This window comes from Grampus griseus, assembly GCF_964374135.1.
Source record: "Grampus griseus genome assembly, chromosome: 1".
Classification (NCBI taxonomy): Eukaryota; Metazoa; Chordata; class Mammalia; order Artiodactyla; family Delphinidae; genus Grampus; species Grampus griseus.
Window position 1 is genome coordinate 170,569,607 of NC_139017.1, and position 57,958 is coordinate 170,627,564.

The following is a 57,958-nucleotide window of genomic DNA, read 5'->3' on the forward strand; positions in this document are numbered from 1 at the left end:
CAAGCATCTCAAGAACCGGGCAAAAAGAGGTTTTCTTTTACAGAGAGGAGTAAACAGAGCTAGAAGGATCAGGAGTGGGAAAGTGGGATGAAAGGGTGGGTGCTGGGAAGGTAGATCAGAGAACGTTCTACCCTGTTCTGGTGGTTGCAGTGGGGCTGTCGGCTGCCTCCAGGGGGCTACAGTTCAGGGGCCTGGATGAAGGAAAGAAGCTTAAGTTTGGTTAACAAGCATTTTGTTCTGATTGATCAGTGAGAACGAGCGGTTCATTTATTGGGCAAAGAATAGGAGTTTGGAGGGTCTGTGTCTGGCCTTGTCACGGGGAAGCGGGGGGAGCGTCCGTGAGTCTTAGCTAAGTCATACGGGCAAGGTGCGGCCCTGCACAGTAAACCATTTCCTGAAACACAAGGGTGGTGGCATTTCTTAACCTTCACCGTTTGGCAGGCTCACAGGGCTCAGGTAAATTCACCACGGACATCACTTAAGCTCTCTGTGCCTCAGTTTCCTCCTCAGGGATGTGAGGGTGAGCAGCACCCCCCGCAGTGAGAACACTCGGTGAGTTCATACCTGTAAAGAGCTTAACGTGGTGCCTGGCATGAAGCGGGTGCGCAGTCATCAATCCGGCTGCTACACGGGGACAAGGTCTCTGATCTCACCCTCATTAACTGGTTCCTGAGCGTTTCCAAGCCCTGTGCCAGGCACTGGGGACAGAGAGGAATCAGAGGTCCCTGAACGTCAGGAGCTCACTGCCAGGGAGGGGGCAGGCTCCCCACCCCTCCTTGATGCTCAGGATGAGACATGCCCTCCAAGAGGGGTGCTGGTCCCAGGGAGGGGCATAGGAGGCTTCTGGGAGCTATTACTTACAGGGTTCATGGGACTGAAGCAGCAGCTCGTGTGTGAGACCTCGGTGTGGGAGTGAAGAGAGATCGTGTGTGTGTGTGTGTGTGTGTGTGTGTGTGCACGCACGTGTGCGTCTGGGCTGGCCTGGGTGAGCATCAGCTCATCTGTGCACGTGGAGTCTGGTTAATGGGGGCAGAGGCCGAGGCTTCGACCCCTCACAGGCCCCTCTTAATCCAGGCCTGACCACCCCAGCCAGGAGCCATGCGTCCCAGCCCCATGGGGGCCCCAGGGCTCCACCTTACATCCCATGGCTTGTGAGGGCAGGAGGGTCACCCACCTGGCCCCAGGAGAGAGGACACTCCTGCAGGCCACATGTGTGACTCCTGTTTTCTCTCTTGGGCACACAGAGGCCACACCCACAGTGGGACTAGAGGGTGACTGAGCTCCTCCTCGGGGTGCGGGGTGCACTCAGCCCTGCTCTCGGTACCATCTCCCAGCCTCGCGATGGTGGAGCAGATGGAATGTCATGGCCCCTCAGTCACACCCTGAGGTGTGGAACTCCTGTTGGGAAAAGTCAAACCTGCCCCCCTGCAGCACTCGCCCCCACTTGGTCCTGGCTCTCCCCACCTGGCCAGCCTGAACTGATACTGTTACCAAACCAAACCCATTCACAGTAAAGCCAATCTACTGACACTGGTTGCAGTGAAGGAAAGGGCAGTGTTTATTGCAGGTGTCAAGCAAGGAGTACAGGTAGCTAATGCTCAAAAGACCCGAACTCCCCAGTGGATTTCAGAGAAGGGGTTTTAAAGACAGGGTGAGGGAGAGAGTTGCAGGGTCACAGTCAGCTCATGGACATTCTTCTGATTGGTTGGTGGTCACATAATCGGGAGTCAGCGTCATCAACCTTCTAGTTCCAGCCAGTCTGGGGTCTAAGTGGTCAGCATACAATTAACCTCTTCCACCTGGTGGGGGTTTCAGTATCTGCAAAACAGCTCAAAGGACGTGTCTCAGAATATTATTTATAGCCCATAAGGAGGGACTAAAGATCCTTGCTTTGTTTTATGGTTAAACTATTATTTTGCCTTGCTTGGCTGTTTTCCTTTGTTTCTGCGTTTTTTCATTTCTCTGATTAAATTTGCTCTTTGGACCTCAGGGAAGGCCTAGGAGGCTAAAGCTTTTCTACAAAAAAGAGGCAGGGGACATGGCAGGTTCTGCTCAGTTATGATACCTCTGTCAGCTCCTGCATTCATTCACTCATTCATTCATTCAGCACCTACCATGAGTTGGATCCTGTCCTGGGAACAGGAGCACAGCAGTGAACAAGACAGAGGGAATGACCCCTCCAGGCTCGCAGGGAGATGGTGCAGGACAGGCAATTACCAACACAAATAAGTAGGGCTGCCAGATAAACTACAGGACACCCAGTTAAATCTGATTTCGGGTAAACAACAAATCAGTTTCCATGTCCCAAGCAATACTTGGAACCTGGGATAATTATCCATTGTTTATCTGAAATTCAGATTTAACTGGGTGTTCTGTGGTTTTTTGCCTACATAAGGTATTTTCAGCTGGTAACAAACAATCTGAGGAAACTAAGCTAGGGCGATTTTTGTGATAGAGAGTGATGGGGGCGGGGTCTACGTTAGCCAGGATGATGGGGGGGGGATGGACCTGAATAAGGAGGAAGACCCCACCCACTTCCAATTTCTTCAGCTGTATCCTGGCTTCTAAGATTACACTCATTATCACTATAAAAACCTTAGAATTGTCCTGAGGAGCCAGGCAAAAGCGGAGAGATTCAGTGGATGTGATTCAGACGCCTGTAACAGGGTGGCCCCAAAAGGACGTCTTTGAACTGAGCTCAGAATAGAATCAAGGAGTAAATCCATCAGTTGAACCCAAACCCAAACCCAGACACTGAGCCTCAAATCTGACTTGAGAAATGGGGAATATGTAAACTGAACTCACAAGAGCCAGGCTACATAACCACTCCCTTTTTAGATGATGGGAGATCCTTTTCAAGTGATGATAAGGGGGACGCAAGTCCCATCAAGGTCATGGGCAAAATCCTAGGTCTAAGCCTGAGGTTTCTGTGGACGTTAGGGAATCTTAGAGGAGATGATCACCCCAAAATGGCTTGGGAAGTCAACCCCAAAAGTTGCTTGAGGTGGAAAAATCCTTGACTCAGTGAGCCCCCCTCTCTTAAGCATGAAAAGAATTGAGTAAAAAAAAATTTAAGAGAATCAAACATACAGTAGTTACATGTTTGTGTTAAAAAAAATAATGGGCACATGTTTGGAATTTTAAGTATTTGTAATATTTAAAAGAATGTGCTCTATGGGAATAACAGATCAGCCTTAAGTTTCTAATTTAAAATGCATAAACAAATCATTGATTGATTTAGACTTGTGATTTTTAAGTCAAAATCTTACTAAATTTGTCAACAGTATTAAAATAGTTATAAGAATTTAAATTCACCATATTTATAAACGTAATTATTAGATTTCTAAGATCTATTTAAGTGCTTGAGAGAGTTTTGTCATTAAAGCAAGTGAAGTATTTTAAAAAGAAACTGAATATATTAAATTTATAAGTGTAGTTTAAGATGTTTAAGCCTGTTTAATTAACCAAGATTATAGAAAAAACATTCATCCAGTGCCCCCTTAAAATTATTTTAAAAGTTGCTATATTCGTAAAAGAAGATTTTTAAGCTAACTCAAAGACTAAAGTGAGATTGTTGAATTTATAAATATAATAAATTGAACATCATACATTAACAATTTTTGAAAACCAAAGGAGAGTCCGAATACTTTTTTCTACTCAGAAAAGCCACCCTCAAGGACACCAAAAACTCACGTTGACACTCATGTAACAATAGCTGTGGAAATTAAAATCAGGTCACCTGCTCCCACTTTCCCAGTGATTTGAGGTCCTCGCAGGTGTCGCCAGACTGTCCAGATGGACTGGGCACTCTCTGGCGAGGCCCAGGGTCTCTGGACTGCTCATGTCACCTTCTACAGACAGCCAGCCTCTTGGCTTCAACCCTCATAGGCAATGCTGTATCCAGACCCCGCCCACCAGTAACAGCAGCACCTACTATGTACCAGGGGCTTTATGTGCTTTATCTCCTTTCACCGTTTCAACAATCATGTGAAGAAGATACTTTCAATCACCCGCATTTTACAGGTGGCAACATGGAAAGGTGAAGACACAGAAAGGTAGAGCAGCACTAGAATTCAAATCCACGCTGCCCAGCTCCAGGGTTCTCCTGGCTGTGTCACCGCAAACTTCCCCCTAAAGAATGGAATCCGTCTAATTAACTAACGGAACGAGCCCCTTCTTTCTTCCTTCTTTGAGCGCTGAGGCTGAGGGTTCCTTGTGTCATTGGTGCCCCCTGCTGGAAGCTGGGCATATGGCACAGCCATTGACAGCCACTCAGAAAGGAGCTCACCTGAGGTTTCTACCCAGCAGAGGGAAAGAAAGGGCTCCAAGGGCTTCCCTGGTGGCGCAGTGGTTGAGAGTCCGCCTGCCGATGCAGGCGACACGGGTTCCTGCCCCGGTCCGGGAAGATCCCACATGCCGCGGAGCCCCTAGGCCCGTGAGCCATGGCTGCTGAGCCTGCGCGTCCGGAGCCTGTGCTCCGCCCTCCAGTTTGCCCCTAAGGTCAGTTCCACTGTCCCATCTGAGCCCTCATCACTTGTCACTTGGAGTACAGCCTCCCACCTGCTCTCAGAAGTCCCTCCCACCTACCCTCACCTGCAGCAGAGAGAGATCCTACTTTCCATGCCTCCCTACTGCCCGAAGAAGCCAGCCAGAATGCTCTCTGGCCTGGCAATTGAGGCCTCCATGGCTTATCCCGGGACTGTTTTCCTGGCTTTGCCCCCAAAATATCCCCCCACAATTTACCCTGCCCCTCCACATTTCCTTTCCTTGGCTGTGCTCTGCCTCCTGCCAGGAATACCCTTCCCTCATCTCTGCTTGTCAAACTCCTACCCAACCTTCAAAGGTGAGTTCAAAGGCCACCTCTTCCATGAAGCCTTCCCTTCTTTCCTCAACTTGAATGAACTTCTCCCTTCTCTCTTGAAGCAGAGGCTGTGCATACCAGCCAGAATTCCAGCAGCACCTGTATCTCTGCCTGAAGGCTTTCTCTTTGAGCAGACAACAAACCAGGAGTGCTGGGGAATTACCCCAGCCCCCACCCAGGCGCAGCCCTCCACCCATGGTACAGTTGGAGGATGGAGGATGAACACCCAGCTCCCTCGCCCCTTGCTGGGATAACTGAGTTAGTGCTCCACAAGCAGCAGTTGCCCACCAAGGTAAATCGCTTTATTCCCTAACCTTTACCGCCATAATTCCTCGCTCCCTTACTGGTGTTTCCTGGCATTGCCTCTCAAATAAACAACCTGCACTGAGTTCTTGCCACGGGATCTTCTTCCCGGGGAACGCTCACTAAGCTGTCAGTGCATTCTGTCCATGGAACTTAGCTGATGCCTTTGCTGTAGCCCTGGTCAGCAGAGGCCTTGACTGATGACTGTTAAAACCACAGGCAAGGTGAATCAAGCACTTTCTATGTGCCTGGCCCTTTATATGTACTATCTCATTTAATCTTATGACAACCTGGGAAGTAGGGGTCATTGTTACCCCATTACACAGATGAGAAAATCAAGACTCAAGTAAAATGGCTTGTCCAAGGTCTCAAAAGCTAGCAAGTGTCAGAGCTGGGGTTTAAATCTAAGAGGACTTCTTCTAGAGATGGAGAATTTAACCATCTCGTGGGGTGTAACAAGAATAATTATAGCACCTATGTCCAGGTAGTTATAAATGCCTAAGAAGCATTCTTATAAAAGGGTATATGTGTGTATGTGTACACACATGTCTTATAGATCACACACCTTCTCCTGCCCAGCCCAGTGCCTGGCACATACTCAGTGATTATTTATTAAGCTTGTTAGAGTGAATCAACAACCTAGGCTCAAGGGACCAAGGCATTAAGGCAACAGGACAGCCATAAAGGATGAGGCTCAAAGGACCTGGCTCTGCTACCAATAGGCTTGGGCAGGTCACTGCCCTTCTTCAGGCCTCACTCCCCCTTCTCTGGGCCTCAGTTGCCCCTCTGTCCAGGGAGGGGACCCTACTTTAAGGGACTGGACGTCACACAGAGTCCCTGAACCCTGACCCCAAATGCCTGTGGGGGAGAGGGTTCCAAAAGCTAAAGGAAGGAGCTGAGTCAGGCTGGAGAGAGACAGGAGGCATCCTTAATCTCTCAGATTCACGCTGGCTGGTACCTTTTCTCAGGTGAGAAAAACCTCCCTCCTCCCTGCTTCTAAAATGGGGATCTGGCGCCACCTTGTGGTCACTAACCTCTTCCATCCTCCACCACATGTTCTTTTCCGTATCTTCTTGTCACAGACCTCACTGATGCCCTCTGGGAACTCCAGAGCAATTCCACTCTCTCCACCAAATATGTATGTACTATGCCCAGGCACCAAGGCTCAACCCAGGAGGGATGATCACAAACAAGGTGGCCACAGTTCCTGCCTAACAGTTTAGAAGAGTCTGGACCAGCACCGCCAATAGAAATATAATACAAGCCACAAGTGCACAATTTCACATGTAGTTTTCAATTTTCCAGTAGCCACAATTTTTTAATTAAAAGAAATAGGTGAAATTAATTTGAATAATATTTTTATGTAACCCAATATATCCAGAATATTATCATTTCAATAGGTAGTCAATATATTTTTAATTACCTTTTTTATTTTTTTGCACACTAAGTCTTTGAAATCTGTGTATTTTACACTTCCAGTGCATCTAAATTTGGACTAGCCACATTTCAAGCGCTCAGTAGCCCCAGGTGGCAACAACTACCTACCATGTTGGAAAGCACAGGTCTACACAGACCGGTCAGCTTAATCCGGCCCCATGGCAGCTCTTCAGAGGTTTGACCCATTACATCTTATTCAAGGTCCACATTCGTAGCTCTGCTTTAGGGACGTGGAGGGATTAAGAATCCAAGTTCTGTCCTCCCACTGAGCTGGGTTTGAATCTCAGTGACTACGATAGGATGATGGGCAAGTCAATTTACCCTTTGGAATGTAAAGTGAGGGTGCCTCTGGGGTCGCAGCAGGAATGCCTGGCAAGCATAGGCACATGAAAAAGATGCTCGACATCACTAGTCATTAGAGAGATGCAAATCAAAGCTACGATGAGGTATCACCTCACCGCGGTCAGAACGGCCATCATTAAAAAGTCTACAAATAACAAATGCTGGAGAGGGTGTGGAGAAAAGGGAACCCTCTTGCACTGCTGGTGGGAATGTAAGTTGGTGTAGCCACTATGGAAAACAGTATGGAGGGTCCTCAGAAAACTAAAAATAGAATGACCATATGATCCAGCAATCCCACTCCTAGGCATATACTCAGACAAAACCATAATTTAAAAAGATACATATACCCCTATGTTCATAGCAGCACTGTTCACAATAGCCAAGACATGGAAACAACCTAAATGTCCACTGACAGATGAGTGGATAAAGAAGATGTGGTACCTATATACAATGGAATATTACTCAGCCGTGAAAATGGATGAAATAATGCCATCTGTGGCAACGTGGATGCCACTAGAGATTATCATACTAAGTGAAGTAAGTCAGAAAGAGAAAGACAAATACCATATGATATCACTTGTATGTGGAATCTAAAATACGACACAAATAAGCCTATCTATGAAACAGAAACAAACTCACAGACATAGAGAACAGACTGGTGGTTGCCAAGGGGGAGGGGTTGGGGGAGGAATGGAGTGGGAGGCTGGGGTTAGCAGATGTAAACAATTATATATGGAATGGGTAAACAGCAAGGTCCTACTGTATAGCACAGGGAACTATGTTCAGTATCCTGTGATAAACCATAATGGAAAAGGATATTTTAAAAAGAATGTATATATATGCATAACTGAATCACTTTGCTGTGCAGCAGAAATTAGCACAACACTGTAAATCAAATATACTTGAATAAGAAAAAAAAGAATGCCTGGTAAGAAGTCAGTGCTCCGTAAATAATGACCTCGTGCATCAGAGCGTTAGCCCACTTTTTGGCACCATGAAGGCTACTTTTAAGTGTCAGATTGACTTGGCTCTTGCTCCCCAGTTGTTTTAGTCAGACACCAGACTAGGTGTTGCTATGAAGGTTTTGGTTTTTTGTTTTTATTTTTTTGTGGTACGCGGGCCTCTCACTGTTGTGGCCTTTCCGTTGCGGAGCACAGGCTCCGGACGCGCAGGCTCAGCGGCCATGACTCACGGGCCCAGCCGCTCCGCAGCATGTGGGATCCTCCCGGACTGGGGCACGTACCCGTGTCCCCTTCATCGGCAGGCGGACTCTCAACCGCTACGCCACCAGGGAAGCCCTATGAAGGTATTTTTTATTTAGATGTTATTAACATTTAAATTAATAGACTTTGGGAATTCCCTGGTGGTCCAGTGGTTAGGACACAGAGCTTTCACTGCTGAGGGCCTGGGTTCAATCCCTGATTGGGGAACTAAGATCCCACAGGCCGCCTGGCATGGCCAAAAAAATAAAATAAAATAAATCAATGGACTTTGTGTAAAGCAAGTCACCGCCCGCCCCCCCCCATAGTGTGGATGGGTCTCAAGAGCAAAGACTGAGGTTTCCAGAAGAAGAAGAAATTCTGCCTCAAGTATACATCATAAGAAACCCTGCCTGAGTTTCCGGCCGGCAAATTTCAGACTCAAGACTGCAGCATCAACTCTTCCCAAATTCCGGCCAGCCTGCTGGCCTGCTCTGCAAACTTCAGCAATGCCAACACGAACCATGGCATGAAGCAGTTCCTTAAAATAACTTTCTGTAGGTGACAAGAGCCCCGGAAGGATCTGAAGGGTGAGTATAGAGCAGGACACACGTCCCTCATTCTGAATACCTATGGTATTAGCGGCTGAATAACCGCCTGGCTCCAGTCACTGCATAAATATAACAATGTAACACCCCAGCTCTGCCCTCCTCCTGAGTGGAATATCTGCCAGGACCAAGGGCAGGAACAGGAGCAAAATTAATGCCCCATACCAGAGCCCATCCTTCACTGGCTGGCCAGGGAACCCTTCCAAAGGAGTGGGCTGAGAGAGTGGGCTTTGGTGGGGAAAAGGGGATGTGAGGGACCAAGGAAAGGCCCAGGGTATGGGGAGCTGCTCTTGAGGGCAGAGTTGGGGGGTGAGGAGGTCCCTGGGCACAGAGTAGCTGCCTTGGGGGTGATGGCCCAGGCCCCATCACCTTACCACTCTGGCCTCCTGTCAAAGTTCCTGTCGAACTCAGCTCCACATGGCAGCCAGAGTGATTTGCCTAAAGCACGCATCGTGTCATTGCCATGTTTCAAGGTCCTTCCTAGGCTTTCCTGTGACCTTAAGATAAAGCCAAAAGTACTCTTCATGACCTATAAAATAAGGCATTGTGTGACATGGCCATGGCCAGGCCAGACTCTCCCCATCCCCGGCCCTGGCCAGATGGAACTCACCAAGCCTTGCATGTGTACTTCCCTCCGTCAGGAACACTCTTTCTTCTTCCCCTCCCTATGTCCAGCCCACCTTCCTGGTCTCACCTTGGACACCCAGCTCCATCCCCTTATTTGACATGGTAGCCCTGCTTCCCCTCCTCTGGGCCCCCAGGGCCCTGGCTCAGTGGCCCCTCCAGAGCTTCTGTATTTGAGGATCTTAGACACAGTCATCTGCTTGGGTGGCTTCGGGGGGCCTAAAGGTGATCACAGGGTACCCGCCTGTTCCTGCCCTCCCACTCCCTCGAGGCCACAGCTGTACTACGGCTGCCTGTTTTCACATCTCAGACCACCTGGTACCCGGTACAGCCTGGCACACAGTGGTTCACTGAATAATGTCCACTCTGTGCCCTGGGTTCCTTCATTTGCTCTCTGGCTGGAGGACCTTGCACCATCCCTGTCCCTCTCTGAGTCTCCTCGGCTAATTAGAACCTTGCTCTGATTTGCAGACTCTGAAGTTCTGGACATCATGAAAGGGTATGAATGTATGCTTGTGACACATTGCAGAGGCCTTTAAAGTGTGATATCAAATAGCATGTACAGTCAGAAACCTATTTTTACAAAAAGTTAACTATATACAGGCGTAGAAAATAATTTCCATCTCCTAGGACTTGAGTCTGTAGTCCTAATGCACTAAGCCTTTTGCCGTGTATCCGCTGGTTATTCCTTACAACCCTGTGGGCTGGGTATTGCTAGTATCTCCCATACAGAGGTAGAAACCGAGGCCCACAGAGGTCCCCAAGCTACTGAGGGGCTGAGCTGGACTTGACCTCAGGTTTGCCAAGTCCAAAGGTCATGCATGCTCTTCACCGCCAGGCTGGTCGATGTCTCTGTGCAAATTGGGGATAATAATAGCTCCCAGCTCTTAGGGTTATTGGGAGGATTAAATGAGCTAAGAGATGTGAAGCCCTTAGAGCAGCTCTTGGCGCAGCCTAGGACTCAGTTAGCGCAGTCACCCACAGCAGCATCAGACTGCTTCTGCGTGGGCCCTGTGAGATCACATGCCAAAGTGTTCACAATGCTCATCTCTAGCCCTGGGGTCACGGGAGACCTTTTTAAAAATTATTTTTCCAAAATGATCAGGTAGAGGAGTTCCCTGGCAGTCCAGTGGTTAAGACTTCGCCCTTCCACTGCAGGGGGCACAGGTTCGATCCCTGGTTGGGGAATTAAGATCTCACCAGCCAAGCGGAGAGGCCAAAAAAAAAAGAAAATGATCAGGTATTACTTGTGTATTTTTTCCTTTTTAAATTCTTGCATGTATGATGCCATCAGTGAACTTGAGCACAAGGCAGGCCCGTGAATTATCTGGGTCATCTCCCCGGTCCCCTCAAGGCCTGGCACAGCGAGAGGCAGCTCAGACGAGCTTCTCCCAGCCCAGCTTCTCCGGCCACTTGCTTGGCGGGAGCCAGACTGAGCTGGGGGTGTGAGGTGCAGGTCGGTGCCAGAACTGACCCAAGCTAAGCCTGCCCTTTGCTGGCCTTCCCCAAAAGGCACAATGAGATGCCGCGTGGCTCTGCCGGGCCCCAGGGGAGCAGCCGTGATGGCTGAGACCTCCGGCCCTGAATCCACCAACAGCTGTGACCACTTCAGCTATTTTAAACCCTTGGGCACCCGGAGGCTCCCATCCCACCAACCAGGCGCCGTGACCCAACACTGCAGGCCCCGAGCCAGGGACAGGAGCCTTGGAGCACGTGTCAGCCGGGCCTGGGTGGGATTTTTTTTTTTTTAAGAAGAGGGAGTTTCATTTCTTGAGCGCTCGCCTGTGCCAGAGACTGTGCTAGTGTTTTCTGTACATCGTCTCATGTCATGTCATCCTTACATCTGGGCAGAGAGATCACTTCATTCACAGATGAGGGAAATGGGGCTCCAAATGGCAGGCTGGGTGAATTGTCCAAGGTTCCACAAAGGCGGGGCTGGGATTAGAACTTGGGATTCGTCTTCTGCCAGTTAAGAGACAACATTCCTTCCCGGCTCTTACCTGCTTTGCCCCTGCCGTCCACCCCCAACCCTCCCACCGCACCCCTGCAAGTTCCTATCCTGGCTCTGCCGCTCTTAGGCGCTATGAGACCAGACCAAGGGCGAATTCTTGAACCTTTTTGCGGCTCGCTTTCTTCATCTGTAAAGTGGTGGGGTTATTGGGAGGGTACAATGATCTAATTCCAGTGCATGAAAAGTGCCGCTGGAACAGCCCCTGGCACGCAGAAAGAACGCATTAAGGGCCCACTGTTATTTGCTCTCTCCTGGCAATCACCACCTCTGCCTGATGTTATCACTCCCCTGCTCCTGGGATGACCTGCCCAGGCCCGCGTCCAGGTGCGGTGCTTCTTCCCCCACCCTGGGCCCCAGTGGGTGAAATGAGGGTGCTGTGTTCTATGATGTCCAGGAAGGTGGGGACCCTGGCATACGCCCCGTATCTGCCGCATAGTAGGGGCTCAAAAGTAATTCTGGTAGAGGGATGCCGGGACAAGAGCCCACCTCGGAGGCCTCGAAGTCAGCTCTGAGCTGCACAAGTTTTTTACCTCTTTGGCAGGTGGTCACCCTGCCTCCTGATTGGACGGTGCACTCAGCAGCCGCGGGAGCCTATCAAAAGCTACCAGCATCTCCCTGGGTCTGTGCACCTTGAGGACGGATGCCCCCTTAGCCCGATTCAGGCCTTCCTCCTTCTCCACCCACATTCCTCCTAGGTGCCGGCTACCCAGGAACAGCTGGGGTCTTAGCTATCTCCTAATTTGGGCTGCCTCAAGGAGGCTGCTGGGGTCACGAATCTGGGTGTGTCTCAGCCTTGAGCTCTTGTGAGCCCCGACCCTCTTATTCAGAAGCACCCCATCCCAGGGTTCCCATCCCCCTAGCAGACATACCCCCTTCCCAAATACGCATCCCCTCCAGCCTGCCACGTCCTTCTTAGAACCTCCGCCCTGTCAGGAACACTTCAGTTCCTGCCCCTTCTACCGAGGACCACTCAGGCTTTTGTGAATTATCTGAACAGGCCCTGGCTTGGCTTCAGAGCTGGAAGGGTCTGGGATTCGGTGGGGGCTGCTTCAGGCTCCCAGTGGGTGTCATTCTGAACCTCAGCCTCCACAAGACACGAACTGACCTCTGCAGGGGCACCGTCCTTCGCCCAGTGGCCCAGGCCAGAACGGTGCCCCCTCACTATCCCTCCACTGGAACATCAATATTTCAGTCCACCAACAGGGGTCAGATCAATCCCCTTCTCTCCAGCACTCTCAGCAGCCCCAGCAGGGGTCTTCATGGACCCTGCCCAGGGGCACCTCCATCCAGGGCAGCCAGATGGCCTCCTTCACTTCCACCCGCAACCATTCCTCGCTGAGGAAGCCATGGCAAGGCTCCCGTCGCCACCCACCAGTGCCTTGACTTGGCATTCTGGCCCTGCAGGCTGTTGAGTTCCCCACTCCCAACCCTCTCCCCACTTTCCCTCTGTAATACTGATCTGATTGTTGGGGGGCTAAGGGGGAGAGGGGGCAGGCTGCATCTGGCTTTCCGGTTTGGTCAGGAAGCTCCCTCTCCTCCTTTCCCCTTAGTTTGCAAACCCCTCCTTTAAGAAGGCTCAGGTCCGGGACCCTGGGCTGGATTAGCGCATCCGCTCGCTCTGAGCCACCGCCTCCTGTCCCCGCCCCTATGACAACTCCACATTTGCATTATCTGCCCCGCAGGGCCGGGGGGCGCCCGGAGGGGCGGTTGGCCCTGTGTCCTGGCGCCGGCCAGCTGGGGGCCCGCTGAAAGTATGTTGAATGAAAGAATGAGCAAATCAACCAGTGAAAGTAGGAAATTGGCAACTGCCGACATCACCCAGACCATGGGGGGGGAGGGTTGGGGTGGGCCTGGGGGGAGGGGCAGGGCTGGGGGGCCTGGGGGTGGGGCCCCGCGGGAAGAGTTGTGGAGGGCGTGGCCACGCTTGACGGACGGGCCCACAGCCCACTGCGAGAGGAGGCCGACGGGCCGCTCCGCCCACCGGCGGCAGGATAAAGGCGGAGCCGGGGAGCCGCGGCGCTCGCGGACTGCTGGAGGGGTTACCTGCGGCAGGTGCTCCAGGCAGACCCAGAAGAGAGAGGACTGGCACGGGGCCAGGCACTACGGGGAAGATGCTGCGCGAGCGGACGGTGCGGCTGCAGTACGGGAGCCGCGTGGAGGCGGTGTACGTGCTGGGCACGTACCTCTGGACCGATGTCTACAGGTGAGCTGGGCCTCCGCGCCGGCCCAAGACCCCCTCCGACTCCGGGCTCGGCCCGAAATCTGGGCCCAAGAAATCCTGAGACCCTCGCCAGACTCGGGGACACGGACAGCCTGCCTCCAGCCCGAGTCGTCCCTCATCCGACGCCCCCGCGCCCAGAAATCCTAAGAACCTTGCCCAGAAACCTGACAGCCCCCAAACTTTGTGTCAGCCTCCCCGGAATCCGGAGACCCTCCCAGACACCCTGACACAGCCCCAGCACCCTTACTGCTCCTTTCCAGGCGCCAGACCTTTCACCAGAGTCTTCCCACCTCTCCCGCCCCTCTCCCAGGACGACCTCAGCACCCACTCAGCTTCCCCAGCATCCTCTCCTCTTTCCCTTCCCCGCTCTCCCCTCAGCACCTCCCTTACGCCCTCAGACCCTCCTGGCTCACCACCCGCCTCAGCCCAGCCCCTCCCTCCACTCCCAGATCAGCTGAGCTTCCTCCAGGATTTGCCAGGGGCTGGGGCAGAGCCAGAGGGGAGCTGCCCAAGGGCGGAATCTGGCCCTAGGGGTTGCCTAGGCTCCAGCTTCGCCCTGTGGGGGCTGCTGGTGGTTGCCTGTTGCCAGGCACTGGCCATGAGCTCCCTGTCCCCAGATGCCTTCCCCTGACTTCACGCTGGGGTCGGGGAGGGACCTTATTCCCCCAGACCGAGGGTGTGAGGTGGAGTCTTTGTCAGAGGCGCTCTCCTGTTCAGTATGCTGTTCCCCCTGGCCCTGTTCTCCTGTCCACGAACCGTGGTGGGGTGCAGGATTTCTGAGACAGCAGGACCTGGGCTGGGGGAATTGAAGTCAGGGATCCCCTGCTACCCAAGTGCAATGCCCCGTCTCCCCACCATGCATGGGGCAGGTCTGGCGAAGGTGTGGCTGGTGTGAATGAAGGGGTGGAGGGTCCAGGGTGGGATCCTGCAGCCCTCTGTTCCAAGCATTTGAAATGTTCCCCACTGCTGGCGTGGGAGGGGTCAGTGCTGACAGGAGGGAGCATGCAGGACCCAGGGGTGGGGACCTCATGCTGATACCCTTGGGCAAGTCCCCTGAGCCTCTCTGTGCCTTGAGCTAAGCTGGAAGTGCCAAAGTGGCTTACTGCTCCCAAATCGTTCTGTCATCTGGAGCGCCCTGCCTCTCTCAGGCCCCCCCACCAAACCCCATCCCTGTGTCTTCCCACACATCCTCCCCAGCCCATTGTCTCTGTCGCCTCCAGTGGCCCTGGCGGCCCTGCTGGCCTGTCTCTAGCCTCTTCCTCATCAGGCACTGGTCTTCCCTGAGAGCAAAGGGCCTGGTCACCGTGCAGACCAGGGACCCTCTCCACTCATTGGCCCCTGGCTTCAGTTGTCCACATGTAAACCTCAGGGGTGGTTTCTGAAGGTCATAACACAAAACTGGAGTGTGGTCCAGGCCTCAGTGGCCTGGGAGCGCTCCCCTCCCTTCTCCACCCCCCGAGTCCGAACTAGGCACTGCCAGGGAGTGGGACGGGAGCCAGGACGCTCAGGTCTCTAAGCCTCAGCTGTCACCATACCCGCCTGTTTGTTCACTGCGGCACTTTCAGTGCATCCTGAAAGGCTGGCATGGTGCCTCCACTGAGGGGTGGGGAGTAAAGAAGGGGTTCAGGCTCAGGCCCCCTGCCCGCCCTCTGTCCTGGCAGAGAGAGGCCCAGCCCGCGTAGGGGCAGGGAGCAGGGGAGATGTGGACTCTGGCAGGGGGCAGACATGTGACGATCCCCTTTGTCCTTTCTCAAGAAACCAGCCGCAGCCCCAGCGACCCTCACCTCCCACCTGCACTTCACCTAAGACTCTCCGCCACCCCCAAGAGAAGCAGTACAGTCTAGACCAGCGCTGTCCAGCGGAAATAGAATGCAAGCCACAAATAGAGCCACATGTGTAATTTTAAATTTTCTAGTAGCCACATTTTTAAGGTTAAAATAAGCAGGTAAACGTAGTTATAATAATATATATTTTATTTAACCTAATATATCCCAAATATTAGCATTTCAGTATGTAATCAATATAAAAATTATTAATGAGCTAGTTTACATCCTCTTTTTCTTGCTGAGTGTTTGAAATTCAATGTGTGTTTTATATTTACAGCCCAGCTCTATGCGGACTCACCGCATTTCAGGCACTCGATAGCCACAGGTAGCTGGCGGCCACTGTATGTGCTGAACAGCGCAGGTCTAGAGCAGCGCTTCTTAACCTCGGCACCAGCTCATTTGGGGCTGCATCATTCTTTGTCGCCAGGAGCCGTCCTGTGCGTTGTAGGATGTTTAGCAGCATCCCTGGCTTCTAACCCCTGGATGCCAGTAGCAACTCCCCAGTTGTGACAATGCCAGCAGTCCCTGGCGGGCCAAGTCACCTCCAGTTGAGAACCACTGGTCTAGTGGACAGAGGCCCCTTCTGAAACTAAGGAGACTGGGCCATTGTTACTCCTGATAGCTGTAGTGGTAAGAGCGGCTGTCAGTATTAATAGCAGGAGATATTAGTGAGCACTTACAGACCAAATGCATTATCTCCTCTCTTCCTCTCCACAGACCTTGGAGGCTGTGCTAGGATCATCCTATTGTGTAGATGAGGAAAGTGAGGCTCAGAGAGGTGAAGCCATTTGCCTGATGTCACACGGGACTCAGGTCTAGTTCCGTGTGGGTCAGAACTCAGGCTCTGAATCTCCACTCCAGCCTGTGTGACCCTAAAACTAGCAGGTTGAACTGGGTGCACCTCTCAGCATGTGTCCCTCCCACCCTCCACCCAGGCCATGAGCCCACTGCCCCCGGAGACTTCACCCACTTCCAACTGACCCTCCACTTCCCACTGAGCCCTTCCCCACCCAGACACAGGTCCTGACCCAAGACCCCACATGATGCCCCAGGGGCTCCAATCTCCAAGGAGACGCCAAGGGACAAGGTCTGGTGGACCCTGGGCCTAGTTAGTGAGGGAGTAGTGTCTTGACCCCTCACTCCTGAGTCACAGAGGCAAGTGAAGAGACCTCAACACCCACCCCTTTTCCCAAGGGCTCTGGGCCGCCTTTCCTGAGATGTACACACGACCTCCTTCCCCTCCAGACACACAGCAGGGGCCTCGCCTGCCCCTTCCTCAGCAGGCCCTGAGGGTCACCCTCCCTCTCCCAGCAAAACTGGTCCTTTGGGGATGATGACCTGACCCAGCCACATTCTGAGTAATGGCAAGCTATAACTAGATGTGCAGAAAAAAGGAAGTAGGATTTTTTTTCTAGAGATTTCCTTGGCGATCACTGTTGAAGATACTTGCTGTTTCCTTCTACCACCCCGAAGTGTACTTATCTTAGGTCTGGCACGTGTACGCCTTGTCCCCTCACCATCTCCCCTGATGGTCCCTTTAGCTGGCAGCCGTTTCTCCACTGGGGCTGGCCTGGGTCCCCATCTGATTCTGGCTTGGAGTTGGAGAGAGGACATTGAGTGAGCGGCACCCCCGTGTCGATTTCACCCTCCCCGCTCACCTCGGCCGGACACCCCCCGAGCCTGGAGGTATTGGAGAAGGGGCAGCCTCGGAGTAAATTAACAGGGTGATCGTGCTCTGCCCGACTCTCCCGCAGACTAGGCTGTGCAGACAGCTTCTCCTATCCCTCCCTGGTTCACGCGTCTGTCCTGGGGCGTGAGAGTTCTCAGTTGGGCCGGTGTCCCCTTCTCCCTGGTGGAGAGAGGTCAGGATCCGTACCCTGAGGTCTGCAGGAGCTTCAGAGCAGAGACGATGGTATCAACTATCTCTTGCCTCTCCAAGGCTTTCTCCTGGTTACATTTGACTCGTGATGAGCCCATGAGGTAGGAAGTAGGGGTGATCCTGTGCCCCTTTCTCTGAGATACCCTAAGGCAGAGGCTCGCCAGCCATTTCTCCCGGCAGGGTCTTGCCCATCACTCTCTGGCAGAAGATAGGAAAGGTGGTACCAGGGCAGGAATTCCTAGACGTCAGCATAGCAAAATGCTGGAAAAACAGGGCATGGGGCAGTTCCATATCCTGCCTTGGAGAGCCTGCCGAATCTAAATTGATCCCCATCTCGCTCCCTCAACTCACTCAGACCCCCTCTCGCTGTCTCTTGGTTGGTCTGAGTGTTTTAGAAGGTATCCTTAGGCAAAGGCCAGGGAGGGTCAGCAGTCCGGCCTGAAGCAACGAGGACTTGGCGCCTCCCCGTAGGGCGCCCGGCCCCATCTCCTGCTGACTCCCCTGCGCGCATTCCACTCCGGCCACGTTGGTTTTGTGGGTGCTCTTGGCCCTGGAATGCACCCCCCTCATCCCCACCTCAGGGCCTCTGCAGGTGCTGTTCCCTCTGCCTGGAACACTGTCCCCCAGACCTCTGCGAGCCGGGCAAGTCTCAGCTCACGTGACCTCCTCCAAGCAGCTTTCTTGACTCCACCCCATTTCGCAGTGCCCGACCCAAAGCCCCAGTCACTCCCTACCTCCTGACTATTGTTTTTATCTTTGCAGATCTTATTATTTACTTAATATTACTAGCTAACTTATTCTGTACCAGGCAGCCTTCTGGGCACCTTGCACACGCATCTCACGTGTACTTAATAATTTACAAGTGTTTAAACCTCACAACAACTTTATGAGTTAGGTACTATTTTGGGGAAAACTGAGGTAAGGGATGTTTGTCCAAGATGGCACGGCTGGTAAATGGCGGTAGTGTGGAGACCAGGCCCGTGACTGCTCTGCTGGGCCGCCTGCTAGGGCTCGTGTTTTAGGCTCGTCCTCTCCCTGCTCACTGTCTTCCTTCTTCCTGTGAGCTTCCTGCCCTCAAGTCACTGAAGGGCCCCTTGGCTGGCTGAATGGATGGATGGCTGTGGCCAGGGATGCATGTGGACTGGCCTATCGTTGGCCTGTCACTGGGCTCTCCACCCCCAGCCTCAAGGGATGGATACCGTTGGACGGGCCAGTGGAAGGTCAAGGGCATGTGGCCGCGTTTGGCCAGAGCAGCACTTGCTCCTGAGAGAATGACAGGAGGTGGCATTCAGGCCAGGTCAGGTGGCCCCATAAATCAGAACAACACCCAGAGCCCTCGACTCGACAAAGGAAGCCCTGCCAGGAGCTGCTCCAGGGCCTGGGCATCAGGCTGGCTCCCGGGCAGCAGCAGGGTCCTAAGGGGCAGCTGGCACCCTGTGGTTCGAGCCCACAGCCCCCTGCACGGCTGGGGTCCCTGAGAGCCTTGCCTCCCTACCCACAGGGCCTGAGCACAGTGGCAGGGGCTCACCCCAGTGCCCACCCCCGGCTGGACAGGCACACCTGTTCAACTTTGGGGGAGGCCAGTTTTCGGAGACAGCTCTGTCTTGCCCAGCCGGGCCCAACCCCATGCCTGGGGCTTTGACTGGCCCAAGCCTGCTTATGCTGGTCACTCACCCAGGAGCCCAGGGCAGGAAGCCAGCCTTTGGTCTCCCCTCTCTGGACCTCTGAGCCCCACGTGCAATATAAGTAGGGGGCTTCTCATTTGATCCTCTCCTGAGCCAGGCCTGACAGTCCCCCTCCCCCGCCAGGTGTCCCTACCTGAAGGACCTTTAAGGAGGACTGTAACCTCTGCATCCTCTCCCAGGAACGGAGCAACCAGGCCCGGAGCTCAGAGCACTTGAGTTTACCCCACACCCTGCCCATCTCAGTCTGTCCCTGAGACTCAGAGCAGGTGCTTGCCCTCTGTGGGCTTCAACATGCTCATCTGTAAAATGGGATGACATTAATACAGGCCTCGTGGGGTTATCGAAAGGATGGACTGAGGTCACGTGGGCAAGGGCATGCAACAGTGCCTGGCACATAATACTCAGTAAGTGGTTGTCAGGAGTTAGTGTTGGGTTTATTATAATATGAGCAAAACAAATAATAATGAACTATGGCCTCAGAAAGTTTATAACGTTCATGGGAGAGAAATGTTGAACAAGTGTTAAGTGTTGTTTGAAGCACCAGCAAAGGGAGGGAGAGATGAGTCCTGGATCATAATAGGATCAGGGAAGACTCCCTGGAGGAGGTGGCAACCTAGCTGAAGGGTGGACAGGGGTTCACAGTGTGACCAGGACAGGCCATGCAGGAGCAAGTGTACCTGGCAAGAAAGTCGGGACACGTGGGGGCAGAAAGGGCATAGTTTCTGTAGCCTGGAGTGTAAGACTAGAGGGCGGATACATTTAAACTGGGGCTTTGAATGCCAGGCTCAGGTGTTAAACTTTGTTCTGCAGGCAGGAGGGAGTCATTGAAGGTGTCTGCGGAGGGAGAGACCATAGATTAGATTGTTTCTTCCCTCAGCAGAGGGACCTTGGGCAGCTGGAGGCACCAGTGCCTAGCGAGAGAGGCTGCTGAGCTTACCAGGCACAGAAGAAGGCTGGCTGAAGACAAAAGTCATGTTTCGTCTTCACCCATCCCTGTCCAGACCAGCTACCCACCCCAGGCCTCCAGCCACCACCACACCAGGCGGCTCCTGGAGGGTGCTCGCCATGGGGTTGCACGCCAGGTTGGCACCCACAGACCCCCTCCGATTCCTGCAAAGACCCAAGGACAGGGTGTTAAACCCAGCCTGCCAGGAGCTGGGCTCACTGTGGAGTAAGCCCCGCTGGTGTTAACAAGGCCCAGGGCAGGCGGACAAGCTGGGAGAGCCAGGTGCCAGCGAGCAGCAGGCACGTACCGCCCTCGAGTCCCAGGCTGAGTGAGCATCCCAGCCCCGCAAGGCCAAGCTGGTGACCCTCCCCACTGACTGAGCGAAGACCAGAGGGGCTGACTGGCTCCCTAGAGGCCACACAGCATTTGTGGGGCTCAGCAGATATTAGGTCACAACACCCAGAATTCTCTTGGGCCAGGCACAGTGAACATCCCTCTTCTATCAATACATCTGACACTACTTTCCAGTCTTGCTCAATGTTCCTTTGGTTGACTCCTGAATCCATTGCCCACCCTGCACCCTGGTGGATCTGTCTGCAGTGCAAAAATGATCACGTCTCCCCTGCTCAGAAGCCTCGGTGCCCGCAGGAGAATGGCCAGCTCCTTGCCATGATCTGGGTCCTCTCCCCCCACCCCTCTCCCTCCCCTTTGCTCCCAAACTCCAGCCACGTTTACCTCCTTCCAGTTTGTTGAACATGCTGGGCTAGCTTCCACCTCAGGCCATCACCCAGGCTGTCCTTGCTGCCTGGAAGTCCCTGCTCCTCTTCCTCTCTTCGCTTTGTCCAAATTCAGCGGTTCTCACACTGGTCCCCAGACCAGCAGCAGCAGCATCACCTGGGAGCTTGTTAGCAACGCACTTTGCTCCCACTGTATATGTGTATCAAGTCATCCTGTCATACACTTTAAATACATACAATTGTATTTGTCAGTTTTTCCTCAGTAAAGTTGGGGGGGGGGAGAGAAATGCAGTTTCTCTGGCCCCACCCACCCCATCTGCTGAATCAGAAACTCTGGGGGTAGCCCGACAACCTGTATTTTAACAGGCTCTTCAGGTGTTGCCGATGCAACTCGAATTTAAGAACCACTGATTTAACTAATTCTTAACTATCGTTTAGAGTGTAAAATTTAGACCTCAACTCAAATGTGCCACTTCCTCCACGAATCCTTTCTCGACCTCCAGGCGAGGGCTTCATGGAACCCCATACGTCTCCTTTAGAGCAATTTTCACAGCTGTAATCACATAATTGTGTAATCCGTCGGAAGTCCTTCTCTTCCACTGGAACATTTGCTCCATGGGCCCCGGGAACATATTATCTTTTTTGCTCTACCCCCCAGGACCTAGTATACGCCTGGCACATAGTAAGTGCTCAATAAATACATGTTAAGTGAATGAATGACCACATAAGCAAGTCCCCTCTTCCAGCCCTTCCTGCAGCAAACATTTACTTACCGTGTGTCTGTGCTAAGCCAGGTGCTGGAACAAAAAGAAAATCCAATCTCTACCTTCAAGGAGATAAACTGCCACAAGGGGAAATAAACATGGATGGAGACAAATCAATTGAGTCGTCAGAGAGGGATGGGCAGTTGCCAGGCAGAGAAGTCAGGGGAAAGCACTACAGGTAGAAGGAGCAGCATATGCAAAATGCATGGTGAGATGAAACCATGCAGGGAGTTGAGAGGGTGGGAGGAGTTGCAGGAAGTGAGGCTGGGGACTCCAGTTGAGATGCGGTGGCTAAATGCCGCTGGGCGAATACCAGGCTACAGAGTTTGGATTTATTGTTTGGTAGACACTGAAGAGCCATTGAGTATTTTCAAGCAGGCAGGTAACCTGATTTCTTTTTTTTTTTTAATCACTCTGGTAATACAGTTTGGGAAACCAAGAAGGGTGGGTCCATTCATTCGTTTATTCCCAGAATATATATTGAGCATGGTCACGTCCTGGGTACTGGGCTATGGGAGGCAGTGCAGATGTGGTCCTAGCCTGTCCTTCCATCTACATATCTTTAGCCTCTTTTCCATAAGCAGGAGGTCATGGCCACCACCATCCCTGCTCTACTTCCCTCCGTAACTTCCTAGGCCCCTCCCTGCAGCATCCAGGGACAGTCAAGGTGGCGGCAGCCCCTGGCTCTTGGGTTTCTGCAGGGGATTCTGAGAGGTTCTTCCTGGGGAGGGAGGGAGGCAGCCATCCGGAGCCACGGGGGACAGCCACGGGGGACAATAGATGCCTTTGTTGCTTCTGCCAGGGCCGCTGGAAGAATAGTTGTTTGCTCAGCTCAGAGCAGGACTGGTGCCGGGGTGGGAGGGTGTGAGTCCCCAGAGCTCCAGTGTGGGTGGGGCGTTAACCCCCGAGCCTCTGCAGCCTCCTCTAGTTTCTAACTGGCTCAGAGGAATGAGGGTGGCAGGAAGCATCACTTATATCTCACTATTGTCAGAATCGAGGCCCTAAAGATTATCCTGCCCTGTGAGTTTATAAAGCCATTTTTTCTAAATAGAGTTGTATGCAGAAACCCATTATATGAGACAAGATGAAATAATGTGACTCTGCTTAAAGGGAGGGTGGCGGTCTGGCAGAGAGATCCCCAGCTTTTCAGCACCTCCTCCCTACCCCTTTGTCCAGTCCTGCCGCCTCTGTGCTCCCCAGACTCCAGCCACCTCTGACCTGGTCCCATTCTCTCATTTTACACTTGATGAAATTGAGAGAGGAGAAACGCCTTGCCCAAGGCCACCAGCAGGTTGATGGTCAAACCCAGGACTTGCACTAGGGGAATGTTTCCTAGATCTGAGCCTACAACGGCCCAGACTCCCGTAATTTTTACCAAAAGCATATTCTACCTCTAGTACCATTAACTTAAAAATTTTCTTTAAACCAACTCTTATTTTTGTTATAACTTTAAGTGGAGATCTTATATGATTACCATAAATGCCCAACCTTTATCACTTGCCATAAAAGATAATACATTTAATAAATACGTAAGTCTTCTTTTAAATTGTGCATCCATGTGCCACCTAAAAGCATCTCACATGGGTACCCACACCTCCTTTTGGGATTTGCTGCCTGGAGCTGCTAAAAGGTTCACCTGTGTCCTGCTCAGCTCCACCCTCTTTGCTGAGTGTGTGTGATGTGCCAGCCGTGTGCTAGGCCCTAGAGGAGACCAGACCCTGCCCTTGCGGGCTTACAGTGCAGAGGAAGACAGACACCCGGGGTAACACCATGAGGCAAAATGCAGGCACCCCGTCCCCCGTCCCCGCCGAAGAATGAGAGACAGGAGGGATGGGCGGTCGTCCTGCATCTTATGGGTCGGCAAGTGGACACTCAGAAGGAGCGAGGGACACACTCAAGACCCCCTCGGCAAGTCAGCGGCAAAATTGGGCTTGAACCCATATCTTTTGCACGTGTGCTCCCAATCCAGGGTTTCTACCCAGACTCTGTGCCTCTCCTAATGCTGGATGTGAATGGAGGGCAGCAGACCACAGCCAACAAGTGTCCCCATGATGGGCTGAGGAGTTTAGAAGGGGACAGACAAGAAACAGAGTGGTTCTGGAGCTTCTCTTACAAGCTCCTTTCCCAGCCCTGGACACAGGCTGCCTGACCATTGCCCAGCGGTCTCTCCTGCCAATGCCCGAGACCAGTGGTCTTTGCCAGTAACTCCCACAGTCTATGGCCTGGATCAAAGAGACCCTGCCTGGGGGCCTCTGCAAACTCACACTCAGGGCCTTGGCCATCTCATCCCAGGGCTCTAAGCACCAGAGTGCATTGCTGCACATCTAGACCAGTGGTTCTCAAAGTGTGGCCCCTGGACCAGTGGCACCAGCAGTTCCTGGACACGTGGTAGAAATGCAAACTCTCAGGCCCCACTCCAGACCTACTGAATTTCCGAAATGCTGAGAAGGGGCCAGGCAATCCGTGTTTCGACGAGCCCTCTGGGTAATGCTTTTGCTGCCACTGCTACTGCTCCTGAACCTTGAGAACCACTGGCCTAAAGCTCTCATTCAACCCTGGTCACTGTTTACAACTTCAGCTGCCCCTCAGGCATGCCAGCCAAACTCTCTGGGAATGGGATCCACAGATCTGTAGCCTTCAAAACAGTGAAGATTTAAACAGCACCCCCTGATGATTCTGATGCCCGATCACAGTGGAGGACTCTTCGGGAGCCCAGGAACACCAGACCTTCAAAATAGCAGACGTGCCTTTGAGGCAGACACTTGTACCTGTATCTTAGTCCCAAATCCCATGAGAATCCACTAAATCCCTCTGAGCCCTTTTCAGCCTTTAGGAACCTTCAGACGGGGGGGGGGGGGGGGGGGGGGCTAGAGATTTAGCAAAACTGCCAGCCCTGGGTACCTTCCTCCTCTATCTCCCCGTCCTGCCTGTTATCTCCCCTTAAGCCAGTGTCTTAATCTGCTTGAGCTGCCGAAACAAAATGCCACAGGATCAGTGGCTTAAAAACAAAAAATTATTTCTCAGAGTTCTGGAGGCTGGAAGTCTGAGATCAGGGTACCAGCATGGTTGGGTTCTGGTGAGGACTCTCTTCCTGGCTTGCAGCCAGCCGCCTTCTGGCTGTGGGCTCACATGGCCCTTCCTCGGTGCTCGAGAGATCACTGTCTCTCCCTCTCTCTCTCCCCCTCTCCTCCCTCTGCCTCTTCTTACAAGATGACCAATCCTATCAGATTAGGACCTTACTCTCATGACTTCATTTAACCTTAATTATCTTCTAAAGCCCTGTCTTCAACTACAATCAGATTGGGAGTTAGGGCTTCAACGTCTGAATTTGGGAAGACTGAAACATTCAGTCCATAGCAAGCAGCTCAAACCAGTTCGTTTTCTGCCCTGAAATCTTGATGGCTTTTCAAGAATTCCAAAGTTATTTCCCTTTCAATAGAAAACCACTCCAGAGCCCCAAGGAATGACTCTCAGAGAGAATTCCAAGCTGTGAAATCTGTGACAGAAAGTAGGGGTCTTTGTGAAAGAGCCAGCCCACGCTTGCCCCTTGAAGACCCGAGTTCCAGGCTTCTTCTCTGTGCAAACCCAGCACTTTGACACCTGCCTCCTCTCTATCAGCCGAGGTCTCCTGGCCTTCAGCTCAGACGCTGGACAGGGGTTGGGAGACAGGGTTCTAGGCCTGGCACTCTCTTTGGAGCAAACTCATTCCTCTGTCTGAGCCTCAGACCTCCACCCATACAGTATCAGGTGGCTCCCAAGCTGGTTGCCTGTCAGAAACACGAGGAAGCGTGTTAAGAATTCAGATCCCCAGGCCCCACCCTGGAACATTCTGACTCAGTGGGTACAGGATTGGCCCAAGGAATCGGTAATTTTTTTTTTTAGGCCAAAAGATGTTTTCATTAGAATACAGTGATTTTTTAAAAAATTAAAGTATAGTCAATTTACTATGTTTCAGGTGTACAGCAAAGTGATTCAGTTATATCAGTTATATGTACACATATATGTGTATATATAGTCTTTTTCAGATTCTTTTCCATTGTAGCTTATTGCAAGACATTGAATATAGTTCCCTGTGCTATACAGTAAGTCCTTGTCGTTTATTTATTTTACATATAGTACTGTGTAGCAGTTAATCCCTAACTCCTAATTTATCCCTTCCCCCACGTAAGGAATCTGTCGTTTTAACAAGTGCCCTCTTCACTACCAGGTGATTACAGTATAGCTGGGTCCCTAGGGAGACCAGGCAGCCTGGGAGTGTCCTTGCAGCCTCGTCCCTCCAGGAGTCTTCTCCTGAAGCCCCTTGTCCCACCTGCCCAGGAATCCCCGTGACCGCCCTCCTCTCTCCATACAGCGCAGCCCCAGCCGGGGCCCAGACCTTCAGCCTGAAGCACTCGGAGCGCGTGCAGGTGGAGGTGGTGCACGACAGGCAGCCTGAGGAGGTGGCCGCCGACGGCAAGCAGCGCTGGCCTCTCTCGCCCAGCACCACGCTGCGGCTCACCATGAGCCAGGCGAGCACCGAGGCCAGCAGCGACAAGGTACCGTGGCCGGGGAGGCGCCCCTGCGAGGGCCGCGGGAACTGGGGACCGACGGTGCTGGCATCAAGACAGGCTGGACCAGCGCTATTGATTGAAGCAGCATGAGGGCCACACGCGTCATTTTATGTTTTCTAACAACCACATTAAAAGAGCAAAAAGAAACAGGGGGACTTAATTTTGATATTTTTTCCTTAACTCCATCATCAAAATATTATCATTTCAACATGATATCAATGTAAAAAAAGTAACTAGCTTACATTCTTTTTTCACATCAAGTCTAAATCTGCTGTGCATTTCACACCTGTAGCACATCTCAGTTCGGACTTGCTACATTTCAAGTGCTCAATAAACATTCGCAGCTAGTGGCTATGGTATTAGACAGCCTGTTGTTAGATCATAGAATGATGACTTCATGGCAGGTTAAAATCGTGTGCTGCTGAAGTTCCAATGTAACTTCATTGGAAGTTACAGCCACAAACATCCTTGGTCTCATCGTGTATCAGACGGGATGCTGAGCGCCCACGCAGCAAAATGATTTGCCCAAGTGCTGGAGCCGAGACCAGACTCTCTCTTCCCTAAGTTCTCTAATTATGAACTTCACTGTGTGCCCCATGTCATTGATGACGCTGGGCGTTATCCAGTAAGAGCAACCTAAGCCCCGTCGTTGCTTGGCGGCAGCTAGACACACACCAAGGCAGATGTGCGGCCCCCACAAGCAGCAGAATGCACCATGCAGATGCACTCTGAGAAAGGGGAGTCCCATATCTAGTTGGATAATATGAGAAAAACAGCCCACCAACCCAGGAGTACTTCCTGGAGGAGAGGGTTCAGATGTTTAGAGAGGGTCAGCTTGACAGGCTGTGAGGTGTGAGGGAGGGAGGTGGTCGTTGCAGATCTTCCTGCCTGTGATCTGTGATCTCTGCCCTTCTTTCCCTCCCAATGTGTCCCCTCCCTGTCAAGGTCACCGTCAACTACTATGAGGAGGATGGGGTCACCCCCATCGACCAGGCTGGGCTCTTCCTCACGGCCATTGGTGAGTTGACATGGCTATGGCCTGGGTGCCTTTGTTCCCCAGGGGCTGGCATTGCTGCTCTTCTCAACGACACTTGGGCTGTTTTCAGTGCTGCTGACCTGGCACTCAGAGCTTCCTCTGAATAATGCAGGCCCGAAAAGTGATGCCACACGTGCCCAGGCCCTTATGTCCTGGGGTGGGGATGCTGCAGGAGGAGGCATGCCTTGGTCTGCCAGCAACTCACCCCAATGTCAGGGTCCGCATCGCAGGCTCTGGGGGCCATGGAGGAGAAAGAGCAAAGTCTGTTCCTCTCCCGCCTCTCCCCTGCAGCCTGGAGAAGAACTTGCCTCTCATAGTGAGGGGAATGACCTGTCTACAAAACCTGTGCTATCCTCAACAATCCAAGCTACACACTTGCCTTCCCCAGACCCAGCCCAGGGACACAAAGATGCAGCCTGGGTCCTTAACTCACCTAGTCCAAGCCCTTCATTTGATTCACAAGGACACTGAGGCCCAGAGAGGTTAGGGAACTAGTTCAAAGTCACACAGCAACTCAGTGGCAGGGTGGGTCCAGAACTCAGGATCATTCCCCTCCTGGGTTCTTCCCATTTGCAATGCACTCCCCTGCCCTGGATGCCAGGGCACGTAGGTTGTGGTCTTCTGAAGCTTCATTCACTCGACTCCTCTGCAGTGGAGGTATTACTTTTTTTAATTTTAAATCAGATAATGTTTAAGCCAGGGCAACATTTCAGTGGGTCATTTTGTCCATCCAGCTTCAGTTTCACATTGATAGAGTGGCCACATGTCAGGGGGAGGGAACTACCAGTTACTGAGAGTCAACTATGTGCTGAGTGTTAAAAATAACCATGTCTATTTTCTGAACACCTGCTCTGTGTCCGGGACTTTGGTGAAGAGGTGGCATTTATTGAGCACCTACAGTGTGCCAGGCTCCAGTACTAAGTGGTTTACTATCATGATCTCAATCTATGCTTACATCTATTCTGAGAATGCACACTAGTATTGTCCCCATTTTACAGATGAGAAAAATCAAGGCTCCTAGAAAAAATAAAACGAACAAAAACTTACCTGAGCCCACAAACCCTGAAAGTGGTTTGTGGGACACCCCACCATTTCAATTATCTCACATCCTCCAGGGGTCTCAGAACTGTCCCCACAAAACAACTAGTTCCCAAGCCAGCCCCTCCTTCTCCAACCCTGTGTCTTTAGCCACTGAAGCAGGCTCAACAGCAGTGCTCTCCTGCTTCTGAGCTTATTCCCAAACGGGCTTCACTGCTGGCCACCTGCCCTTCTTTCCGCACCAAGGGAGTGAGTACCTGGCCTTGGGGGTGGGGGGTTCCTCAGGACAACCTCGGGGGGCCTTGGGAGATGAAACCCAAGCCTCCCGGGTCGCAGCTGAGGGCTGGCACGTGTGTCCACCTCACGGGCACACAGTGCCCCCAGATTGTCTCAGGTGACCGTCCCTGAGGAAACCTAACCCCACAGAGACAAGGACACCTGAGGACATTAGCAGGAAGGGCAGTGGCCAGAGGCCTGGCAGAGAAGGGAGATGCCCAGGGGCTGACGACACCACTAACGAGACTTCCACCCTAAAGCATGGCAGACTCGGGATGGACGGCAAAACAGTGCACTGTAAGGAGGCAGGGCTCTGCTAGGAGACTCCAAGCTTGTGCTCGGAGCAAGCCTGTCAGGGTGCTGCAGGCATGAGAGTCCGAAGATACCAAATCCGCACGTGATGAATGACCAGGCTCATCCTTCCGGGGTTCCGAGGCTGTGCTCTCACTGAACAATGATTTCTTTAACTGCCCCAAGTTCCAGATATTTAGGTTCCGTGGGTCAGTGAAGTGTCCCCTCTTCCCCACCCCCCACCAAAAAATAGTAAACCTGACCATTTTGACACTTGGCCAGAAAGAAAAGACAGGAATAAAACCATTTACCATCAATTATCACCATCATTTTAACATTTTAACACCTAAAGAGTAGGCAGGGCATAATCTCAGAACAAAAGACAGTCATTTACATTGCAGAAATAAAGCTTTATAAAAAACTCACCCCATTGAACTTGCGTTTCCTGTTCCACCAGCAATCCTAGTGAAAATTGGGTTTCTTTTGAGACCCACTGGTCTATCTGACCCCTCCGGGTCCCATATTCCCTCAGGCATCTACCCCAGGAGCCCCTGAGCCCCATGCCCTGAGTAATCATGCAGGGGCAACACCCCAGAGGCAGGAACGCTCTGAATGTCCCAGGATGGTGGGGCTGCCCCCAAGGATGTATCTGAGTCTGTCTCACCCTAGTTCTGTGCTGAGTCCACACTGAGCCAAAAACATCCCTGACTTCAGAGCAGACAGTGTTCTGGCTCTGCCTCGTCCAGCCACATTGTGACCACCACCCTGAGCCTGTTTCCTCATCTGCAAAATGCGATTCACGGTGAACCCTTGCACGGTGTTTACAAGGGTTCAGTGGGATGGTGCATCCCGAGGGCCTGGCGTGGGCTAGGTGCGCAGTCGATGCTCTTTGCTTTCCTCCCTTCCTCTTGGGGCCGTCCATTTTCCCTCTGCCTGGATGAAGCTGAGGAACCTTCCCGTGCCTCAGTCTTCCTCCTGGGATTCGAGAACGAAACTATAATGCCCTTGGCCAAATCAGACTGTGGGTCTTGGTCCCAGTCCTGCCAAAAACCTGTTATGTGCCCTCCCCCTCCAGACCTCTTTTTTTTTTTTTTGGCTGTACCACACAGCTTGCAGGATCTTAGTTCCTCAACGAGAGATTGAACCCGGGCCCACGGCAGTGGAACTGCAGAGTCTTAACCACTGGACCCCCAGGGAATTCTCTAGACCTCCTTTTTCCCAGCTATAAAATGAGAGTTTTGAGCTCATTTGTCCCTGAGGGCCTCTGAGCCCCCAGTTAGGGCTGATTTGCCAAGCCCTCCAGGTTAAGGGGGAAAGTGGGAGGGGAGGGATCTCGGAGGGAGGAATAATCTCACCCTCTTTGCTGTGGTCCTGGCAATGAGAGCAGTACATGTACAGGAGCCTTGAGAATTTTTAGCATCAGCTAAGGCCCTCATTCCTTGCATCCCCTCCGGAGAGCTGAGGATAACTGCCCTAGTTGGCTGTTGGGGAAGAGAATCCTTCCTCCCCAAGCTGCCCAGTTAGGCAAGAAGGCCCGGCACCCTGCCACTGTCCATGGGGGCTGGAAACCCGCCAAAACTCTTATGCCTCTGTGTCGAAGCCGAGGCAGTGTTTTGATTCTCAGGGCAGACTGCCTTGAACCCAATCCCAGTGACATTTCCAGTTAATCTGCCCCATACCCCAGGTGCCACCTGACACCTTGGGGCTATTCTGGGGAGCTGAGGTAGGATTCAGAGCCTCTGGGAAATGTCTGGACCCCAGAGGCCCTGAAACAGATGTCCTCTCCCTCCTTCCCCAGGGAAGACAGAGCCATCCCGGGAGGCCAGAGCCCTGCGCAGACCATGCCCGCCCTGCTCCCGTCCCCACAAAGACCATCCCTTGGAATCTAGATAAATTGGACATTGGGGGAAGCTTTGAAGGGGAGAAGTCCTTGAGGGATGGCTTATAGCTTGAGGGTGTTTCTGAGGGAGGGTGGAGGGGAGAGGAAGCCATTCCAGTTGACTGTGAAGTTGGGTCATGGGTCATAAGAGAGAACGTGTCGAGCACCGTGGGAGGTCGGGAGGTGGGCGATAAGGGAGCCCCATTACGCAATGCCTGAATTTCATAATGGGAAGTCAGTGAAACTTGTCTGAATTTAATAAACCCAGAAAGAGCAATAAGCACGTTATTCGGTATTATAGAGATTGCCTCAGGCAGGTGAGGGGACGGGCTGGACAAGGAACTCCTGGGTTTTTTTAGAAGCTATTTGGTACTCTTTGATTTTTTTTTTGTTTTTTGCACTGTACAAATATTACATTGATTTAAAAAATTTAATTTAAGAAATTCATAGTGGGGAGTTCCCTGGCAGTCCAGTGGTTAGCGCTCGGTGCTTTCACTGCATGGCCTGGGTTTAATCCCTGGTCAGGGAACTAAGATGCCGCAACCTGCGCTGCACGGCCAAAAAAAAAAAGTAAGTAATGAAGTAAAGCACAATGAAGTGCTTCATAATTTCTCTCCTGTGCCCCACTGCTTTCACAGACCACAGGATCCGTGATGTGGAACCATCTTGCAGCCTAGAGACCAAAGCCACACGGCTGCCAGGGTGGGGAGGTGGCCAACTTCCCTGAACTTCACGGGAGCAAGTCCTGGTCTTGAAAGGCAGGCTTGGGTTTTGGAAACAGCCCAGGGTAGAGATCAGCCTCAGACAGTGGAGGGAACGGCCAAAGGCAGGAGTCTGGAGTCAGAGACCCGAGTGGGACCCCTGGCTCTGCACTCTCTGGGGACTTCATGGTCAATGCCCTGCTGGGTGTCTCTGTTTCCTCATCTGTATGGTACGAGTGGCTGGGTGGAGAGGGGGGCAATTGAAGGGAAAACACACATGGGAAGTGCTGTACCGTCCACAAAGAACTATACGCGCAGGAGAGATTGTTATCTTGAAAAGCAAAGAGTGATTCCTGGAGGAGGCTGGGTCTGCAGCCGGTCCCCAGGCAGGAGCTTCAGGAAGCCAGCCTCCCCGAAAGGCAGCATTCCCTAGGGAGTGTCCCGCTGGAAAGTTCATGAAGGTCTGGGAGCCAAAATCAATATTGTTGCTCCAGGACCTTGTTGTTTATCCATCCTATATATTACAAGTTTACATCAGCCTCTTTAACAGTAGCTGGTGGTGCCGCCTTCTTGGCTTTCTCCCTAGAATTCTTATCCTGCACCAGCCTCCCAGCTCATCAGCCCAATTTGCTGACAGGTGACGTCTCCAAGTCTGGGTTTGCTCACCTGTAAAATGGGAACAATATTTATCTCATAGGACTGGGGGCTTCTTGGGAGCAGGCATGGGGCCCTGATTGCCCACCACTGGTCCCCACGACTTGTGTGGTGCGTGGAACACAGTAGATGCTCAACAGTGATTTGCTGCGTGAATGGGATCAATGGGAAGAGTTTATTTAACTATTTCCTATATTATTATTTAGTTATAATAATAGTTATATTATTTAACTATAACTATTATAATAATAGTTATATTATTTAACTATTTCCTATGTCAGGCGCTCCTGACAGTGGGGCTGCAGAGGTGGGAGTGCTGCCTCTCCAAGGACCAGGTGCCCTTAAAGCCCCCCCGCTCCTACCTCCTTCAAAACCCAGAAGAGCCACAACCAGGGTTAAAAGGGAATCGGACTGTGGGCAAAGGGAGGCCCCGAATATAATACCCCGACTTAGGAGAGAGAGAGAAGATGTTTCTGCCTCTTCAGGGAGAGAGCACGCCTGCCAAGGGGACTGCCCAGGAATCCATTCATTCCCACCCAACTCCTACCTCGGTGCAAGTCATGCTCAGCATGAGGCCGAGCCCACTAGGCAGTTCGGGGCCCTGAACCCAGCTTAGCTCATGTGTCGCGCCCATCACCTTCCCAACAACTCCCCTGCCCCGCCCCGTCGGTCTGTAACTCAGGGGGCCATGTTGCCTTCCAAAGGACACTTGGCGATATCTGGAGACATTTCAGTTGTCATAGCTGGGGGGAGTTACTGGCATCCAGGGGGCAGAGGCCAGGGGTGCTGCTTAACACCCTGCAGTGCCCAGGACGGCTCCCACAGCAACGACAACAAAAATCCGGCTGAAAGTGGCAGTAGTGCCCACCATTGCAATTAGGGCAATTCATCTAACTGGAAAGGGCCCCACTTTTCAGATAAAGAAACTGGGGCTCAGAGAAGCTGTCTAACCTGCCCAAAGCCACACAGCTTATAAGCAGAGAACCAAGGTTGAAGCCCAGCACCGTCTGGTACTAAACCTTGGGCTCATTTCAATGCCCCACACGGTCCCCACAGCAGGCCGAGGGATAGAGAAGGTCCCTCCCCCAAGAGAAAGGATAAACAGGGACCCTGCAGTGGATCCTCTATCTGGTGGCCTGGCCTCTTGGGCACCCTCAGATCAAGAGGGGTTGAAGACCCAGTTTCCCACCCAAAGTAAAACCCTCAGTCCTTAGAGGTGGGCCCTAGACCACCAGGAGTTCTGGGAGAGAAACGCACACACGTGCACGTATGCACACACGCCTAGGGCAGACTAGGAAAGGCAGGTAGGGAATCCTATGAAAGTTTTCAAAATATGAGCTTTGATTCAGACCAGACGCAGTGTGTGCTTCAGTTCTGCTAATGCGACCTGTGTGCCCCCACGCATGTGACTTGGCCTCTCTGAACCGAGGCTCCCAAATCTGTCCAGTGAGGCTCATCCCATCCACCACCCAGAACTGACTGAGGAACAGTAAAGGGGTGAGAGATCCCTGACCCACCTGGCAGCCCCTCCAAGAGCTGCGCAGTCTGCACGGTATCTGCTCGTGTTTCCATCCCACAGTGGGGGGTGTTGAGGTAGGGGGTTGGCTAAGATGCCCTCAGCAAGGCACTCCCCTTCTGGGAACCAAGCAAATGGGTGAGCTGCACCCTAATCCCACCCTAATCTTCCCCCTGTCCCAGGCCTACCCAGTCTGGCAGGCTCAGCAACTCACCCATGTGTCTGTCCCCAGAGATCTCCTTGGATGTGGATGCAGACCGGGATGGCGTGGTGGAAAAGAACAACCCAAAAAAGGTACCTCGCTACAAGGGCAGACTGAACGGGGGGCTTCCAGGGCCAGAGCCCCAGGCTGGGTCCTGCAGGCAGCCGTGGTCCTCCCAGCAAGCTTCAACAACTGTCATTTTACAGATGAGGAGACAGGTTCCCAGACACACACTCCAATGACAGAGCCCACCAAGGAGCAAGCTCCTTAGAGGGACAGCGATGGAGCAGGTTCCCGAGTCCCAGTGGCTCCCATCCACAAGATGGGGACACCCAGTTCATAGAGTTGGTGGAAAGGATGAATGTCCTGCCACAGAGGAAGTACTGCCAAAGCATTTGCTCTTATTATTTTGCCTTTTTTTTTTTTGGACCACGGGGAGCAGAAGATTGCATTAATCGTTTCCAATTCAAGGCACATCATCTTTAATGGTGCGTGCACAACCCCTCTCCCGTTTTTAGTTTTTCATTTATTCATTCATTCGTTCATTCATTCATTCATTTATTCTCTTTGATCCTGCATTCCCCACTCCCATTCTGCTCCCCTACGAAGGAGCACTTCAATGGTTTTAACACATCACTTTCTGTTCTTGTGATTCTTGCGAAACATGCGGTGTGGTTTGCGTGTGTGTATTTTTAACTTGTGCAGACAGATAGCATTGTGTTCTCCAAGTCGTTGATTCCTACTTTTTCCTCAACCCCATTTTTAAGCTCTGCTGGTTTTGCTCTATGCACATCCAGGCTTCTTTTTTCCTTTTTCTGCCCTTGTATGGCATTTAAATTTTTGCCATGGCCATACATTACTTTTTTTTTTTTTTTTTTTTTTTTTTGCGGTACGCGGGCCTCTCACTGTTGTGGCCTCTCCCATTGCAGAGCGCAGGCTCTGGACGCACAGGCTCAGCGGCCATGGCTCATGGACCCAGCCACTCCGTGGCATGTGGGATCTTCCCGGACCGGGGCACGAACCCGTGTCCCCTGCATCGGCAGGCGGACTCTCAACCACTGCGCCACCAGGGAAGCCCCCATACACTTCTTTTATAATAACAACGTAAAGTCTGGTTTAAATTATATGGAGATGGATACTTTAAAAAGCTAAATAAATACAGCCCATTGAGAAGCCTGGGGCCTAGCAGCCAGCTGCAGACTCTCTGCATGTCCTCAGGCCTATAGGGGAGCCCATTCCCCCAGCCTTCTTAGGGGGCTCTGCCCCAGCCCTGCCTTCCTGAGGGCAAGGCAGCCCCACACATATGTTCTCTGTGTCCATGGCCAAGCTACGTGCCAGTAGGCACCACAGAGGCCTCTGAGGCATCCAACCTCCGCTGAGGAGCTGGGGAGTCACCCAGTCCCTGTGGGTCTGAACTTACCCAGGCTTCCTCCATCTGGGCCAGTGAAGTTTCATACGTTCTTTACTCATCCCATAAATATTTTTTTAAATTTTATTGAAGTATAGTTGATTTACAATATTGTGTTTAATTTCTGCTGTACAGCAAAGTGACTCAGTTATACATGTATATATTCTTTTTCATATTCCTTTCCATCATAGTTTATCCCAGGATATTGAACATAGTACCCTGTGCTATACAGTAGGACCTTGTTGTTTATCCATCCTATATATTACAAGTTTACATCTGCTAACCCCAAACTCCCACTCCTTCCTTCCCCCACCCCACCTCCCCCTTGGCAACCACAAGTGTATTCTCTATATTTGTGAATCTGTTTTTTGTTTCATAAATATCTTCATTTGCATCATATTTTAGATTCCACATATAAGTGATATCATATGGTATTTGTCTTTCTCTTTCTGACTTACTTAGTATGATAATCTCTAGGTCCATCCATGTTACTGCAAATGGCATTATTTCATTCTTTTTAATGGCTGAGTAATATTCCATTGTGTATATGTACCACATCTTCTTTATCCGTTCGTCTGTTGACGGACATTTAGGTCATTTCCACGTCTTGGCTATTGTGACTAGTGCTGCTATGAACATAGGGGTGCACGTATCTTTTTGAATTATGGTTTTGTCCAATATATGCCCAGGAGAGGGATTGCTGGATCATATGGTAATTCTATTTTTAGTTTTTTGAGGAACCTCCATACTGTTCTCCATAGTGGCTGCACCAGTTTACATTCCCATCAACACTGCAAGAGGGTTCCCTTTTTATTTTATTGAAGTATAGTTGATTTACAAAGTTGCGTTTAATTTCTGCTGTACAGCAAAGTGACTCAGTTTGACATATATTATATATGTATAGTCTTTTCCATTATGGTTTATCTCAGGATATTGAATATAGTTCCCTGTGCTATACAGTAAGACCTCCTTGTTACCCATCCTATATATAACAGTTCTCACCTGCTAACCCCAAACTCCCAATCCTTCCCTCCCCCACCCTACCTCCCCGTTGGCAACCACAAGGCTGTTCTCTGTGTCTGTGTGTCTGTTTCTGGTTCATAGATACGTTCATTTGTGTCATACTTTAGATTCCACATATAAGTGATATCGTATTGTATTTGTCTTTCTCTTTCTGACTTACTTAGTATGATAATCTCTAGGTCCATCCATGTTGCTGCAAATGGCATTATTTCATTCTTTTTAATGGCTGAGTAATATTCCATTGTGTGTGTGTGTGTGTGTGTGTGTGTGTGTGTGTGTGTGTTATGTTTGTTTATTTATTTATTTATTTATACTACATCTTCTTTATCCACTCATCTGTCAATGGACATTTAGGTTGTTTCCATGTCTTGGCTATTGTGCTGCTGTGAACATAGAGGTACATGTATCTTTTCGAATGATAGCTTTGTCTGGATATATGCCCAGGAGTGGGATTGCTGGATCATATGGCAACTCTATTTTTAGTTTTTTGAGGACCCTCCATATTGTTTTGCATAGTGGCTGCGCCAATTTACATTCCTGGGTAGTGGCTGCAAGAGTCTCATACTGGGTCTGTCTCCAGTGTCCTATGGGGTCTGCGCTGGGGTTGAGAATATCTGTCAGAAGATAGAGAAGACAGCACTGACCTCTCTCCTCGCCAATGCAGGCATCCTGGACCTGGGGCCCTGAGGGGCAGGGAGCCATCCTGCTGGTGAACTGTGACCGAGACACACCCTGGTTGCCCAGAGAGGACTGCAGCGATGAGAAAGTCTACAGCAAGGAAGGTACCACAGAATCCACACTTGAGCTTGGGGTGGGGAGCAGGGAGGAGCAATGAAAGCACTTATGATAAGTCTTGGTCTGGGCCAAGGGTGAGGCAGGTGTGACCTTGGGTCTCCTGAGGATGGTGGACTCAGGTATCCACTCCTGCTAAAAAACAGACAATAAAACTATCGATATAGTTCAATTGGAACCATGTTTTTTTCTTTTAAAGTTTTTTCATTTGTTTTGTTTTGTTTTATAAATTCTTTTATTTATTTTTGGCTGCATTGGGTCTTTGTTGCTCTGCACGAGCTTTTTCTAGTTGTGGTGAGCAGGGGCTACTCTTTGTTGAGGGCGCGGGCTTCTCATTGCAGTGGCTTCTCTTGTTGCAGAGCACGGGTTCTAGGAGCGTGGGCTTCAGTAGTTGTGGCACGCGGGTCCAGTAGTTGTGGCTCACAGGCTCTAGAGCTCAGGCTCAGTAGTTGTGGCACACGGGCTTAGTTGCTCTGCAGTATGTGGTATCTTCCTGGACCAGCGCTCTAACCCGTGTCCCCTGCATTGGCAGGCGGATTCTTTTACTTTTCTTTTTTTTTTTTTTTGCGGTACGCGGGCCTCTCACTGCTGTGGCCTCTCCCGTTGTGGAGCACAGGCTCCGGACGCGCAGGCTCAGCGGCCATGGCTCACGGGCCTAGCCGCTCCGCGGCATGTGGGATCCTCCCAGACCGGGGCACGAACCCGTGTCCCCTGCATTGGCAGGCGGACTCTCAACCACTGCGCCACCAGGGAAGTCCCTGGAACCATGTTTTTTAAGAAGTTGTACATATGTAGAAAAAGGAGCAGAAGGAAGTTCCCAAAAGGTTATAGGAAGTCATCTGTAGTGTTGGAGATAACAACTACTTCTTATGCTTTTTCATAATACACAGGTTTGGGGTTTGCTTTGTCCTGATTATAAAAGTAACAGGCCAACATTCCAGCCACAATTCTCCTTTGTTTTTTTAATTAAGATATAATTGACACACAACACTGTCTAAGTTTAAGGTATACAGCATAATGATTCGATTTCCACACATCATGAAGTGAGTATTACAATAAGTTTAGCAAACATCCATCATCTCATATAGGTACAAAATTAAAGAAGTAGAAAAACAAAATTGTGATAAGAACTCTTAGGATTTACCGTCAACAACTTTCATATATAACATACAGCCGTGTTAATTACATTAATCATGTTGTACATTACATCCCTGGTAACTTATTTATCTTACAACTGGAAGTGTGTACCTTTTGACCACCTTCATCCAGTTCCCCCACGCCCCCACCCCGCCCCAACGCAATTCTCTTAATTCTAACCTCCTCATGCATCCACCCCTCAGACCTCAAGGACATGTCCCAGATGATCCTGCGGACCAAAGGCCCCGACCACCTCCCCACCGGATACGAGATCGTTCTCTACATTTCCATGTCGGACTCGGACAAAGTGGGCGTGTTCTACGTGGAGAGTGAGTGTCCCCAGCCTGGCCCTCCTGCAGTTCCCATCCAGTCAGTGCTCTCTGAGATACCCCTCGGGGGCCCAGCTCCTCCCTCTAAGGCTCCCCAGACCCCTCCCCTTAGTAGTCACAGGTGCAGGTGACTGGAGAGGGCCAGCTTCTTGGTAATGGTAACCAGGACCACCGTTGTCCTGTGAAGTCAAGAGGACCCGTGGGATAGATCTCTCCTCCCTCAAAGGAGTTGGCAGTGACAGATTTATGTGGAACCCCGAGGAGTTCCACGTGAACCAGGGGAGGAAAGGCTTTTGAGGTCTATCTTTCCCAGAATCACATCACCTTCATGATACCTGAGGCAGGTACCCACTCCCTCCCACCCCCACCAGGTGTTTTCTGCTCATCTCAGACTTTCTGAACATGAGAACTGCCCCTGACTTTTAAAGAGCCCGTGATGATGCTGTGGGCACCTTCAAGGAGCGGAGCCCTTGTCCTCTTGCCAAGGACAGGGCCTCCTGGGTCCCCAGTGAGTCAGGAACGTGCTTCTGCCATGGAGCTAATCCCCGCAGCTGCCTGCTCTGTCTCGTTCCTTCTGTGAATCGGTGTCGGGCCCCCTCAGTGCCAGATGCTGGTCTCAGCGCCGGGATCCCTGGGTGAACTCTGCCATCACACCCTGCCCTCGGGAAGGAGACGGTCTAATGAGGAAAGCACAATTGGAGGAAATGACACAGACCAAGCAGTAGAAAACGGCAGGGGCAAAGGCGAGGCACCGCTAGCCTAGATGGTCTGGCAAGGCCTCTCCGAGCAGGCGACATTTGAGTTGAGAACCAAAGCAACCATGAGAAAGAACCAGCCGTTCATGAGCTGAGGGAAGAGTGTTGTAAGCAGAGGGAACAGCGCGTACAAAGCCCGGAGGAGGGAACCAGTATTGGAGGAACAGACAGAAGACCGGAGGAGGGAGATGTGTTGGAGTCAAGGTCAGCGAACTGGGCAGGGGCCAGCGCATGCAGAGAGGGCTTGCATTTTATTCCAAGTGCACTGGAAAGCCGTTAGAAGGTTTTAAGCAAGTGACTGTCAAGGTCTGATTTATGTATTAAAAAGCTGTCTCCGCAAAATCGTTTGCTGTGGTGCAGGGTGAGGCCTCCCCCGCATGCCCAGCTCTCTGGGGGGCCCAGGGTCTCCAGCCTAGCTCTGGGGCCCTCCTCTGACCAGGCCCACTAAGAGCAGTCGCCATGAGGACTTGGTCCCAGTGGCCCTGGACCCTCACCTCAGGGAGGGATTTAGCCAGGACAGCAGTGGACCCAGCTGCCACCTGAAGCCAGTCCACCTCCTGATCCGCCCTGGGCTCGGGCAGTGACCTCACGCAGGTTGGAATGTCCCCAGAGTCAGGCCGGCTCCGCCGCCTAAGCAGGCCGGAGATGTTGATGCTTACCCTGTCCAGGCCAGGGTTGCCACGGCGGATGGGGCTGCCGGCCGGACAGGAGGGGTACAAGCAGGATCTCGGCTTCTCGACCACATTGTGTGGTATTGTGACCCTCAACCTGTTGCTGCTAGTGACACCTGGACATTATCTAGAGCGTCTTTTTGTTGATGACAGTGGATTGAGATCTGGCCCTTAATCACATCCCTCTCCCTCACTGCCATCGAGATGGGTCCTGAGCAGACAAGAAAAGGAGGAGCCACTGCTGTGAGTGCTTTGCGATGCTGTTCCCCGGTCTGTCTCATCTGGGCTGCCATCTTACAATGTGGGGGGAGGGGCGGTGTTACCGATGCAGCGATGATCCCGGAATCGTCAGTTTCCCACAGAATTGGAATCCTGGGTGAATACTCAGTGCCACACTAACCGGGATGAAAAATAATTCATCTGTGGTACAGTTTCCTCTTCTTCCTTTTCAGCCATGCAGGCATTTGGGGGTTTTCTCAAAATCCATGTACACCTGTGGATAAGAATATGTTGTGTTACATGAATGTCATGTGTCACCTGTGTCCCCCAAGGGCAGGGGGCTTGGCTGGAGGCTGAGGGACCCTGAGAGGGAGCTCCAGAGCCCAGGAGGTTCAAATCCTGCATCTGGGCAAGTCTACTTACCGGGCCAGGCCTTGGGTTCCTCTTCTGTGATGTGACGTGGGGCTAAGGAGAGGCCTGACAGTTCCCGCTGGTGATAGAGATTAGATAAGGAACACGTGTCAGCACTCAGTAGCCGGCCCGTGGAACACTCTCTCTTGCTTTTGGGGGGTTATTATTATGATTATTAATTACAGTAAGTCCCCTACATACGGACGAGTTCCGTTCCAAGAGAGCGTTCGTAGGTCCAATTTGTTCCTGAGCCCAACAAAGTTAACCTAGGTACCTAGGTACCCAGCTAACACAATCCGAGGGCAAGCTGCAGTTTCACTTACGCCGGATATTGATGGAACGCACGTTCGCATCTTTGAAATTTCGCAACTTGAAGGTTCGTATGCAGGGGACTTACTGTATAATGATTGCAGTGGACAGGTGTCTCCAGTGCTGTTAGGAGGACCCAGGTGTCTGTGCTCCAGCCTCAGATTCTGCCTCAGGATCCCAAAGTTGGGACCTGACCTCTTCCTACAAGGGTGCAGTGACCAACTTGTCCCAGTTTGCCCAGGATTTTCCTGGTTTTAGCTCTAAAACTCCCTCATTCCAGGAAACCCCTCAATCCCAGGCAAACCAGGACAGATGGCCACACTATCAAAGAGTCTCCTTGGGAGGTGGAATGGCTCCAAAGTGACCAGAAGGGTTATGCCACATGCCAGCCTGCGGGGCCGATGCCTGGGGCTAAGGAGAAGTCAGGGTGGCTGGCGGGGCCCAGCCCGAGGCACGTGGGCTGCTCAATAGAGGGTCATTGTTGGTTCCTGCAGGGAGAGCTGGTCACACTCAGGCAGGACTGCACCCAGCTGGGACAGGGGATGGGGGAAGGAGGCTCCTCGGGACAGTGGCTGGATTGTTCCCGCTAAGTCATCAATCTACCTAGAGCTGGCCCAAGACACTAGAAAGAGAGGCACATGTAAATTGCAGGCCATAGAGGGGAAAAAACTGCATGCAGATGGGCAAGAACGCATCCTTCCATCTGGCCCAGCTCCCCTGCCAGACCCCCACCCTCCCAGGCCCAGGTGGAGCGCGTGCACACACACACACAGACACACACACACACACACACACACACACACACACACACACACACACACACACACACACACACACACACACACACACACACACACACACACCACCTAGCTGCCCAGAGCCCTGGGAAAGTTTTGGAGTTTTCTGCGAAGACAAGTCAGTTTCCAGGTCTGAGGATCTCTTTCCTAGCACCAGTTCAAGTGCAGCCTGGGACAGGTGGACATTGGAGGGCCTGGGTGCCCGGGGGAGAATTTTTTTAATTATGCAGAGCCATCTGGATCTACTTAGTGATTGGGACACAAGGCATATGTTGTCTTTTCTGAATGAGAAGGACTTCACCTTCTGTCTTGAGCTGTTCCTTGGGACACGCAGTGTCTGAGTCTATATGCCTCATTTCTTGGGCCCACCTAAGGGAAGGTGAGGTGAGGTATTTTTCTTTGCCTTCTGTTCCTAAGCCATTCAATGAAAAGGTCATGAATTTTGCAGTAAGGGGTGTGCTGACGCATTCATGGGCTCTCATAGTAGTAATACCAGCAAGTCCTAGCTGTGTTACCAATGGTTACCCTTGGTTACCGAGCTTACCTCAATTGCTGATGCTGTCATTTTATCTTGCAAGGACCCTGTGGCGTAAGTGTTATTATCCCCCATTTAACAGATGAGTAAACTGAGGCTCAGGGAGGTTAAGTGAATTCCCTGAGGTTTTGCAGCTTGTAAGCCAGAGAGGTACTTGAACCTGCATCTCTCTGACTCTGGAAGTAATAACCACTAAGGTAACCCCCCCTTAATGAGATGTATAACCAGGGTCCAGTTGAGCACATTGTCCTACGTGAGGAACCATCCTGAGCCTGGGCTTTGCTGCTTCCTCCGTTCATTTTGCAAGTTTTAATCAAGCACCCTATTCATGCCAGGACTGTTCTAGTTACATGCTCTAGCCCTCAGGTGACTGGTCAATAATCATACCCATTGTTGTTGACAACAGTACTAAGCTGAGCCTGATTCTGCCCTTCCAGCTCTGCAGGGCATAAAGAAACTCCTTCTGGAACTGCATAGGGTCCTACCTCCATGCCTTGGGCAATGCAAGTATCTCCTCTCCTCACTGCACCCCATCTCTGCCGCCCCCAGGGGCATCTCAAAGGCTGCCTTTCTCTGCTCAAACACCTCCCACCCCGCCTCCCTTCCCCTGTCCTCCTCACCCCAGTAACCCCACGGGCTCTCTCACCCCGTAGCTCTACTATGACGCTTCCCACATCTGTGCCATCTTATCATCAGCTGAGCACTGCACCTAGACAGAGGGGCTGCATCTTGCCCATCTCTGTGTCCCCCAGAGGTCCGTGTCCACGTGGTCACAGAGTAGTAATTCAACACATGTGCTCTAAATTGGCCTGAAAATTCTCCCACGGGGGGTGGTATGGGAGCCATTGGTTCATTCAGTAGATATTTATTAAATACAACCTGCCCTGGACCGGGCCTGTCTCAGCCCCCATGCAGGTGACAGTCTCTCAGAGCCAACAACTAAACACTGAGATCATGTCCATTTAAAGGCTGTGATGGGGAAGGATGGGGGCTGCGGAAACTCCAGACAGAGCCCCTGGCTTGGTCTCTGGGGGATCTGGCTATGATTCCCAGAAGTGACACAAATCAAGGCCTGAAAGAAGGAGGGAGATAACTCTTCCAAGCAGAGGGAACAGCGCTGTGAAGAGCTGGGTGGTTTCAGTGGGGCAGGAGCGTGGGAGAAACCAGCCACAAAAACGTGCAGCCAGGGACCCACACGCCAATGTGGCTTGCATTATATGGAGGAGAATTTGGGGCACCAATGGACACTTTGGTGTTTTATTTATATAAAGGAGAGGAGAGGTCGGGGTTCAGAACTAGACAGGGATTTGAGTCCCAGCTCAGCCACTTACTGGCTATGTGACTGGCTATGTGGCTCTGGACAAGCCATTTCTTATTTCTGGGACTGTTTCCTCCTCTGTAAAATGGGAACAATAATTCCCTTCCTTGACGTCACTGGCTGCCCGGTCCTCAGCTGCTGCGTTCCGTGTCCCCTTCCTGGGAGAGTTAGCTCACTTTATAGGCAAGGAAGCCAGAAGCCAGGAAGGGTGTCTGGTTGAGTGCCACATGGCTGGGGCCCTGCAGTGCTGGGAAGATGACCAGGCCACGGCCCTTCTGGTGGCATTTTCTGCTTGTGCTTTTCTCTCTGTGTCTAGAGGACAGGTTACTCTGCCATCGCGTCCCCCATCAGTGACCCCGCCCCACGGACGGTTGTGGATGGGGCCTGACCTTGGTCCTTCTCCCTCCAGACCCGTTTTTCGGCCAGCGTTATATCCACATCCTGGGCCGCCGGAAGCTCTACCACGTGGTCAAGTACACGGGCGGCTCTGCTGAGCTGCTGTTCTTCGTGGAAGGCCTGCGTTTTCCCGACGAGGGCTTCTCGGGCCTGGTCTCCATCCATGTCAGCCTGCTGGAGTATATGGCCGAGGTGAGGGCTCCGGGCCTCTACCAGGAGGGGCTGCCCTGCGGGCCAGGTGGGGCTCCTTCTAGAGGGCCACTCCTGGGGGGTCCCCAGTATGCTCTACTCCCCTCAAAGCTCCAAGGGGAGGGGGTCCAGGCTTGGAGACCCGGATGCCCCACCATCCACATGTGTCTGCCAGCGTCCTCTGAGCTATGCTCTGGGGGTTCCTCCTTACTGTACCTACTCTCCCGGATTCTCTCCAGGTGATTTTCTCTTACCTCATGCCTGTCCCTGGTCTGTCCTCCTCCCTGCAGAGAGCGGGCCTAGTTCTGAGGCACAGAGTGCCAAAGGTTAGCACAAGAAGCAAAGTAGGCCACACACATGAGCCTTCCCTCCCTGCCTGGTCCCACACCCTAGCTGTGGGTTCTACCAACTCTGACCACAGGCCGAACCCCAAATCCCAGTCGCAGGCCGTGTCCCCTCCCTGTGGCCAGACATCTCACCCACCTTTGCTCTTGGTTTTGGGAAACTGGACGAGAAGGAGAGCACCTTCCCCTCCTGAGGAGAAGCCCCCCACCCGCCAGCCTAGGATGTGTCCTGCCCACAAGGACCTCTCATCAAAAATGGCAGCCCCAGACCCCTACCCCTCAGGCCCACCCAGCTTTGTTCAGATATAGGGAGGGACCTGGTTGCCCTCTCAGACACAGGGTTTGCTCCCCAGTTTCATCCCCGGACTGCTTTGAGGCAGGAGGCCAAGGGCTCTGCCGAAGGTGAAGCTAGGTCTTGCTTAGATTTATGAGAAGGGGCTCTGGAGTCAGATGGCCCAGGTTTGAGCCCATGAGACATTGGGCAAGTGAATTTACTCCCTATGCCTTAGTTGCCTCATCTGGAAAACAGAAATGACAAATACTGCTGCTTCCCAGGGTGACTGTGAGCATACAAGCTTGTGAGATCTCACTCACAAAGCAGCCTCAAGTCGCTGGGAAAAGGGAAAGGCAGGAAAAGCAGAGCTAACAGGAGGGGGTAGGGAGAGGGCTTCTCCTGCTCCCCCAGTGCCTGGAGCAACCTGGCCATCAGGGTCTCTCAGATTGGCCCCCTCCAGCGGCCACTCAAAAGGCAGACCCTGGGGGACTTCCCTGGAGGTCCAGTGGTTAAGACTCTGTGCTTCCACTGCAGGGGGCACAGGTTCGATCCCTGGTCAGGGAACTGAGATCCTGCCTGCCGTGCAGTGTGGCCAAAAATAAATAAATAATTTTTTTAAAAAGGCAGACCCATGCAGGAAAGGCCACCTCCATCCTCCCCATCAAGGGCAGGGGCCCGGTTTCCTGTAGCTTTCCAAAGCCAGCCATGCAAAGGAATCATCTCATCTTCCTTCAAGTTGCAGGCAAGCTTCCCGAACCTTTCCTTAAAGAGCAATGTGGACATATCAAAATTTCCCCCAATAACATTATAACACTCACACATAGAAAAGGGCAAGGTGCCCAGAGCAAAAACAGAGGAAGGCCGGGGCTGGTTCAGCCATCATGTGAGCCGATTTCAGGAAGAGAACTTTGATGCAGCGAGATCAGACAGTGGTTGAGAGTATGGGCTTGGCAGCCAGACTGCCCGGGCTTATATACAGGCTCTACCACTTACTAACCGTGTGACCTTGGACAGCTATGTGACTTGGTTTCCCCATCTATAAAACAAGGATTATAATACTATTTACCCTCTGGGGTGATTGTAAGGCAGAAGTGAAATCTCACATGTAAAAATAGGACCTGGCACGCCGTAAGCGCTCCCTGAGGTACTACTGTTATTGGTTTCACCCACTTTGTTAGGCAGGAGTGAAAAGCACCCTGACAAGACTTTTTGATCCCCTCCTCTTCTCCCCCACGCCCAGGAGGTCCCCCTGACACCCATCTTCACGGACACCGTGACATTCCGGATTGCTCCGTGGATCATGACCCCCAACACCCTGCCTCCTTTGTCGGTGTTTGTGTGCTGGTAAGCATTAGGCACGGCGCAGAGAGTGGCTAAAGCTGGGGCTTCAGGGGCAGACAGACCTGAGTTCAGATCATGCTCTGTTACTTACCAGCTGTGTGACCTCGAGCAACTCACTTGGCCTCTCTGTGCCTCTGTTTCTCTGAGACGCTCACATCACAGAGTCACTGTGATGATTAAGTGAGATGAAGCAGGTGAAGTATTCATCCAAGGTCCTGGCACAGAGTTTTTGTGCTCTAAAAAATAATAGCTAGCGGGCTTCCCTGGTGGCGCGGTGGTTGGGAGTCCGCCTGCCGATGCAGGGGACACGGGTTCGTGCCCCGGTCTGGGAGGATCCCACGTGCCGCGGAGTGGCTGGGCCCGTGAGCTGTGGCCACTGGGCCTGCGCTTCCAGAGCCTGTGCTCTGCAACGGGAGAGGCCACAACAGTGAGAGGCCCGCATATCACAAAAATAATAATAATAATAATAGCTAGCATTTCTTTCCCATATCTTCTTGGCCCATACGATGTAGTCAGGAACCTTTCTCTACAATGGATATTCAACTCATCTTATTCATCCAGCAATTCTTTAACTGAGCATCTATTATGTGCTAGACAGCTACAGCGAGATGAGAAGCAGGGGAAAGAAGTGCCTGCAGGTGATACTGATCACACCACCTGGCCACACACCCCTGCTGTCCTGGACCCATCCCCTGCCTCCATGCTAGGCATAGCTCTTCCTTGGAAATCTGGGGAGTCAGAGATGTAAGGCTTTGGGGCAGGTGAGGGTGAGAATTCCCCTCCTCGTTTTGTTTGTTCATGACTTTGGTAAACACTGCATGAGGGGATGAGTTTGCTTGGCCCTTGACTCCAGTGGCCTTTGCAAAGGTGCCTTTGAACACAGATGTGGCCTCATCTGCCCAGCACAGCCCAGAGATGCCAACTGCTGTTGCCGCCTCAGTGGACTGGCCCTCATCCCTCCCCACCCTCCCTCTTGGCCGCCCCCTCCTCCTACACTTCTCAGCATGAAGGACAATTACCTGTTCCTGAAAGAGGTGAAGAGCCTGGTTGAGAAAAGCAACTGTGAACTGAAGGTCTGCTTCCAGTACATGAACCGGGGAGATCGCTGGATCCAGGTAAGGAACCCCAAGCTGGGAAGGATGTGGTCCAGGGCTCAGGCAAGAAGAGGCAGCTTAATGTCAATGCCCCGGCGCCCAGCTGCTCCACGCATGCGAGTTCTGTCCTCAGATCACACGTGCACGTGTACACAGGGACAGAAATGTACAAGGTAATTCACTGCAGCTTCTTAGGGTAGCAGAAGACTGTAAAACAACCTAAATGTCCAGCCACGGGGCAAGGGGGTGACCATATGATTGGACAGCCTTTCTGTGGAGTACTATACATCAGCTAAAAAGAAGCCAATCTATAAATAAAGAATGCACTTCCAGTTAAGGTATTACTTGCAGGAAAATGTATACAGATGTTACCAGTTATGTTTTTTAAAATGGGGTCAGTATGAGTACAAACATGCTGGGGATGTGCAGAGACTATCTGAGGGATATGTAAGAAACCACTGCCGTCATGTGCTTGGGAGAATTGGGGAGGCTGGCTAGTATTCACTGGTGGCCCCCTGGGCTCGTCTGATAGCTCTTCCCGGTGTCCCCACAGGATGAAATTGAGTTTGGCTACATCGAGGCCCCCCACAAAGGCTTCCCTGTGGTTCTGGACTCCCCCAGAGATGGAAACCTGAAGGATTTCCCAGTGAAACAGCTCCTGGTGAGATGCTGAGGACCACCTTGGGGGATGAGGGAGGGCACAATCCTGGGACTCTTACAGGACAGAGTGGTCGGGAGGCCTTGGGCACGCCTGGAAAATCAGTTTACTGCAAATTAGTCTGTTGCCTTCATCTTCTCATCTGCAAAATGGGTCAGTTGGGACAGTAATCTCTAACATCGTTTCCTGCTCTGATAACTGATGCTTTTCCAAAACATGGAGAGTTCTCTCATGGGAAATGAGAGTTATGGGAGACAGAGGCCTGACTCCTGACACTGCCCCACCTCCAACTTACAGCAAAATAAGTTTCAGAGAGGAAAATTATAGTCAAGCAATTGTCGAAAAGCATGGTTCCAACTTCAAAGCTCATTAAATCTGTGATTTTTTTTCAGTTCATGAGTTTTTTAAAAAGCAATCTGACCCCCACCCTCGATTCTAGAGGTCATTACCACTCTCTTTTTATGCCCTCAACAACCAACTGAATGAGGACAGAACCAAAATTAGTCGTCTTTGTCCTCACCTTCCACCCTGAACAGGCAGGGCGAGGCTTGAACAGAACACGAAACAGAGACTGGGTAGACCAGGTGGCTTTGCCAAGGTCACACACAGGGCAGCCTCCTGTGAGACGTCAGGGCTGCTCAGAGGCAACCCTTTGCCAGGTCCACACCTGCTTCCTGAGAACATTCACTAGCCTAGTCCCTTCATCACAGGGAGATGGCACAGCCAGTGGTGTGAGCACAAAGCTCTGGAATGCCAGACAGATCTGGCCTTGAGTCCCAGTTCCACCCCTTAGCAGCAATGTGACCTTGGGCAAACACCTTAGCCTCCTCAAGCCTCAGTTTGCTCATCTGTAAAGTGGGGATAGAAACAGTATCCATCTCACAGGCTTATTGTGAAGATTGAAAGCATTATATAAGGCAACCGTGCTGCTCCTGATACAATGACTATTATTAGCTGCTGTTCTGGTTCTCATTCCACAGCCCTGGACACTGTCCTCGGTGAGGACTGTCCACTTCCTCTAACATGAGGGATAGTCAAACCAGCCAGCAGGCAGGAGAACCAAGGCCTCTCAGATCCTTCTCTTACTCTTTCTTCCCGGGTCACCACCTGCCTTCAGTGTTCCAGGCTGGCCTAGTACCAAGGCCCCCAGACTGCATTATTCCTGGAGGCCTGGGCCAAGCCCAACTTTGTGCTGCATGCCTGCCTGCCCATGTGAGGCTGTAAAGCCCCAGCTGCCCCAGCCTCTGGCGAGTCTCACCTTGCCATCTGGGGCTCATAGGCGAGAAAGCACTAAGCTGCAGCCATTCACCCTACTGGGCACAGCTGTCTCTTGAGCCTCTAAGCTGGGCCAGGATAAGCCACATCTTCTCACTCTTTGGTTTTTATTAGCAAGGATTTGTGCCAGACAAGCTTAGTTCCATCCCCAGTGCAAGCTCCCAAGCAAGATCCCTACTTTTTTACCAAAAAATCATGAAAGGAAACTTAAAATTCAGGGGACGTCACTGGGGTTATATCATGTAACTGCAGTCTGTTGGAGCTCTGTGCTAAGAAGGATTCTGAGGCTATATATGGGCTCCAGATATAAATATGAATAAATAGGGTTAGTTGGGAATGGGTTGGGATGGTATATATGTTACATATCTGCCATTCCTGCATGTATTGGTCAGCTTTCACTTGGTAAGACTGCAGTAACAAGCAGCCCCCATATCTCAATAGCTGACAACAGCAAAGGTCCATTTCTTGCTCACATTAAGAGACGAGTGGGGATGTCAATAGCACAAAATGAGGACCAAACCAGAAATCACCAATATGTCTCCGTGTTTAAGAAATAGAGGCACACCCAGAGACCCAGATGTATACACACACACAGACACTCGTATATTCACATTCATTCTCACGCTCATACTGACATACTCACAAACTCAGCCTCCCCATGCCAGGGTCCTGCTCATCAGTGGGAATGAGAAGAGCATGGGTGACCCCCCTAGAAGCTAAGTGCTCACAGAGCCAGACCAAAGGTAGTGAAAAGTGGTCATCAGAGGGTGGCTGGGTTGGGGCTAAGGGCTCCTGGCCGCAAGAGACTAATGACGGGTGTCTCTCGCCCAGGGCCCAGATTTTGGCTACGTGACCCGGGAACCCCTCTTTGAGCCTGTCACCAGCCTTGATTCCTTTGGGAACCTAGAGGTCAGTCCGCCAGTGACCGTGAATGGCAAGACATACCCCCTGGGCCGGATCCTCATCGGGACCAGCTTTCCTCTGTAAGAGAAGCCAGGGTGGGCCTGCGGGCAGGTGTGGGGGAGGCAGGGGGAGTTATTGTTTCCCTTTAGGAGCAGACTGGGTTGCTCGTACATGGAGTGATTGGCTGGGAGAATTAACCTCTCCCATGACTCTCTGACAAGATACAGACACTCTTGGAAAGAAAACCAAGTTAGCCTTTACATCTTAGTATGAATTAGGACCTAATACAAAACTAAATAAATAACCCTCTTCCCAAAATGGGAGGGAATATAATGGGATTATAAAGAAAGTGGGGAAGGGATGAAGGAGTTCAGAGAAGGAGTACCGAAAGAGGATCAGTGCACACCAACAAATCCTCGGGGGTGCCCATCCACAAAAGACACATGAGAAGACATGGCTCTGCCCCAAAGCCTGAGTCCCTGGCTCCCTGGCCTGTCAACAACACCTTCACTCCCTCCTCAGGTCACCCACCAGTCGATGAGAAGGCAGAGTCTTCCTTAGAGCAGTTGCTGGGGAGAGAGTGAGTACTGTGGGTCCTCACTTCACAAAAGGGCTGCCAGGAACCCGCACATGTGGGACCAGCCAGGATTTGGGCACCAAGTTCCTATAAGCCACATGGGATTCTCTACCTTCTGCAGCAGGCCACTGACACAGACAGTGACCATTTGCTCACCCTGCCCTCCTTCTCCCTCCACTCAACAGTCACTCATCCATTCAGCAGGTATTTCCCAGGCACCAGCCAAGCACCAAGCCCTATGTCAGACATGGGGTTCTAAACATGAAGCCCAGCCCCCACCTTCCAGGAGATTGTGGAGATCACAGACATGAAACAGAGGGTGTGTACAGTGATAGAATGATACAGAGTCAGAGAAACCCAAGGAGGGGTCCCTAACCCCCTTAGGGGAGATCACAGGGGCTCTTCTTAGAGACAAATATCTATTGAGAGTCTTCTCTGTGCCAGGTATTGTTCTGGGCTGCGGGGAGACAGCAGTGAGCAAAACAGACAAAGTCGCAGCTCTCAGGAAGTTTTCCATTAGGGATGGAGGCAGTATAGACAATAAACATGGAATTAAGCAAATAAATAAGATACTTCTGAGTGCTAATAGGTGCAATGAAGAAGATAAAATAAGGTACATGATAAAGAGTGATGAGGCAGGGGCACTTTGGCTTTTGTGGTTTTGAGGAAGTGACTTTGGAATTGAGGCTCAGATGATGAGAAGGAAGCAGCCATGGGAAGATGAAAGGGAAGGAGCATTCCAGATAGAAGGAACAGAAAGGACAAAACCTTGGTAACAAGTTTAGCATGTGGCTAGAGCAAACAGAACAAGGAGGAAGGGAGGAAGATGAGGTAGGAGGGACAGGCAGGGGCCAGATCACAGAGGCATTTGTTGGCCACTGTGAGGTTTTGGGGTTATATTATAAGGGTAATGGGGATATTGAAGACCTCAGGGAGTGTGGAAGTCAGGAAGGGCTTCCTGGAAGAGGTGTCACTTGAAATGATTGAAGTTGAGAAGTTAACAGCGAAGAGGTACATAGGCTAGGGAAGATTTTGGAATCATGCCTGTGTCCTAGCCCCCTCCAGCAGTCCATGAGGGTTCCCTGAGCAGAGAAGCTGGCTTCTTACACCTACTGACACCCTCAGTGGCCTAAGAATGGGCTCTATGCTCTTCACACAGACCATGGCTGCAGCTAACTCCTCCTTTTTCCCCTTGGGCTCAAACACCTTTCTGCCTGTGCCAGGGTCTCTGCAACTCAGGCTGCTTCCCGTGACTTTTCCACCAATGCTATTCTGGGTCCAGGCTAGATTCTAGAGTCTGAACTCCTCCTGCAGACCCTCTGGTGAGACAGGCACGGTGGGCAACCTTCTGAAGAACTGTCTCCTCCCCAACCCCACCCCAGGTCTGGTGGTCGGAGGATGACCAAGGTGGTGAGGGACTTCCTGCAGGCCCAGCAGGTGCAGGCACCCGTGGAGCTCTACTCGGACTGGCTGACCGTGGGCCATGTAGATGAGTTCATGACATTCGTCCCCATCCCAGGCACAAAGGTGAGCTGGCCCCTGAGGCTGGAGTGAATAGGATAGTGCAGAATCCCTGTACTACCAGCTCTTGTCAACAGAGAGGGGTATCTAGAGGAAGACAACCGCAGAGAGGAAGAAGGAAGTAGGCTGAAGCTGGTTTGTACGTTGTTGCTGTGGCAGGTAAATGTTTAACCCAATAAATCCAAAATATTAGCACCTCAGCATGTAGTCATTATAAAAATTATTCATGAGAGATTTTACATTCTTTTTTATATAAGTGTTCAGAATCAGGTATTTTACTCTTAGCACATCTCAACTCAGACCAGCCACAAATCAAGTGTCCAATAATCCCACAGGGCTGGTGGCCACTGTGCTGGCCATAATGCTCTAGAGAGCAATGGGGTATGGGCTTGGGGCTCTGGAAAGGGGTTCTTTCATTTCCCAAGAAGTGAAAAGAAACAGCTGCAACTTCAAACCCTGGAAATTTGGTGCAAATGGCCTGGCCTCTTGGCCACTTGGAGAAGCTCTTCCTCTCTGTCCAAGGTCACCTTTGACTCTGAGCTTTGACTCGATGGCGTTGCTGAGGTGGAGGAATTTCTATAGCAGGAAGGGTGAGAAATATTCCTCTGAGGTAGAGAAAACCCTGCCAGGTGGCCTTTGCTCGGCAGAGAGTGGCTTGAGACAATATGCAGGTGGGACCCCGGGGGCTGAGAGCAGGGGCTCCTTCACCTTTCTTGGCCACCTCCTCTCTGCTGACACTGGCCCTCTGAATGGTCTCTCACAGGAATTCCGGATGCTCATGGCCAGCACCTCGGCCTGCTACAAGCTCTTCCGAGAGAAGCAGAAGGAGGGCCATGGGGAGGCCATCATGTTCAAAGGTGAGTGCCCTCAGGGCCGTGGCAGGGAGCAGGGAGCTGAGCCCCCAGAGAGACCCTTGGGAGGACAGGGCAGATGAGTGCCTTGTCCCTGAATACCCAGCTCCACTTCCTGGACATCCGGCCCGCTCCGGGGCTGTGAGGTCACCGTGGTGGGAAGCAGCCCTGGCCTCTGTGACCCTCGCTGTGGCCAGCGGGACCATCGAGCTGCCCACTGCCCCTTATGACCACCAGCAGTGCCTAGTGCTTCTTCGGGACCTAGTGTATACTTCAAATGGCACCAGACCCCAAGGAGAGTTAAATGGTTCAAAACTGACACGCAATCTGTGTTCAAGGAGCTTGTGTTTTCGAAAGGGAGATAGAGAAGAATATACATAATGCACTTGAGGGGTAGGAAGAAAAGTGGGAGTCGACAGACGTGACGTACAGTCAGACGTCATCACCGTCAGTCCCGGAGTGAGAAATCATCTGCTTAATTTAGACATCCACATAACTGGGATAGACAGACTGGGATGAGCTTCGCTCTTAAACTAATCATGCAAAGAGACAGAGCTGATCAGGCACAGACGGTGAGCCAGGTCAGAGAGGCCATGACAATGTCTTATGTGCTCTTCCTACATTCCCTGTTGACACCTTTCAGGCTGGCGTCTCTAATCCACCTGCTCCCAAAAGTCTGCACCCCTAAGGCTGATACTTACATACATTACCACCCTCCATGTCGAAAGGCAGTGTTCCTGATAGTGACTGGTGTCTAGGATGGACAAGACCAACTTAAGACCACTGTCATTTTTTAATTCCCACCGATAGGAAATTTTTTTAGATTGGCAGGCATGAGTCTTGACTTTCTGGAGGCTTCTTTCTATATGAACCCCTCAAAGCTACCCATAAGGACATAGGAACTATTATCTTTGTACAAATAGGTCCAAGGGGTGGTGTGGAGACAGCTCAGGTACAGGGTGCAACAGCACCGATCTCTTTGCCACTAACAAGCTACGGGACTAGGAAACACAGAGGACCAGCATCAGGTAGGGAAAAAAAGAGTTAATAGCTTAGGCTCTGGAATCAGACTGCCTGGTCTGCTTACGGGCTCTTCCACTAGCTGTAAGACCTTGGACGAGTCATGTAGCTTCTCTGTGCCTCCATTTCTTCATCCTTAATGCTGGAAGCTACCTTATAGAAATGTGGGGAGGATTATTGAGTTAATCCATGTAAATATCTAGAAGACTACCTGCCACATAGCAGGCGCTCCTTGAGCATTAGGTATCACTAATCAAGCCAGAAGCCACGTGGGCCATCATGATGGAATAGGAGGCAGATGCAGGCATAGACCAGGACAAGGGCCAAGCATGAGGCAGGTCTGGAAAACAGGAAGGGTGACACCGCTTGGCGTCCTGCTTCTGCCACACTCCCTCTGGTCTGCTGCTCATCCTTAGAAGCAGGCTTCTTGTGCCACCCTACCCTCTGGCCAGAGAGAGAGCAAGACAGCTGCCACCCCTTCCCTGGCCCAGGTGACATGGCCAACCCTGGGGAAAGGAGTTACCCCTGGGGTTGCCCTTCTGGGCCCCAGCCTGTCCCAGCCCCTCTCCCTCATCCTAAGAGTTAGCCCAGAAGCTGGGGGCCTTGGCAAAGGGGAGCGCCCAGGCTGGACACCTAAAACTAGACTGTCCCCTGTCCTCTGACCCCCACAGGCTTGGGCGGGATGAGCAGCAAGCGCATCACCATCAACAAGATTCTGTCCAACGAGAGCCTCGTGCAGGAGAACCAGTACTTCCAGGTGAGGGCGGGGCAGGGGCCTGTGGGAGGGACAAGGCTATGACCAATGGCACCTGTCACATCCTCGGGGCTTCCATAGGGAATGGCCAAGGGTTCAGGGCACATGACAGAGGGAAGGACCTCAATAAGCATTCGGTCCAGCCTTTCTGGTTTACGCCTCTAAACTGGAGGCTGAATGGGGTGACAAAGCAGGTCAGTGGAGGCTAGAAGCAGACAGGAGACCTGGGAAGGAAGGTGTATCAGGCAGTACTAAAGACCAAGGGCTCTGTAAGGCTGCAGCCCACAGCATTTGGGGGAGACCCACACTCATTAAAACATGATGACAACTACAGACCTGCTCGCCAGAAAATTTCATATGTAAACACATGCCATGAATTTTTATTTGTTTTAGGGGATCAGAGATCCCTGAAGTTTTCTATCTATGGATGAATCCCACCTTTGGAGTCCCTAAATCTCAAAGATTGTATCCAGAAGTAGATACCAGTCAAAAGGGTCATATTTAGTTGAATTAGATCTCTCTTTATTTGCATGGGCATATTTATTTATTTATTTATTTACTATTTATTTAGCTGCTTTGGGTCTTGTTGCTGCGTGCGGGCTTTCTCTAACTGCGGCGAGCAGGGGCTACTCTTCATTGTGGTGCGTGGGCTTCTCACTGCGGTGGCTTCTCTTGTTGCAGAGCACAGGCTCTAGGTGCACGGGCTTCAGTAGCTGTGGCACTCAGGCCCAGTAGTTGTGGCGCACGGGCTTAGTTGCTCCGTGGCATGGGGGATCTTCCCGGACCAGGGCTCAAACCCATGTCCCCTGAATTGGCAGCTGGATTCTCAACCACTGCGCCACCGAGGAAGCCCTGCATGGGCACATTTAGAGTATCAAGTTTAAATTTAAAAACTCAAACTGATTTTTTTAAATGGCTTAATTGACTCATATGAGTAGGAAGTCCAGCAGTGAGATGGATTTCAGGCACAGGTTGATCAGGGCTCCAGCCCTATTTCTCTGCACTTCTTGGGCTCTACAGGTGCCCTCATGACAGGAGTATAGCTGCAACAGTTCAAGGTCTCACATCCATCCAGCACACCATCCACAAAGAGGGAGGTCTGTGCCCCCAACAATTAAACAAAAGTTTTGCATTTCACTCTGATTGTGCCAACCTGAACCAATTATTGTAGCCAGGGGAATTCCATATACTGATTCCCTTAATCCTGGTTTATTGCCCATCCTTGAACCAATCACTGGAGCAAAGAGGCAGGGGCAAGGGTCCACTAATTAGCTGTCACCAGGAGGGGAGGATGTAGTCAACCCAACCCAATAACGGGCTGCTACATTTCAGGGGGAGGGGTGGAGTGGAGGCTGTAGAAACAACTGCAGAGTTTCCCAAAGTTCACATAATGCCTCACTGGCTATTTGAAAGTTGACTTTATTGTAACTCCCCTCCGTGGACATTTTTTGGCTTCGGGTAAATCTGAGATCAAATCATCGCCCCTCGTTTTGGCAGTTGGACCTTGGGCAACTCACTAAGGACTCTACATTTTGGGTAGAGTCTCTAATAAGGGGCTAATAATAGTGTCTACCTCATGAGGTTGAGGCTTAAATAAGTAATGTATGTAAAGTACTTAGAACAGTACACTTAGGGTTCTTGCACATATTAGTTTTAATTATTATTAATCGAAATCATTGTCACTGTTATTCTCACCACACGGGACAGCCTAAGGATTCAATGAGATACTGCATAGCAAGAACTTACCACAGCGTCTGGCTTGTAGTAGGTGGTGCTCAGTAAATGAGCCCTCACTAGTGTTATTTCTGTGATTTTCTAGTATTATTTCTGTAATCTTCTCTCTCGTTCTCTTTATTACTACCATGACTGGTGGGAGGGGCACCAGAGAGGTAGGCGCGTGCTGGAGTGCCGGGGTGAGGTTGACACTCTCCCTGGAGTGCCGGGTCCCCTGCAGGCAGGGGTGAGGTTGACAAAGGTGGCAGGGGTGTCCCCTCACTCGCCTGCCCTCTCTTCTTCCCCGTCGCCCAGCGCTGCCTGGACTGGAACCGCGACATCCTCAAGAAGGAGCTGGGGCTGACGGAGCAGGACATCATCGACCTGCCTGCCCTCTTCAAGATGGACGAGGACCGCCAGGCCAGAGCCTTCTTCCCAAACATGGTGAGGTGCTCTGGACCCCAAACCTCATCCAGGCCAGTCAGGGGCAGCCAGATCCAGAGGGACCCCTCGGCTGAGGCTGTCCAATCAGGAGGCCCGGGTCCCAGTCCCGGCTGAGTTGCTGTGTGGCCTCCCACCCACCCCAGGCACTCACCCTCTCTGGGCCTCATTCCCTTCTGGGGTGATATCCTTATTCTAGCTGCCCCCTGGGGTCCTGGGGGATCCTTTAACAGATTGGAGAGTGTCTTGTAAATTAAAAAGGCCTTTATAGACAGGAGGGATTCTTGTTATCATAGAGCAGAGTCTTCTATGTGATAGAAGGAGGTTAGAACACACATACACACACACATAGATACATATATACACACATGTACACACATGAAAACACACATACACGCATGCGTGCAATGCACACGCTGATGCGTACATATATAGCCGCATGGACATACACATAATACAGGGGTGGGTTGCCTCGTTTTCCACTCAGCTCTGCCATGTATGAGTTGCTTAGCCCCCCCGAGCCTCAGTTCCTCATCTGTAAAATGGGGATAGTCACAATCCCTACTTCATAGGGTTGTTGGGAGGGTTCAGTGAGCTTAGAACAGGGCGGGGCATAGTAGGTGCTCACTAAACGGAGCTGTGGCCCCACCCCCCCCCTTCCTTGTTGCAGGTGAACATGATTGTGCTCAGCAAGGACCTGGGCATCCCCAAGCCATTTGGGCCCCAGGTTGAGGAGGTGTGCTGCCTGGAGACACATGTGCGCTCCCTGCTGGAGCCCCTGGGCCTCTGCTGCACCTTCGTGGATGACATCTCCGCCTACCACAAATTTCTGGGGGAGGTGCACTGCGGCACCAACGTACGCAGGAAGCCCTTCACCTTCAAGTGGTGGCACATGGTACCCTGACCTGCAGGGGGCTGTTGTGTGCCTGTCACAGCCCATCAACAACCAGTGTTGAGGCTGGACCAACCCTTGTGGTTTTTATTATGATTGCAAAATGCGCTTCAGCAATAACTATCAGGAAACTTGGGGGGAGACGTTTATTACTTTTCATTTTATTTTTACTTACAGGACCTGGAAATAACCTGGCACACCTGGGGCCACACAGTGAGGTCATGGGGAGAGAGAGAGAGAACCCACGGAACTGGGGTTCTGCTTTTATGGGTGAGGGTGAGGGCCTAGGATTTCAAGGGCTCACTCTTTATTGGTGAATTTAAAGCATAAGAGTGGGAATTTAAAGCGAGGAAAGAGGAAAAAGGCAGGTGGCCCAAATGGTCAGTTATCAAAAGCAATCAAGATCTCTAAAAGAAAGGAGCCTC

General features: G+C 51.6%; 1 protein-coding gene across 2 annotated transcripts; it reads left to right on the forward strand.

Moving 5' to 3' along the window:
- Window positions 1–13,478: 13,478 nt before the first annotated feature.
- On the forward strand, window positions 13,479–57,545 carry PADI2 (peptidyl arginine deiminase 2; the record flags this gene model as incomplete). 2 transcript variants are annotated; one of them, XM_082668699.1, is made up of 17 exons in its annotated part: window positions 13,497–13,588; window positions 25,795–25,978; window positions 26,939–27,011; window positions 33,617–33,678; window positions 36,682–36,799; window positions 38,150–38,275; window positions 42,410–42,481; window positions 43,700–43,878; window positions 45,734–45,837; window positions 46,838–46,949; window positions 47,482–47,589; window positions 49,693–49,844; window positions 51,724–51,868; window positions 52,626–52,719; window positions 54,405–54,490; window positions 56,516–56,644; window positions 57,312–57,545. In XM_082668699.1, 17 exons carry the CDS (start codon window positions 13,497–13,499, stop codon window positions 57,543–57,545), a joined length of 2,070 nt encoding a protein of 689 aa, XP_082524825.1. The 2 variants fall into 2 exon arrangements, with proteins under 2 accessions (XP_082524826.1, XP_082524825.1); XM_082668700.1 differs by lacking the exon at window positions 42,410–42,481 and having other exon boundaries at window positions 13,479–13,588.
- Window positions 57,546–57,958: the final 413 nt, after the last annotated feature.